At 41.4% G+C, this 72,089-nt stretch overlaps 2 protein-coding genes across 4 annotated transcripts in view; one reads left to right on the top strand and one right to left on the bottom strand.

Moving 5' to 3' along the window:
* The first annotated feature begins 14,240 nt into the window (after positions 1–14,240).
* Positions 14,241–60,709, top strand: Samd3 (sterile alpha motif domain containing 3). 3 transcript variants are annotated; one of them, XM_059273007.1, is made up of 10 exons: positions 14,241–14,351; positions 14,969–15,158; positions 18,316–18,420; positions 30,316–30,501; positions 31,231–31,315; positions 37,532–37,699; positions 52,624–52,824; positions 59,396–59,567; positions 60,230–60,312; positions 60,521–60,709. In XM_059273007.1, the coding sequence occupies exons 1-10, from the start codon at positions 14,273–14,275 to the stop codon at positions 60,707–60,709; spliced, it is 1,458 nt and encodes a 485-aa protein (XP_059128990.1). In that variant the 5' UTR covers positions 14,241–14,272. The 3 variants fall into 3 exon arrangements, with proteins under 3 accessions (XP_059128990.1, XP_059128991.1, XP_059128992.1); XM_059273008.1 differs by lacking the exon at positions 60,230–60,312 and having other exon boundaries at positions 60,521–60,552; XM_059273009.1 differs by lacking the exons at positions 30,316–30,501; positions 60,230–60,312 and having other exon boundaries at positions 60,521–60,552.
* A 3,002-nt stretch (positions 60,710–63,711) lies between these two features.
* L3mbtl3 (L3MBTL histone methyl-lysine binding protein 3) overlaps positions 63,712–72,089 on the bottom strand; it is a 112,475-nt gene continuing 104,097 nt past the window's right edge. The window contains exons 21-23 of the mRNA XM_059272619.1: positions 68,498–68,952; positions 68,166–68,228; positions 63,712–65,461 (exon numbers count right to left, since the gene is read on the bottom strand). Of these exons, the coding sequence (XP_059128602.1) occupies positions 65,318–65,461; positions 68,166–68,228; positions 68,498–68,952 (662 nt within the window). The 3' untranslated portion in view covers positions 63,712–65,317. The remainder of the gene's footprint in view (positions 65,462–68,165; positions 68,229–68,497; positions 68,953–72,089) is intronic.

The raw sequence follows: 72,089 nt of genomic DNA, 5'->3' as shown, positions 1-72,089 counted from the left end.
GGAACTCATGCAATCAGAATAGAACTTATACCTGTGTGGTCTCCGCTACAGTATGAGGTGCAGATATTACATATATATCAAATGCCATCAGTTCATGGTTAAGACTTCCATTTTGAGCTTATCCTGCAACTCCTGGCCTCTGTTGCTCCATGCTTCTGTATGTCACAGGAGGCTTTTCTCAAAGCCTGACAGGTTATGGGTAGGCAGTGACAAATCCTGTTACTCCTTCCTTGTAATTAAAGTTTTAATGACACAGAAACTATGCCCTGTAGTATCAGTTGCTGTGGTGACACATTTAACTTAATTAAAATTAAATAAAGTTAAAAAGAAATTGCTTTAGTCACATTACCCACATTTCAAGTGCTCAGCAACCACTTGTGGCCGTGGGGGCTGCGAAGCTGGACAACACTACAAAAAAGACTCTCATAGCTCAGAAGCTCCACTGTGTCTGTTCCTTTAGAGTATACGACCCCATAGGACCATTCTGTGGGATGTTTCCAAAAAGCCACATGAAAACAAATAAATGAATACAAATTTTTATACTTGTTTTTTACCTTCACAATAGATGAACCATTTATGAGCCATCTGAGAACAGGGTGGTCACCATATTATTTATTTATTATTAATCTCATATGAGTATCTGTGGTATACATGTGGGCATGTGTATATGTATGTTCCTGTGTGGGCATGTATGCATGCATGTGTCTCATATGCAAGTGTGTATGCATGTGTCTGGTGTGCTTATGTGTACACATGTGTCTGTATGTACATGTGTGTATGCATGCCCCTGTGTGGGCATATGTGAATGCCAGAGGTTGTTAGGATGTCTTTCCTCAACCACTCCTTTACCTTATTTTTTGCTATGAAGAAAAGTGACCCAAGAAAAATGCAAATATAACTGTGCATTGAGTCTTCACAGTATTAAAACATATATGTTGTGGGGTTTAAATATGTTCCCCTGCGTCCTATATATTTTCGATATTTTCTAGACTGATAATGTTATTCCGATAAGTAGAAATAAAAGAAAAATGCACACATTCGTATTCAACCCTTGTAAGGTCTTTGAGGTCTTTGTTCTCTTATTAAGCCATTGTTAATATTGTTGAATGAAACCTAGCCAAAGGCTGAATTGATGGAGAAGACATTGAAGAGCTTTCCCTGGATTCAGTTTAACAGGCTACAAATGTTTTCAGCAGTCAACTTGTGTAAAAGTCCTGCGTGCTGGCACACAACCTATATTTCTTTCTCTTGACCACAAGATGTTAATTAGACTTTTTCAACTAGAATACAAGACCACACACCGCGATGTTTATTCAACAAATATTTATTAAGGACCCCTCTTGTCCTGAGTTAAACAAGACGGGTCCCATGGTTGTGTATCCAAGAGGAGACAAAAGCTAGCTTCCCCCAAAGTGCATCAGCCAGTCACCTCGTGAGCATGATCTGAGCAGTATGACAAATCCTCTTTGTTTTAGCTGCTCTGGGGTGGCCTCAGCCTGCTCACCACTTGTATCATGTACCTCTTAAAGTTGTGGTACAAAACTCTTGAGATTGTGGTGCAAATATTTTGAGTGCAAGAGTTCCAGCATAAGACCTAGAAGATGGCGCAGTCAAAAAAAAGCACATGCCTTTTAAACATGAAGACCTGAACCCCTTACCTTTTCCCCCAAAAAGTGGTTTGCATGGTACACTTCTTATCTCAGGCTAGCTAAACATAGATCACTGGATACTTGAGCCAATCCGCCTAGCTTTATTTGAGGAATTCCAGGTCAAAGAAAGAAAGAACTATCTTTAAAAACCTGAAGTTAACTTCTGGTGTGTATACACACACACACACACACACACACACACACACACACACACACACACGAGATGTGGGATGTCTTTCTATATGCTGTGAATATGTGTTGCTCTGATTGGTTGATAAATAAAGCTACATTGGCCTATGGCAAGGCAGTTTAGAGGCAGGTGGGAAACCCAGGCAGATATACAGGGAGATGAAAGGAGAAGAGAGAGAGATGCCAGCCACCACCTAAGAAACAACATGCCAGCAGACCGATAAGCCTTGGAACACATGGCAAAACATAGGTTAATAGAAATGGGTTAATTTAAGATGTTAAGAGCTAGCTAGCAAGAAGCTTGAGCCATAGGCCATCCAGTTTGTAATTGATATAAGCCTCCATGTGTTTACTTGGGTCTGAGTGGCTGTGGGACCGGGCGGGACACAGGAAAACTTTCAACTACGCACACATCCACTCTAGTCCCAGTAGAATACCTTCTTCTGATGGACTCAAAGTAGTCACATTAGAGTACCAGACCTCATAAAATTCTGTGGAAATAAATCTGCACTTTTCTTTAGTTATTTGAGCATCAGCATTGTTCTGTATAACTTACACTGGACAAGAAAGACAGAACACCACACATCTCAGTGTATTGTAAACATCTGATTTACTTGCACGTGTACATGACTATCTTGTGAACTGTGACTAGACCAAGATTCCCCAGTTGTGAAGCTCGCCCACATTCCAGAGTCTGCAGTTAGACACTTAATAACCATTAATGGTGTCGCTGGCTGAGGTCTGCTGACTTTTCTGTTCTGCACTGTAGCTAAAGTTTTCCTGCCTGGCCCACAGTCAGGACAAATCTCTCTCACCTGCCAGTCCCACAGCCCCTCAGACCCAACCAAGTAAACACAGAGACTTATGTTGGTTACAAACTGTATGGCTGTGGCAGGCTTCTTGCTAACTGTTCTTACAGTTTAAATTAATCCATTTCCATTAATCTATACCTTGCCACATGGCTCGTGGATTACGGGCATCTTCACATGCTGTTTGTCATCATGGCGGCTTCTTAAGTGCCAGGCATAGCTGTAATGGCTGAGAATCCAAATGCTGGATAACAAACAGTGCTTGCCCTGGAAGAACTCAGCTTAATGGGGGAAATCACAGATCAATAACCGATTTTATTTCTACATGATGAATGTCATCATAGAAGTATAACATGACAGTACAGTGCATCCAGTTCCTACTATGTCACCTCCAATCTCTCCTAATACTTTATGACTTCATTTTTTTAAGAAGTGTCAGCACACAGGTATAAATCTCAGCCCACTAACATAAAAGTGCAAGTTGTAAATCTTTTATCATCTCGTAGTGATTTCATATGACGTTTGGAGTCTGTTTGACCCGAGTAATGAGAAAAACAAGGAGCTTCACTTCACTTGGATTTCCCTTGTCTTACTCCCTGTCACTAAGTCATGTGTTCCGTGACATGAACTTGGCATGGAGACAGTAGTCAGGGGCAATCTGGCTTTTAGTTATTGGGCACATTGTGTTCAGTCACAATACCCACTGTCTTTACTGAACCCCACTACTACATATGGGCCATGTTTAGGCACAAGAAGCTTTTTTCTTTAATTAAAAAAATTTATACATGATCATTCTCCCCTCCCTCAACCTCCCTCCAGGTCCTTTCCACCTACCCACCTACCCAACTCTATGTCCTGTCTTTCTCTCTCTCTTTAAAAAACAAACAAAAAATCACCAAGAAACTCACATCCAAAAACAAAACAAAAACACAAAACCTAGAAACCAAAATATACAAGCAAAAGATCAAATAAGGTAAAAAATAAAAAAAAAAATGCCCAAACACGATATGAAATAGTCTATAAAATACAGAGTTCGTTTTGTGTTGGCCATCTACTGCTGGGCATGGGGCCTACCCTAAAACGTGGTTAATAGATTCATGATAATCCATTGAAGACAACTAATTTTTTTTTCCTTTGCAAGTGGTGTCAATTACAGATAGTTTCCTGGCTAGGGGTGGGAGCCCCCCATCCACCTTGAGCCTGAGGCACAAGAAATTTAACCAAAGTCCTCCAGGACCCCAGACCTATGCAGATTCAAGTTCAGGAATGCTCCCTCCTTTGAAGAGCTACGAGGAGGCCAAGGTGCTTGTCCTTCAGAGGCTTTCCAAGCCAGGATTTTCTCTAAGATGGACAAACACTTAAACTTCTTTTTGGGCTCTGGGTTTTGCCTAAAAACATCATAAACATCCATAATCATTTCTAGTTTCTGTTATGACATTGCTCCCCAGGAGCAATGAGTCCAGAGTCCATCCTGGAGACAGAGGACAGTGAAGAGGAGTATGGACACAATGGCCCAGACACACAGAGTAAGATCTTCATGCAGCACTAGCACTCACACTGCCTACCTGAAAGCCCCAGGGACCCCTCCTTGTGTTGACTGAATATAGCTAGTAAGGTATCTGCATGGCAAAGTCTGTTTTTGAATGTCCATGCTTCTCTCTGGCCCACTTCACACCATCAGTTCTGAACTCCAACTCATGCTAGCCTCATCTGGAGAGCTTTTCCCAGTACTCATGCCTGCGACCCACTTAGCAGCCAGTATGGAAGATGGGTACCTGTTTATTTTTTGTGGTTCCCTGGAGATGGACATACAGCTAGAGGTACGACCCCAACTATCATGTGCCCATCCCTTCCTGTGTTCCTAAGCTCCATTTTCCAGCCTAGCTCTGTCTTTCTCAGACTTTTCTCATCATGGTATATATAGGGGGAAAAATAGAGCATGATGGTCTAAATAATAGGTTGTTTGATGTCTCTAGAAATCTGGAAGAGGCTGGAACTTTGGACACAAGTAGAATCTAGTTCTTGATATGGTCCCAGATTGGAGGTGCCCAGGGAGGCCTCCCTGACTTCAGACTCTCCTTGGAAACCTCCTTCTCCCCTTTCTCACCCAACACCCTGAGGAACTTCTGCAGGCAGGGGATTTCTGCAGAGTGAGCCCACATGGGGTAGGCACAGCATTGTAGGCACAGGGTGACAATAAAGCAGGTGTGAGGGAGTCCTCACTCTTTACCTGGTTAACTAAGCTCAGGCACCTCTGGGATCACATAGACATCTGGTCCAGTACATATGACACCAACAGAACTTTCCTCAGAGTGCAGTCACACAGTAATTCTGTGTGTGTTTTTGCTTGAAATCTTAACTTAGTATCTATCCTGCTTGGTTTTTATTGTCAACTTGACACACTCTAGAGTCACTTCAGAAGAGGAAACCTCAGTTGAAAAATTACCTCCATCTGTAAGAGATTATTTTGATTGATGATGGATGGTGCCCACTGTGGGCAGTGCCATCCCTAGGCAGCTGGGCCTAGGGCATATAAGGAAGTTAACTGAGCATTAGTCAGTGAACAAGGGATTAAACAGCATTCATCCATGGTTTCTGCCTCAAGTCCCTGCTTGAGTTTTTGTCCTGACTACCCTTACAATTTCTAAATCATGACCTGGAAGTAAAAGTTGAACAATCCCCTTCTTCCCTTAAGCCGCTTTTTATGGCAATGTTTTGTCAGAGTAACAGAAAGGAAACAGAACAACATCCTTTACCAGGCTGCTGTGTGTTGAAGTGCTCATCACACAGACATAAAGACGAGTAGACACAGTTGCCATCCCATTAGAGCTGCTAGCTTTTATTGCTCTGGGAAGGCTTTGTTGCATGGTATCACTGAACACAACTCATTTTATTTGCTTGACCAACACAGTAAAAGTTTATCTCGGGCTCAGTGGGTTAAAAATTCACTGCACAATCAGGAGCCCTGAGTTCAGTGCCCTATACCCATATGAAAGTCAGGTGTAGTAGTAAACACCTACAGCCCCAGCCAAGGGAGGTGCAGAAATAGAGGCATGTTGACTCCTTGTTAGAAGAGTGAGCTCTGGCTTGAGGGAGAGAGCCCATCTCATAAATAAATTTAGAAAGTAGAGAAATAAATAAGGTGGGAGGTGATAGAGGTACAAAGTGAATGCGTGCATGCATGAGCACAACTGTACACACGTGTACAAACATGCACACGCCATACATATACACCCAAACATTTTTAAATGTATTTTTATTTCGCTAGTTATATGTAGAGACACTTTGCCCTCCTGAAATTCTTTCTCCATCTAGGAAGTGAAAGGATGTTACCAGATCACCCACATGGCTTCCCTTATGCTGCTGATGCAGCAAGAAAGAGAGTGTACCAGCGATTAGTGTAAGTTCTTTAGCATTAAAATCAGATTATGGAGACAGCTGTTCCGGCTCAGCCTTTAATCCCTACATTCAAAAGACCTAGCAGGAGGATGGCTACAAATTCAAGGCCAGCCTTTGTGGTAGAATGAAATCCAGGACAGCCTGGGCTAACAAGGGAGACTTTGTTTCAAAACCTAAAACGAAAAACACACAAAATCAGATTTCTAAAGCAGGAGTTTCAGGGGATACTTGTAGGATATCTGTAGCAGCATCATACACAAAAAGGGGGCCTAAGCCAAGTATGTCCTCCCTAAGTAGTGGATAAAACATGTGGTAGGCTATTAGAATGTCCTTGGAAGAAAGGAGATTCTAATATACTTGACAATATAGATGAAGCTTCTAGAAATTATTCTAAGTAAAGTAACTAGGACTGTGAACATAGCCCAGCTGGTAAAGTGCTTCTTTAGGAAATGTGAGGCCATGGGATCATTTCCCAGCAGCATATAAGCTGGAGATATAATTTATAATTTATAATGGAGGTATAATTAATAATCACACCACTGGAAAAGTGGAAGCTAGAAGTTCAAAACAAGGCTACATAGGGCATTTGGGACCAGCCTGGGCTATATAAGACACTGTGGTAGTTTTAATAAGAATGGCCCTCATATGCTTGGTCACCAGGGAGTGACACTATTTGAAAGGATTAAAAAGATTAGGAGACAAGGCCTTGTTGAAGGAAATGTGTCACTGAGGCTGGGCTTTGAGCTTTTGAAAGCTCATGCCAGCCCTAGTTTCCCTCATGTTCCCCGCCATGATGATAATGGACTAACATTCTGGAACTATAAACTGTAAACAAGCCCCCAATTAAATGCATTCTTTTATAAGAGTTTCTTTGGTCATGGTGTCTCTTCACAACACTAGAATAGTGACTAAGGCAGAAACTATCTCAAAAAAGAAAGAGAAAGAAACTAGACATGCAATATATATATACATATATTATATATATATAATATATGTATATATATATATGATTCTAGTTGTCTCAAATCTAGACTAGTCAAACTCAATCATGAACTCACTGCAGTTATGTTTACTCACACAAGACCTGCATTAGACTGATCCTATCACTGTTTCATCATGCATAGAGGAGGGATTCAGGAGGCTCTATCCTTATTGTTTTTAGTGGGTTCTAGAGAAAAGGGTATCATTGCCTTAAGCAATGTAGTCACTAATCTGTTGCCCATGTTCTAGTAAATAAACAATCCTGCAAGCAATCATGATTAAACTCAGTGGGTTAAAAAAAAAAAAAGCCAATTAGGAGGGGTCTTGTTGCAAGAAGAATTTCAGAATGATGTGAAAGAGGTTAACAGGGATGAAAATGTTCAACATAAGTACATACATGAACAAAATTGTTCAAAATTTTTAAATTAAAATTTCATAGGAACAGAAAGTATAGTACTTGCCACCAAAGGCTGGAAATCAGGAGCTATGGCCAATGAACAGAGTTTTCAATGACAAAGTTTTAAAAATGAACAGTGATGCTTGCAGAGTGATGTGAATTTACTTCAAAGGGTTAAAACAGTAATTTCATGTTTTATATACTTGGCCACAGAGAAAAACAACTTTATAATCAGTTTCTTATGTGCACTTTACATACCTAGGTTTATAAAACTCTAAGGACTGTTACAGGACTCACCCCAACCCAACTGAATCACAATATTTTGGGGAGAGAGATTGGGAGTCGACCGTCAATGTTTTCATGAAGAGTCCCCAGCTGACTCATATGAGATGAACTAGAAAATACATTTTTAAAATAAAGGTCTTAATTCAATAGGGAGAGCAGTGTGGGTTAACAGTAATCTCACCCTCTTCAGTAGCACCTCTCCCCACAGCAAGAGCCAGCCTCTGCACCCTCCCCAACAAGAAATTCAGGAAAAGGAACTGAATCCTGTGCTGGAGAAACTGGTGCTGCCCTGAGACACTAAGTCAGTGGTTCTCGTCCCTCCTAATGCTGTCACCCTTTGATACAGTTCCTCCTGTTGTGGTGACCCCCGACCATAAAATTATTTTCATTGCTACTTCCTAACTGTAATTTTGTTACTGTTATGAATCATAGTGTAGATATCTGTGTTTTCCAACGTGACCCCTGTGAAAGAGTCATTCACTCCCAAAGGGGTTGAGAGCCCCAGGTTGAGAACCACTGCTCTAAGTACTTCCGTAGCTGTGGATGGAACTTGGCACCCAGGATAAAACAGTCAGATGGGAAGAGCCATCCACGGAACAAGAGTAGCAGGGTACAGAGTGATGTCATACTTTTACTTTATTATTGGTCATGTTATTTTAGATGCATTGTCCCTGAACTATATACTTCGAGGCTGTTTCTCCAAGTTGTGTTTTTCCAAAGTACTTACAATTTGCATAATATTCCATTCATTGATTAATTCGCATGATTTTCTAACTGTTGCTACGGCACATGGCCTCGTGTTCCTTTTTTGTTTATGTAATGTTAAGAAATGTTAACTGCGGGTGACTGGGTGGGAATATTTGAATGTTTTTTTGGGAATATTGATAGGTTTTGAAATTGGTTCGATTAGAATGAAAGACCACCTTTTCTTTCACAAGCTCTAAAATTTTGCATGAATTGTCTCTGAAAGTTTCAGGAATTTTACCCATAAAATGGAAATAACACGACAGAAAAGCTCTCCTGATCTCTACTCCCCTAACAATGCATGGACACACTCAGGACCTGAACCCTTGCTGAGATTATTTTCCAATGGAATAAATCAAAGTGGAAATTAATTATCTTTATTACAAAGAACATGAGATATTTTATATTTAAAATTTAGTTCATAAATTATATATTCTTATTTTTATCTATTGGCATATTTATCCTTTTGTTGGTTTTAAGGACTTGCATATGTATGTATTATATATATATATATAAATAAATATATTTTTAGTGAAATATATCCATCTTTTCTTTTATGTAATCATATTTTATGTCACTTTAATTAATTTTCCATTTAAATGTTTAATTCGTCTGAGTAACTTATTCATTTTATAGGTGATACGAGCATTGCCTTAACAAAGCGTGTTGAGTAATGCCTTCTTTCAACACTGATTTCAAATAGTGGTCTTAGCTCTCCCAATTGTGAATTTCCATTTCCCTGTTCCCACTCAGCTTCCTGTACTTGAATGCTGCTTCCCTTTGTTCCTTTACATGACTTGTATCTTTATTATAATTTATTATAGGATATGTTTTAGTAATCCAGCAGCTAAAGCCATTCTGCAAAGCGTTTCAGCCTCTTTTTTTGTCCCCAAATGAACACTAGAACTTTATTTGGAATTTATAAATGAATTTTGAAAGGACTGACAGCTACAAACAACAGTTTGAAGTTATGTCTTTGGCAAGAGCCAGGAAGATCTACTCTGTGCTTCTGATCCCTGAACTTTGACCATAACATGACCAGAAGCAGGAACGAAACAAGTCTGATGGAAAGGTCACGTGACCTGGGCATCTGTGACTGGAGACTCTATTCAGGGCTGCTCTCATTTGTTGTTTGAATTAAACCTCCCAGATTGTTTCTCGGTGAATGCAAGAATATAAAATTTAAGGGGGAGCCTAATCACCTGAGTTCAATCCCTGGAACCCATGTAAATGTGAAAGGTGAGAAACTTCACAAAGTCACCCTGTGACCTCCACTGCACACTGTGATTTGTGCTCACCACCGTCCCTCATAGGTACACACACAAAAATAAATAAGTGAAATTAGGTAACTACTCTTGTGCTCACTCTTTTTCCTCTCCCTCGATTTCACACAAGTGGTAAATTATAGATCTCTCTGATAAGATCTGCTGGAGAAAATTATCAAAGACTTAGTTGTTTACAAAATCAAGACAATCAAAAATTCCAGTTGTACCGTTGGGGCATCTACTTTTTTGCATGGGGGTTGGGAACTTAGCCTGATGTCTTGTGCAGACTATACAGACGAATTTCTGTTGTGTTATCTCACCAACTGGCTTTCAATCACTGAAACTTATGTATACAGAATCTGGCCAGTTCCTATACCTCATGGGCAGCCTCAGGGAGTGTATGTGTTTTACTTACTTGATGTCTGCTTGCTTTGTAGTTGTTGATGTTTTCTGGCAAAAATTAATGGGGAAAAATGAAATATTATTCTTATAAGAGTTCAAGGCTTTAAATAAATGACTGAAAATTGATACTTATATTAATGCTGGAGGAAATTAAACTCTTCTAGTGTGTGTGACTTTTGCTTCAAGAAAGAATTCTTTCTTGCAGTTTTCTGACTTTGCTGCCTAAATAATCTTTTGAAAGATGAAACACTCTCTCAATCAATGACACTCCTATGCCCAAGCATATCTGCAAACAGCTCAGAACTCCAAATGACACTGTCTACCATGTGGCTCCTATTCCAGAAGCAGGGGTCTACTTTCAGAGACCACACCTTTCCCAGCTCCTTCACTGTTTAAATTACACCTATCATCACATTCCAGATCAAGATTTTTTTCATTTCCCAGACACTAAGGGGAAACTCAGCAGCTTGGTGTTTTCCAACATTGTTCCCCATCTCAACTGGCCCTGTCTTGTTCTGTTTCTTTGTTAATGCTGCATCTTATTTTTCTGGTAAGACCTTTGTGTATCTGCTCACGCTGATCTGAGCTATCTGCAGCAAACATCTTGATAACTGAAGTATGAAAGTATTCTAGTTGACTATTCCAGTTTGCAGTCCATCCTGTCTAGAGACAGGAGAGATGAACGTTGGTCCAAGTAGATAAGGTGCTGATTGTGAAGGTCTAGACTTGACTTTACAGGTTCCATCTTAGGGAAAGGGCCACCATCTCAGACCACCTGCTGTACTCAGTTCCAGGGAGAATCTCAGGAATGTGCCATGGCAACTTGAACAGACACAGGGCAGTAAGTTTTAACAAGATCCAGATAATCCTGTTCAGCGGGTTGTAGTTCCCCACCAAAAGTCTAACCCAATGGTTTCAAATGTGGTTTCGCACCCAAAGTCTAGACCAATAGTTTCAAAAAAATCACCTTGCCCCATATCCCTTCTACCCAATCCCAAGCATGTAATTCCCGGCTTGTGGTTTTTCCCTATAAAAACTTTCCACACCTGGGCTTGTGGTTGCCACCACATTTCCTTCTATCTGCCATGCAGTGGCCCAGGTTGAACCTGAATAAAAGGACCCTTATGTGCTTGCATCAGAAACTGGCTCCTTGGTGGTCTCTGGGGGTTTCAAGAAACAGGTACAACACTAATGAGTACCATGATGCTGTCATCTAAAATTCTACCAAGACTGCTACTCAACGCAATGGCTAGACATTGGACTGTATGACAGCTGTAGCCTGGGATACTTCTATTCCATGGCTTGTTTTGTTATGTCCATAAATTAGAAGCTCTTTGTAGGGTGGGATGAGGGACTATTCCAGACGTGGACACATGGCTGTGTCAGCAAAGCTCCTAGCAATCTTCTTGTCTCAGCTTTTAGACTGCAGGAAAATGAAAAAGTGAAGACAGGGAAAAAAAGGCAAAATTTTTAAATATTTTATTAAAATATAAAAAACTGCTCCATTGTGGTTAATACTTCTGTGTTATATTACAAATTCTAAGTCATGTTCACAGCAGTCTACCTTATTATCTTCCTTGGAGTTTAACAAATTTATGAAATAAAATTCCCTCCTATGTAGGCTGCTTTACCTCAAATCTTAACCTCTTTTTGGCTTTAATTAGATAGGCCCACCCCTTTAATATTTTATACAAATTTATTTCATGGAAGCAAAACTTAATCAAATTAGAGTTGTTGGCTGGTATGCTCACACATGGTACTAATTTTTCTTTTTTCTTTTCTTGCTACTGTGTGAAGTAAGCATTTAGAGTCAGTATTTGCCCTGGTCTTTTGATGTATTTTCAGGGTTTCAGAAACTTAACCTGGAGCTCCTTGATACATTTCCCTCCTCATTGGATGTAGTGCTTTTTCTAACACGACAGTGTTGAACTGGCTAGGCAATAATCATATTTTATTTGATACTCAGAAACACCAGAGTGAAAACTACCAGTTTTTATTTTCTTACATTTGTCTGAGTTCATTATTCAATAATTGTTGTGTTTTTACCAGAAGCAGAATTAGACTAAGCCCCTACCAACTAAAAATACCTGTGTTTCCAAGTACTATTTTTCTTTCTTTTCTCTGGCTGCAGGGCAGGACCTCCTACTCTGCATACCACCTAATCTTGGTGTTTAGAGATTGCTTTTCTCTCTCTCTCTCTCTCTCTCTCTCTCTCTCTCTCTCTCTCTCTCTCTTTTCTTACTTTTCTATTTTTTTTCTGACTCTAACTCTTCGCAAGGAAGCCAGAAGTGTGACAGAAAGGTGTGATTTTTAATTTACACCAGAGTCTTGCAAATAATGACTTTTCACACACTGCGATTGCTGCTTAGCCTGGGGGAGGAGTTCTGTGGCTACTGTTTGTTGAAGCAAATTAAACCCACTGTTGAAATTCAAAAGGTGTTCTTCTGTATTTAACCCTTGTTTTCGGTTTTCCAGTCGGTGTTTGTGGATACTTAGGGGGATGTGGCCCGTTACCTTGAAGTTTCTTGTTTTCTAGGAAATTGCTTTTGTAGTTATTGTCAGACTGTCCTGAATGAAGGGTACGTCTTTTTTCTTCTGACCCTTCTTAGTCTGATGTTGGTAACTATAACTTACTTAAACACACACACACACACACACACACACACACACACACACACGCGCGCGTGCGCGCGCGCGCGTGCGTGCGTGCGCGTTTATTTTTAAAACTGCCATCAATAAAATGTAAACACATAAACTAATACATATTTTTTTATCTTTCCCTATAATTCCAATTCCACCAAGGGGACCTTTTTCTTCTGTCTTTATAATATAGTTAGTATCATATAGCGAAACGATAAATCATCTAGAATGAAAGTCAATATTGGAAATAATGGTGAAAGGTTACAATATTTTAGGATTTTTTTTTTGCTTTTGTTTTTTGTTTCTATCAGTTCCTTAGAAGTCCCTTGTATTAAATTCTAAAGACAGAAAAGGCCCTTCCTTGAGAAAATGGGAAAATCATGGAAGTTGGTAGGATAGGTTGGTGGCATGCCAATTTGGTGAGTAGCTAGGAATATACCTTCCCAACCTTGGGTTATAGGGCCTGAAGAAGGCGGTGCTTCCTGCCGCTGTACATGACCTCTTAAAAGGAGAGGGAGAAGGGTCACATGCCCCTTCTCCCTGCTCCTGCCTGCCAGGTGGATTTGCTCCCGGTCAGCTCAGAGGACGACTTCAGCTGTCTACTCCATTCTGTATTTGTGAGTGTATTTCCTCAATTTATATTTAATAAATCCCTATAATCCATTTTTTTAAAAAATGTACCTTGCCAAGTCTGTGCTTGTTTCTTTCACTTCGACAACATTAACATTTCAATTATTTCCTGATATTGAATCTGCCAAACTAACTTAAAAAAAATGATACTAGCTGCTTTACCAGCTTTAATAGTGTTTGGTACCACTTGAGAACGCAATAGAATATTCAAGAGGAACACTGGAAGGATGGGAGAACGGTACTAGAAGTCATCTTTCCCTGAGAAAGCTGGCACTGACTTCTGTTAACCCAAAGCTGCCAGGGTGATGGGAAGCCCCCTTTCCTAGCTGGGAGCAGAAAGGGTTAAGCCATCCTGGTTTACTCATCTCTTGCAGTCAGGCTTTTATCTGATCCTTCTTTCCTTTCCCCCCTGCCCACCCCTCGGTAAATGTCAACCACTTCCTGATGATTTCACACCTTTCTGTTCTTTGTGAAGAAACCTGGGTGTTAATGGTACAGGATTGGGTGCCATTGTACGCGCACAGGCTGTCTGTTAGTTAAACTGAGGGATGCCTGTGGAAATAAAGTAGGAGAAGGTGAAGACATGAGACTAGGCAATAGACTAAAATCCATCTTTAAAGCAAGTATTTGCTTATTAGCATCTTTTAAATGTGCATTGTAAAAAAAAAGAAAATATTAATTTTTTAAGAGCTAAGTATTGGAAAGAGTGTAGCAAAGTAGAGAGCTGACAATTTTAAAAAAAAAGTCAAGGACCAGAAATCAGGGAGAAAAGTAGGAAGGAAGGAAGGAAGGAAGGAAGGAAGGAAGGAAGGAAGGAAGGAAAGCAGGCAGGCAGGCTATCTTCACCTTTCACTCTACAGGTTTATTGACAAGAATCCGGCAATGGAAACGTGGTCAGTTGATCAGGTCTGCACGTGGTTGGTGGAGAAAAACTTAGGTGAGCTAGTCCCCAGGTTTCAAGGTGAGTTGTTTATTCTTTCAGTGAATTTGATTGAGTCATGCAGTTGTTCAGGGGCCCTTTCTTGTGAAAGCTGCTTATGTTGCCCTGTGTCTGCCTGTAGTGTGAAAGGGGTCGTTTGGATGAAGAACTTCATCTCTTTCCTATAGTCTGGGGCAGTTTCCAGTTTTACCTACCACCCTCTGACGAGAATACTATTTCTAGTCAATTGCAAACTCTTGGGAGTTACATTTGATACAGACATTGTATGTTTCTTTTGTCTTACATAACCACATGTGTTTTATACAGTGTGGGATGTGCCAATATTAAATATCAACTAGGAGGTATTATACACACAGTTTCTCCCAAAGACCTTCTATTTCTTTTGACTGTTAAAATTGGCCTGGGAAAGGGTGTTAATGTGCAAACAAAAAGTTTTTATTGGGACTCCATGTTCTGGTAATTTCTTAGCAGCAGACATCAACTTGAAACTATGCACTTTCAGAGCTCTGACAGATAATGTTGTAAGTGCCATCACAAGCTTAGATGATCCTTTTACTGCTAGAACTGGTTTTATCTTTATTTTTCCATGCCCATGTTTTCCTGGGAAGTGATATGAAAGCTAACTTTCTTTTTCCCAGAGGAAGAAGTCAGCGGAGCTGCACTCCTGGCACTTAATGATCGGATGATACAGCAACTGGTAAAGAAAATTGGACACCAGGCTGTTCTGATGGACTTCATTAAAAAATACAAGCAGAGCAATCAATGGCTGAAGCCCACTGGAGGCCCCAGAGAGACATCCCTGTTGACCCTGGCACAAGCTGCCCCCGAGTGAGTATACGCGTGAACGGGCTTGGTTTTCAATCCTGTGTCTGCATGGCTCTTGCCTTGTGGCAAACAATTAAAGCTCTTTCAAAACTGTGGCCAATTTTCAGCTAGACAGTGTGCACAGGATTTCTAATATTTGACTAACTCTTATGAGGAATTGTGCCAGGATTTGTTGCTTTTATTTCCTCTGTTCTTTAAACACTGACAGCATGCAGTTCTTAGGGCAATCCTGCAGGCAGGAACTTCCCGAACAAGCTGATGTGGAGCCAAGAGTAACCATGCATATATTAAGTGTGGAAAGGGGATGAGCTGCTGGAACCGGGCTGCCACAAGGACCTGTGGCTGTTCCTTTGTCTTGTCCCAAGCCCTTTGTTCATTTGCATGTTTATTTGCTTAGGCCTCTCTGTGGTCACTAATTCAGACTCTCTTCTCTAGGACCTTCACAATAGAATTTGCTAACCCCTTCGCCGCAATTGAGTTTCATAATTCTTTGGAAGTTAGCCATAAAATATGGAACACTGTGACAGAATGCTGGAGAAATCATGTAGAAAGTAGAAGTCCTAAGGTTGGAGGGTGGCTTTATTTGTTTGTTTTTACCTCTGACTTTTCAATCTAAAGGAATGATGATAAGATTTATCGATTAAAATGTTCTTTTCACCAATCTATGCCTCAAGATTCTTTCAGGCACTCTGGTTTAATGTTTCCCTTTTTAAGACTTAGGAAGACTTTAAAGATTAAATATTTGCTATTGACCAATTCCAGTTCATTAAAAAAATAAGATGTGATATTTGACAGTATCATTTTCTTTTTACCTTTCCTAAAACTAGGCCTGTAATTATAAATATTTCTCTTTTTCTTAATAAGCAATATAATGTTAGAGAGTCTTGGCTTAAGTGATTTGATTTCTAGAATACTTAGATGTGTGGGACCAGTAGCCATGAAGGGCTAGTCTTACATTGGGCTGAAGAGTAGACAAGGTTGATTTGTAATTCCAGGATAAATTGAGAGGCTGAGGCAGAAGGATTGCTGCGAGTTTGTGGTTGATCTGGACTACAGAGTTAGATGTTGTTTTTTAAAATAAAAATAAAAATAATTATAAATGAGGTCAGACTGGAAATTGTTGCAAGTGACTTATTTGAAGGATTTCTTCCATACATGGTTGCGGCATGGTCTTGGGTCTGTGACTTTTGGTGAAGTTCCCATTATAATCTTTTAATCCTCTCTAGCAAAGGGGGGGGGGTGAATTTCAAAGAGATTGCAATGTCATTTCCAGGCACTTCAGGGTGGCTAGAACTTCTGAGCTGGAAGTCCCTTCCCATGGACTGGAATCTTGATCTTTCTTTGGGCACAGTTCAGAAGAAAACCGGCAGCCTGTAAATCCACTTAGACTGCTCTGCCACACACTGGAGCTGGTTGGACTGCCAAAAGCTTGGGGTTTCATCCATCCTGGTTTTACCACTGACTTGAATTAATTTTGCTCCCGTGTTGGAAATCTTGTTTCTTCATCTGCATGTTGAGAAAGTAATCGCACTCCTCACTGCCTGAATTCACACTATGAGACAACATAATCTTGGGGCAAATCTTTGCTCCACTTACCAGACCAACACAGTCCTTTGTTAGTTATAAAACTTTCTTAACCAGGTTATGACTGCTACTTTCAATTGTAGCCAAGGCTGGGCATATTGGTAGCCCAGAGATTTATGAATGTGAGTTATTGCTCTATCCAGCAAGTTTCCAACTTACTTTAAGGATTTGTGTAGTCTTGTGTTTAGGTGAAAGTATTCTTGTGTGAAATCACAAGTTGCCTGTTGGTTATATTTGCCAAGCACATTGTACTTAAAGAATATGTTGTCAGTTGAGGACAATAATAAGCAGATATGGATATATGCCATGGAATCAAACGTTTGTAGAAAATGCTTAACAAAGACAGGAAATTTGAAGTAACCTCCCAGTTATGCAGCTAATACATGTGATTTCAGATCCCTGCTATATTTACTACTCATCTAACCCTGGGCATTTATTTGACTTTTTACCACTTGTGGTTTGAGCCTATTCAACTGTAAGATGAAATATAGAATAAATGATTCTTTTGACTCATTCTTAAAAAATCTATAATAGAGTTAGATCAGAGAGAGCAAATGGGTTTTAACTTGAATATTCCATTCAGTGGTTGGTTGCCTAGTATACTATTTTGCAAAGAAACAGCTGAGCAGGATACATCCCATTCAGAACTACGCAGATAACAGGAATGTGTAGCTTGCAGTGGCTTTTTGATTACTGTTTTCATTGGATCTGGTAGAAAAATCACTGAATGGGAAATTGGAGGGGATAGGTGCAAATTCTGACACATAGTATACTGTGTAGCCTGTGGCCGTGAGCAAGCTTCTTTTCATTCTGGGCTTCTGGGTTTTCTCACTTGGAAGAATGGAGTGTAGTTCTAAAATGAAAAGATTCTATGACAATAAAAAAAAAACTTCCTTTGAAAATAATAGGGAGTCGAGGCGCGATCTGACATGGTTAAGTACTTGTTTTTACTGTAAGAATATTAACTGAGAAAAACAGACTACTCTTACCATCACTTCTTAAAGGAAAGTCTTATCTCAACGCCATTTAAAAACCTGCCGGATTGGGAGCTGAGGAGATGGCTCAGTTGTACAGGGCTTGTTATGTAAGCATGAAGACACATGCTCACTACACAGTACCCACATGAAAGGGCAGGTGTAGTGGCACACAATTGCAAGCACTGAGGAGATGGAGAAAGGCAGATACCTGGGGCCCATGGTCCTATAGTAATCATCAAGTCCCAAGTCATAATAAAACAGCAGGAAGGCTCCTGAGAAATGACACCTGAGGTTGACTTCTGTTTTGTACACACACACACACACACACACACACACACACACACACACACACACACCCTTCGCCAGATTGATGAAGGCAATAAAGTGAACTGGCATCACTCCACTCCGTAGAGAAGCCACTGTGTGAAATAATGTATGGGGTCTTCTTTGCAATCAATATTCTTAGCCATGAGTCTCATACCAGCTCAGATAAGGATGAAGATGGGCTGAGCCTTCCCCCTCAAACAACCTGAGATCAGTGGTTATTGCTTTTATTTAACGGCCCATGGCAATCACACAGCTCTTCCACTTTGCTGCAGGCATGAAGAGAACTCCAGTCTCACCAGCTATGGAGACCAGACATCTTTGCATCCAGCTGAAAACCTTGATAATGGACTCATTGACCAAAGAGTATTGAAGCAGAGGTGAGACATCGACTTTATATTTTCAAGTCAAATGGTGTTTGTCTTTGTTTATGAAATTTCATGTGTTTAAATACACTATAATTTACAGCTTTTTCATTGTCCTAGAAGGTGAGCTTTTATCAAGTGACAAAGATACTGGGTAAAATATCAAGGCTGAATTGACAAAAGAGTTTTGATGATGCTATACATTTCTTTCAAGTGTTTATTCTTAGGTGGGGAAAAGTATGTTGTCCATTATACTCTATCCAGGGTAATTTGCAGATAATGTCCCGTAGAACTTGAATTGAGTAAAAATCTTTGGTTTTGCATTGGATTTTGGAGGCTGCTTTAACTTGACTATTCTAGAAGGAGGCACTGTTCTCATAAGCAGTTAAATTTCCTAGTGATATTTCAGTGTCTGGGTTCCATTGTAGCAAAGGAAATAAACTACGGACCTAGAGACTCACATGTAGAAATCCAGTGCTCAGACAAAACTGATGAGGGGTAGCAGATAAGAGGTGTCTCAGCATCCTCCTTTAGCCTCTTACAGCCACCTAGCCCAGGTGGTCCACGCATCCACTGTGTATGGTAAGGAGTCCCTGCAGAGTGAAACATTTCAGATGATCTGTGCATCCAACCTGCATGGTAAGAATCCCTGTAGAGTGAAACATTTTCCAGGTGTAAAGGAAATATCCACAACAACCAACCAGGACTATGGTCCTTTGTGCGTGCATGCGTGCGTGCGCGTGCGCGTGCGCGTGCGCGTGCGCGTGTGTGTGTGTGTGTGTGTGTGTGTGTGTGTGTGTGTGTGTGTACAACCTCTGGCACCATCCATATTGCTTTCTCTTTTTATACATAAATAAAACTGAGAGTTGGAGAAGTCAAAGGATTTCTAGGTAGTTTCCCGATAGATTCTGTCTTACAGTCCAGCTGCCTTTATTCCATGATTCCTTTGGGGGATGATGAACTAAAAGATGGAAGGGAGAGCTGTCTTGGTGGCCCAGGCTTGTATTAAATAAGCAGCTACCTGGGAGGCTGATGCAGGAAGAATCACAGATTCAAGGTCACCCTGGGCAACTTAGTGAAACCCTGTCTCAAAATAGAACAATAGTCTGGGTATACTATAGCATGGGAAGATGAAAGAGAGATACTAGGCAGAAAATTAGCTCCTTGGGTGTTCTTGGTTCAAAGGACGGTTCAGAAAATGCAGATCCCCAACTTTCTGCTCAGGGTGCCGTTTGATTCCTAAGGTTTTCCTTCGCCGTGATTTCCTGGATGCTCTGTGTAAAGCTGCTAGTGATGCTGCTGCTGCTCTAGAAGTGTGAGGAGAGATACGGGGATGAGGATGAGTGCCAGTGGGCTCTACCTTCTTACCACTGTCTCCATCCTCTGTTGTAAAACAGGAATAACGATCCTCGTATTTATCATTCTTCATCACACCTACCAAGTGGAAGAAATCAAAACAAGACTGCTTTGGAAGTTGAGAGAAATGGAAAGGCTTAGAAACCAGAACATATATGTCCATAAACACCACCTCAAAATATCTTCAAAGCTGTGGGCTTGTATATTAGATTACCTATTATCCATCCATCTAGAAAAGAGCCTCAAATTTTATATATATATATATATATATATATATATATATATATATATATATATATTTGACTCACATATATGTGTATGTATGTATATTCATCACTCTCTCCTACCTTCAAGTACATGTGAGTGTAAGAAACAAAAATCCATGAAAACTAAAGACAAAATATGTTTATTGTAAGAAAAAGAACTCACAACATCTGGGGCAGAATCCTCAAGTTCCCCTGGCTTCGAGGGCCTGGTTCTGGACTCCTTCCTTCTTTTCTGCTTCCTTGCCTGCCTCCTTTCTTTGCTTTTCCTTAGAAGGATGTATTATTCTGCTAATTATGGATGTTCTGCTCCCTCCATACTGCTTCACCCAGCACCAACTCCACAGAAATTCTCTCTGATGATAGTTCAGATCTCCAGCGCCAACTGACCCAGTCCTTCGTGATTGCTTCATTCATGTATCAGGGGAAGGGAAACTCACTTAGCCCTGCGTGGTCGATGGCCTTCTTCTAGGCAATCGGCTCTGTGAGACAAGGTAAGACCACACTGGTCCCGTAGACTGGAGTAGGACAGAGAAAAAACATCGCCTCATTCATGTTTTATCTCAGACAGTGACAGCCCCATCCAGCCGTGTGAACTAAAGTAATTGAAGGCATCTTCAGCCTTTTTCTTCTACCCTCTGCCGTTCTATCCACTTGATAGTTATGTGTCAAGGGCCTCCCGTGTGTCTTTCTTGTTAGGCTGTGTGGTCCCCTCGCCTACCTGCCTGCCTAACACCTACCCATCCTTTCAAACTGTTTAGCCGGCCTCCAGTGACATCCAGACCATCCAGGTTCAGCCCTTCTATAAACGCTACCTTCTTAGTAACTCTTGTTCTGCTTACAAAAGTGGACAATAACCTTGGTTTATTAAGGCCTATTCCCTCTTCAGATGATAAACACCTCAGAGGCAATGACCACATCCTTTCATTTTATAGACTGAATTTATCTCAGCCTCCGGCACCTTAAAATCCAATCAGACTTTCAAAACTGAACCAAGGAATGACAATATGCTTTGGGGAGACAGGATAGATGTTTGAGTAGCAGCAATTTCTTTTTAGACCCTTGGAGGCAATCGATACCAAATGTGGTGATCTTACAAACACAGCTTCGGGACTTATTTCCCATTTGCTCATAGCAGGCAATACATTTGAAGGTATTGCCCACTAGATTTTCATGATGCCAACTGCTTTTAAGAGGTGGGAATGGGCGACGGAGCAAGCGCTGGTTTTGGGACTCCGTTCGTTCCTTTCCACTTGCCTCCTCCAAACTGTTTCTGTAACTACTTGGAATGGAAACACCACCTGATACCCACGGGGACTTGGTGGGAGACATACCGAAGCACCTGACACTTGTCACCAGGTCACATGGAGGCAGTTGCAGTTATTTGGGATATTTTCTCCTGTGTTTCCTGACAGGGGCTTCAACTTTTCATGCAGATATTTGCAGGTAAAAAGGAAAAAGCAGGTCTCCTGAGGCTGCACACTTACCTGACTTTGGTTGTGCTCAGTCTCTGGAAAAGTCTTTGGTTGCAGTCAAAATAAGATGTGCGTCCCAGGGGATGAAACACCATGACACTCTGGAGCAGCGAACTTGTCTTGGGTGACAGGTGATTCTGTGATTGTTACTGAATGGTTTAAATACTTCCCTGGATCAATAGGTGACATCATCATGTGCTGGGGACATGTTAGGGGCTTCTTTTGCAGTGGAATTCTTTCTTTTCTTTTTTAATCTATATACTAAAAAACTGTTCATTTCTCTTTTAGTGCCCAATAAGGCAAGAAATCAGATAAACCAAGGTTTCCTACTTGTTACTTTAAAGACTCTTGACTTGAACTTTAAGTACATGTGCCATGCTTTGCTCCTGCCTTGGAGCATAATTACAAGTTAGTCATGGTTTCATGAATATTTAAGAATTACGTTAATGACTTTTCTCGTGGTCTGGCTGCTGCTGTGAGATGGTGTAGCTTTTCCTGCCTCTGCTCTGTGAAGCAAATATCAATGGATCCTCAACATTTCTGATATTTTAGTTGCATTTTCACATCGGTATTTCAGATAAGAGACAGCAACATAGCTGTATACGTACTCTATCCCAGACTATAATAAAGGGAAGGCGTAATGAAGCCTGGCAGCCCAGATATGCAATGAGTCTTCTCAGCAATGCTGGTGAATAAAATCAGGGGCTCACACATGCTAATGGAACACTTTATCACTAGGACCCAGCCTTGTGATTAGCATTCCCAGTTCCTATATGCTTCTGTCCTCTGTTCTGTTGGCAGAGAGCCATGGGAAGTGATTATCAGAGACTAATCATACCTTTGTTGTGTCAATAAATATTCACTATGTAAGGGAACAAGTATTTTATGCATTTTCTATGGTTTCTTCATAGTTGAGTCAAATCTGTATGACCACATTAGAAAATGAAAGAACCAGGCTAGAGAGATGGCTCAGAGGTTAAGGGCACTGGCTGCTCTTCCAGGGGTCCTGAGTTCAATTCCCAGCAACCACATGGTGGTTCACAACCATCCGTAATGAAATCTGGTGCCCTCTAATGGCTGGTAGGCAAACATGCAGGCAGAACACCACACATAATAAATAAATCTTTTTTTAAAAAAAGAAAATGAAAGAGTCTTGCAGAAGAACCTTGTGATTAGATGGGAGGTCTTGAGACCCTCTACCATAGCTACTGGTTCACACACAGCTCACAAGGCAGATGAGTTGAGAAAGGGGTAAATGTAAGCGTTAGATGAGCATGTCAACCCTGAGACAGCAGAGTTAGTAAGGCTGGGGACCAGGGACAAGCAAATAGTTAAGAGCTTAGCTTTGGAGCCTCTCTTTGTCATTTGCCAACTAAGTAACAAGTTCTCCAGCCTAAGTGGGGCTTATTTCTCATCTGTAAATGAATAGAATGGTGAGTTAATATATGAAAAGTTCTTAGGACCTGGCACACAGTTGGCATACATAAATTTTAACTATTGTTTGTGCTATAGCAAGCATGGGGGTCCAGTGAGATTCAAAAGATTTGGTCTCAGTTCTCACAGGTCATCCCAGGTTAAAGATCAAGGCTTATACCAGGATGTTTGGGGCAGCAGTCCCCTCCCAGGACTCAGGCTCTAGGACAGAAGAGGGAACACCCTGTCCTAGAAGATCTGGGCCATGGGTTGAGAGTTGTAGTAGAAAACAGGACAAAGACCTATAAGAATAGGTCTGTGTGTACAATGAGAGTTAGAGAGAAGCTTCCAGACCTCACAGACAGACTTCGTTACCATTGCAAGGGCATCAGAGAGCACACAGGTGATACACTGCCATAGTTAGCTACTGAATCCCAGGTCAGTGGAAGAGCAGGCTCTCAGTGGATCCACAGGCTCTCCTACCCGAAGGTCTGTGTTGGAGACATATGACAGACTAGTCCTGGTCCTTGAGAAAGTCCCAGTGTACAATCATATAGTAGAGACTATGAGGAATCCTACAGGTAAAAGATGAACTTACCTACAATTCTTTGTGAAACATCTGCTAGTTTCATAAAGTAGGAAACACTTATCTAAAGACTGCCGACCTAAGTCAGGCTTAAATCATCGTTCATTCCTCCAATATGCCAATGTCCCCTGAGCACTTGTTGCACACCAGGTACTGTTGGAAGCACTGAAGACGCAACAGGAGGCAACGTAAGCTTCACCGTGCTCATCATATCCTGCTGGGCTGTGTGGTGAGTTACAGGCTGACCTGAGCTACACAGAGAGAGACCCTGCTCCAACTCCATCTCAAAAATAAGAAGAAATAAAATGGTACATAGATGAATAATAGGTTAATTCTCAACCAAAGATGAGTAACTATGGCCAGAAGCACAGATTCAGGTTACTCTGAGTGACATGCCCACTGCGAAATAATCTATGAAAACTTTTAGAGTAACGGAACAAAGGAAGGCATCAGATAGGCGGGCTACAGCAGAGCAAGGTAATCTCTTCTAGAGGTTTGGGGTACTTTAACAGTCTTGGCTTTAGGGCTGCTGGAAGCCGGTGATCTTGGTAAGTTTAATAATACATTCCAAAGGTTTTACTTAATGGTCACAAAGATGTTAGGTCGGATAGAGAAGTGTGTAGGAAGTGACTATGGAGGAGACTGCTCCCCTGGGGGAGTTTGGCTTCTGGTCTGCAATATCCCATCTCTCCCCACAATCATGATTCTAGTCAGCCAACCAGTCCTGGGGCTTTTCAACAGGTGTGAGGACTTTCCAGAGAACTCCAGTTCAAAGGTGAAGAGAACTAGATGAAATGCAATGTCACATCATGGCAGCTTGGGGGACCCAGTCATTTAGTTCAGTCCCTGGAAGCATGAGGTGCGGCTCACTTTCTGTTTTTGACAGTAGGAATACTGCCTCTGGTGGTGGGTTCTTGTCATTGACATCCTGGTGCCTTACTAGTCAATAGTTCCCTTGCCATGTGTGGACTGTTCTAATACAATGAATGGTGTGGTGATATTTTGTTTGTGATCTGATAAATAAAGCTTGCCTGAAGACCAGAGTGCAGAGCTAAGCCACTAGTTAGCCATAGAGGCCAGGCAGTGGTGGCACACACCTTTAGTCCTAGCACTTGGGATCTCATGCCTTTGATCCCAGCACCAGGGAGATGGAGACAGGAAGTGAGTGATATGACTGGGCAGAGAGAGGAATATAAGGCAGGAGGAGACAGGAACTGAGGTTCTTTCAGGTGGAGGATTTGGTAGAGGTACGAGCTTTAGTGGCTGGCTGCTCTGTTTCTCTGATCTTTCAGCTCTCACCCTGATATCTGACTTGGTTTTTATTAAGACCAATTAGAATTCATACTACATAGTGGAAATCTGCTTTTTGAAAGATATGAATTTTGTGTACTCAGTTACAAGTTTATAGAATTAAAGACTTTCTATCTTGAATGGAAGGTTTTTAGTTTGTTTTGCTTTGCTTTGCTTTGTTTGAGATAGGGCCTTTTGTAGCCCAGGCTGGCCTCAAACTTGCTATGCAGTAGAACATCCCCGTGAACTTTCTGCCTTTGTCTCCCAGGTACTGGCTTTACAGGCTTGCACCATGATGCCCAGCTTTTACAGTACTTTATATTTAACATCCCTCTTCTTTGCACATTCCTAAATCTTCTCAGAACATTGTTATCACAATCCGTTCCACACAACAAGGACAGAAAGTTACTGCAGCCCCTGGTCACAAAGGCCTGCCTCGGCACCTGGCAGCTCACCTGCACAGAGGGAAAATGATGTAAAATACATAAAACGGACTTACTAACATTCTTACCTTTGAGCCAATAATGAAAAGGCTTCTCTCTGTCTCTTTCTTTCCTACAGCAAAGTTTATAGAAAGAATGGGACAATAGCCAGAAAACACACACACATACACACACACACACACACACACATACACACACACACACACTCACACACACTCTCACATACTCTCTCTCTCTCTTTCTCTCTCTCTCTCTCTCTCTCTCTCTCTCTCTCACACACACACACACACACACACACACACACACACACACACACAAAGAAAGAGATTTAGCTCTGAGTCCCTGTGAGATGAGCTGGGAGGTCACAAAAGCCACAATTCTTACTTTTCAGGCTCTTGTTACAACCTCTCAGGCTCTTGTTACAACAAACCCAGGCCCTGTGCTTTAGTGGCAAGGACTTCCTCAACTCTCAGTGTGATGTTTCCTGTGAACCTAGAAAAAAAAGAAAAAAAAAAAAAAGGATAAGTTTAAAAGTCCTGATTTATAAGGAGTTCTGTTACACAATACAGAGACCAAGATAGGCGAGAATAGTTGCAACCCCACATGAGGTGCAGGAGCAGGCAGCGTCGGTATTTCAGCCGAGGAAGTGCACAGTAGGGCTACAGGAGTAGAGATGAATACCCACCACCTGAGGAGAGGGAGTCAGGGGTTAAGCTGCTTACACTGGGGCAGCGTGTTCCAGACTTTTTGTAAGTCTCATAGCTTGCTGTTGTAAAAGCAGAACTCTGCTAATAAGACACTCGAAGTTGTATGGTCAAAGCCCAGATTAATGTGGGAGCATAAATCATCGGGAGACGTAGACGATACAAGAGATACAATGTAGGAAGTTTTCCTGACACCCGAGGGTGAGGAACGAAGATGAAAGATGTCAAGGCTTGACTTACTAAGCGGAAGATACATGGTAAAAGCCACCAGGAAACCGGACTCTGTGTTAGCCACGATTATCACAGGCTGAGTAGCTTTCACAGTACAAATTTACATTCTGATTTGAGAGTCTCAAGTTTAAGGTCACAATGGTGACCAGTTCATTCTCTGATAAGAGCCTACTTCCTGTACTGCAGATGGCCGGCCCCTGTCCTCACTAGTTCTATGTCAACTTGACACAAGCTATAATCATCTGAGAGGAGGGAACCTCAATCGAGAAAATGCCTCCAGCAGCTCAGACTATTAGCAAACAAGTCTGTAGATTATTTTCTTAATTGGTGATGGATGTGGGAAGGCCCAGCCCATTTTTGGTGGAGCCACCCCTGGGCTGGTGGTTCTGGGTTCTATAAGAAAGCAGGCTGAGCAAGCCATGAGGAGTAAGCCAGCAAGCAGCACTCATCCATAGCCTCTGTATCAGCTCCTGTCTCCAGGTTCCTGTCTGGTTTGAGTTCCTGCCCTGGCTTCCCTCAGTGGACCTTGCCTGATTCTGGGTATGTAAGCCAAATACACCCTTTCCTCCCCAGGTTGCTTTGGTCACAGAGTTTCATCACAGCAACAGTCACTTTGACTAACAGTCTCTACACCCTCACATGACCCTAAAAAGAAGGTGCACTTCTGGCGTCTCTTCATAAAAGGATGCTACGTCTCAGTCAACCTCCTTTACCTCATCTAGCTCAAGTTACTTGCATAGAGCCTGTCTCCAAACACAGTCATATCATATACAAGTTAGAGGTTCAATATGGAATCTGGGGAGGAGGGAGACACGAATGAGAATCTAGTGTTGTAGAATATTATTTTAAGATGTGCTACATTTGTTTATACTGTGGAACATTTGCTTAATGATGCAAAGGTGTGTCACATTCTTTTATGTTGCATTTGTTTAACTCTTCGAAGCTGTGTTACTTTGCCTGTCTAAACCACCTGATTGGTTTAACAAAGAGCTGAATGGCCAGTAGCTAGGCAGGAGAAAGGATGGTGGGGCTGGTAGGCAGAGAGAATAAAAAAGGAGGATAAATCTGAGAAGAGGCGATCAAGGAGCAAGAAAGAAAGGAAGGCTCTAGGGGCCAGCCACCTAGCTATACAGCAAGCAACACAGTAAGAAGAAAAGTACACAAAAATAAAGAAAGATAAAAGCCCAGAGGCAAAAGGTAGATGGGAAATTTAAGAAAAGCTGGCTAGAAACAAGCCAAGCTAAAGCTGGGCATTTATAAGTAAGAATAAGACTCCATGTAATTTATTTGGGAGCTAAGTGGTGGGCACCCCAAAAGAACAAAAGAGTTGAGCAAAAAAAAAAAAAAAACAAAACCAACAACAATCTAGTATCTTTTTTTTAAAGATGATAAACTATTTCAGATGTGTTGAATGGGAGGTAAACAGAGTAAAATTGTTGGCAATATGGGTTAGAGCATGGAAAAGAGAATTCTGGGAGATGGAGAAATGGCTCAGCAGTTAACAGCACTTGCTGCTCCCGATACCTCCACTGAGCAGTTCACAACTTACAAGTTGAGTGAACAGTTCCAGAGAGTATGAAACCTTCTTACAGCCTCCTTGGGTATCCACACATGCGGCATATACTCACACATACACATAAATAAGAATAAACCATCAAAAAAGAAGGGAAACTTGATGGCAGAAGCATGATCAAACAGTGATTGAGAAGAGATTAAGGTAAAAGGATTTAAAGAAAGGTATGAGGAGTGCTTGGAGGCATCATTTGGAGTTTCAGTGGGAAGTCGGATGCAAATTTTTTCCACTCACTTTTCTCATTCTTTTAAGAAAAATGTCATGCATTAACCTTGCTAAGCAATGGTATCCGCACTATGCAAGAAAGTTCCTGCCCTCATGTGACAGCTAGGTCTCTTTGCTTCCTACAGATACTCAACAACATCTTCTGTGTAAGCTTTTCCTTAGCAGGCTGATACTCCACTGGACCTGTTCCTCACAGAAATAGCATTATTACCCTATGTGAACCCCATTAAACTACAGTTAGACTGCTCTTGGAAAGAGCTGAATGATTTTTCATTCTTATTACACTTAGACAAAGTTAGAAAATCAATGAGCCTTTTATGAGAACTCCCACCTCATCCTTTAAAAAAATTAGTGCACAATTTAAAAATATAATGTTTCAGTTGGGCAGGTGATATTACTGATGAGAATTGGTAATGATGGATAGGTTAATCTGCTTGACTCAATAATTCTATATTGTATAAATATATGATAGTTATACCACAGTATCACTTTAATCTCATCAATATATATAATTATCATTCATCAGTATCTGAAATAATTTTGAAACTGTTATAATGATACTGTCATTTGTCAAATTGCTCGCTTTATTATAAATTTTATTATGAATATATATTTTTATTCTTATTACTGAACAGTTAGCAAGCAGTATGTTCTCAGACTGGGGTTCCCATTAACATATTTTAAGTGGCTTGGAGGTTTATTTTATATCCAGGAGTGAAAACAGAGCTGCATTTGTGGTAGTAGGCTTGTCAAAGAGCCCTGACCTAGAAGTGAGAAGTTGAAGGTTGCCTGTTGCTGTATTAAGTACAGTATGAAATTATTGGTGTGTCTATTGCCACCACATTTTTTCACCATGGCTACAGTGAGTGCCAAAGGGGAAATATGTGAGGAAGCTTACCATAAAAAGAGATAAAGAATGCCCTCTGCTTCCCAAGTCCCCACCTTCCACGACAGCACATGCATTCTGATCAAGGATGGCTTACAATGCTAAGGGAAGCCTGGCTTTTGAAAATGCACCTGAATTTTACTTGAACAACTAACCTCAACTGTGCTCAGAGAATTAACTTCCCTAGACTAGTTTAAGAAACCTCTCTGTTGTTGCCGGGCGGTGGTGGCGCACGCCTTTAATCCCAGCACTCGGGAGGCAGAGCCAGGCGGATCTCTGTGAGTTCGAGGCCAGCCTGGGCTACCAAGTGAGTTCCAGGAAAGGCGCAAAGCTACACAGAGAAACCCTGTCTCGAAAAACCAAAAAAAAAAAAAAAAAAGAAACCTCTCTGTTGACTTGTACTTGGCTGGCCACTGTCTCTTGCCTCCCATCCTACTCAAGCCTGTGAGTGAACTAGCTTGACAGCTGCCTACTGCCATTGATTAACGGTGGTTTCTAAGAGTTACTTTGAAGGCTTCTTTGTGTATACATAAGGACTGGCCTCTGATTCAAGGTTTTAGTGTGCTTCTGAAGCTCAATTTTATAATCTTATCAATTTTATAAATCTTATCAATGCTTAACTTACATGGCAGATACTCCACCAATTTCAAATGTACAGGCAGTTAATTTTGGTAATTTTATGTTTAGAAGAAGTTTGTCCAGTCATCGACACAATCCACTGGACTGTCTGCAGCCTTAGGCAGCAGATGATTGACTTTAAAGTTCTTCTTTCCTGTCACCTTCCATAGACTCAAGAATCTTGGCACTGGACTGTAGCTGGAGTTTTCTCCAGTCCTGCCTGGCCCACGGTCAGGACAAATCTCTCTCACCCGCCAGTCCCGCAGCCGCTCAGACCCAACCAAGTAAACACACAGAGACTTATATTACTCGGTTGGGTCTGAGCGGCTGCGGGACTGGCGAGTGAGAGAGATTTGTCCTGACCGTGGGCCAGGCAGGACTGGAGAAAACTCCAGCTACACTGGACTAAGAACATTGAATCTTATTTTAGTGTAGAGACCACATGTATAGCGTATAGTGTATTTCTCTTACTGAAATAGTCAAGGACCAAGTCAGGTGCATCTTGGATTTTGTCACAAACAACAGAGTAGATGAAGAGAGTTTTCTTAACAAGGTACTAAAGCTGAGTTAGTGTGGCTTCGCTTACTTGGCAGAATTGCAGTTTATCACTTCTGTCTATTAAATATTTTGTTCAATTTTGAGATATGTATTACAACTTGGCCCTTCAAGACATATGGAGTAATATTTTCCAACGTCAAGCTTAACTCTCAAACCCATGTGATTATATGTATATGGTATATTTAGGTGCCAGGAGGTGGTTTATACCCAAGGTTTTCAGAGTGTGGTGAACTGATTTATTTCGTAGATTCAACACAGAATTTTACTCTTGGTGTTTTTTATTCCACAGAAGAAATGTAAAGCACGTTCTAGCAAGGCATAAAGCATTACAATGGACTAAGTCCTATGTCCTACCGGAGTTTCCCTATGATGTCAAGTGCATGCTGGCAGAGCAGAGGTGCCCTGATCACAGCATGAGGATAAGGATCATCGAGTTTCTCCAGGCAGATATGACAAAGTACCTGGAAGGCTCGCTGTGAGTAGTTAACAGTGAGGACGTGATCTGTGCTCAAAGGAGAGTAGAATTTGTTGAGAACCAAGTCTCCATGGTTTATGGATGACACAGTGAATAAAAATTTAACATGCAGATTTAGAACAGGGGCTGTGGTTATTGTCTAAGTTGATTCAGTGCTTGCTGCATAGCCCCCAACACCCATATAAAAATCTAGGCATGCTGGGCGGTGGTGGCGCACGCCTTTAATCCCAGCACTCTGGAGGCAGAGCCAGGCAGATCTCTGTGAGTTCGAGGCCAGCCTGGGCTACCAAGTGAGTTCCAGGAAAGGCGCAAAGCTACACAGGGAAATCCTGTCTTGAAAAACAAAACAAACAAACAAACAAACAAATCTAGGCATGACAGCACATACTTGTGATTATAGCTCTGCACAGGGAGGGTCGGGTAATAGACAGATAGGTACCTGGTACTTGATGGGCCAGCCAGGCTTGTCTAAACAATTAGTGGGCTCAGTTTGCCATGAGGGACCCTGTCTCAGCAAACAAGGTCACCTGTGCAGGGGAGCAAGGTTAACTTCAGGCCTCCACACCTAAAGATTTCTCCATACCTAAACACGCACGCATGCACGCACTCATGCGCACAGAGAGAGACAGACACCACAACAAGAGAAAGTTTAGAAGAAACCTGTGTTCTTTACACTCACCTGAATTGGGGGCTGCTAGACATGAACTCCATCTTATCTGTTGTGAACAGGTACCCCACCACCCAGCAGTACAACGATGTGGTCAATGCTCTGCTGCAGGCCCACCCTTTCCTGGATGAGGACGGCTGTGGCTTTGTAAGTGACTGCGTGGCCCCACCACCCTGTCCAACTTAGTCCATTTGAAATAAGAGCTTTGCATTTTCCACTCTGGCTCTGGTATTTTTTTTTTCATTTTCTTAATTTTTTTTCTTTTACTTTGAGAGTATAATATAATTACACCATTTATCCCTTTCTGTTGGCAGAAGTTTCTGTCCCTCAAGCTAGTAACCACTCAGAGGCTTAATATTAATTAAGTTACTAACTAACTCTTACATTTGAAATTAACCCATATTTCTTATCTATGCCTTGCCACGTGGCTTGGTATCTTTTCTCAGCACAGTATGCCCATGTTGCTTCTTTCTGTGTCTGCTTGAGATTCCTCAGACTCCACCCTTCTTCCTATCATTCTCAGTTTGGGCTCTCCTGCCTAACTTTATCCTGTCCAGCTGTTGGCCAATCAGCTTCTTTATTAAACCAATTACAGAGACATATATTCACACAGTGTAAAGGAACATTCCACACTTTTCCTTTCCTTTTCTCCAATCATTTTCATATACCCTCCTCACTCTTTCAAATTCATAACCTTTTTATTGTTACATTCATATATATATATATATATATATATATATATATATATATATATATATATATATATATATAAAATTCTAAATATACCCTGCTTAGTCTGCTGTGTATGTTTTTAGGGCTTACCATTTGGTATTGGATAATGAAATGGTGTATTCTTTCCTAGGGAAGACTATTTTTCCCAATCTTAGTTGCCTATAGTTCTTTTTGTAGTGTTGAAGCATTGTGGTCTTTCCCCTGTCCATATTGGCAAGTTTGGTGTTCATATTCTCTCTCTCTCTCTCTCTCTCTCTCTCTCTCTCTCTCTCTCTCTCTCTCTCTCTCTCTCTCTCTCCCACTCCCTCTGTGATTCATCTCTGTCTCTGTCCCATGTATCTTTGTCTTCAGCTGGAAGTCACCATCTTTCTGTCCCTCTCCTAACACCATCCAGGAGCTCCTGTGTAACTCATAGCTCCTGTGAATACCCAGGAAGGAGGACATGGCTTCATCAGAGCTGTAGTTGACGGAGTGTTTCTTGCTTTCTGATCTAATCAAAGGGGAAGTCGTCTGGCTTTGAGGTCTTGTCCCCCTACCTCATCCACCCTCTCACATCTCTGCTGTCTGGATTAGGTGGACTCTAAGGATGCTCTAAGAAACAGTTTCATGGTGTTTGTCCTCCAGAAACACCAGAGATTCGGATTTAAATGATGTGAGGACAGATTCTGCCACCAAGGCTTTCAAAAGATTCCAAAGGCTGTGATGGATATCAAGGGTTGAGAACCAGTGCTCAAGCATGCTTAGGAACTGGCATACCAACTGAGGCCTTACCATTAGGCAGATGGGGGCAGGAGGACCAGGAGCTTGAAAGCTAGTCTGGGCTACATGAGATGCTGTTTCACATGAAACAAGAAGAACATCTTATGTCTTCATTGTAACAGTGGTAACATGTTTAGCATTACTGAATGATAAACTTAAGAAATACTTTAAAATTCTAACAAAAAGTTGAACATTCTTGACAGGAAAAGTATGATTTAAGAAACAGTGGTGAGAAACTATAGGTATGTGTACCTGAAGATATGCTGCTACTCCCGTATCTGTCTTTATAGGAATCCACTTTGGTATCTATCTTTACATGAATCCACTTTGGTATCTGTCTTTATATGAATACACTGTAGTATCTATCTCTATATGAATCCACTTTGGTAAACACAGCTAAGATGATAGATGTGCTTCTGTATCTCATCTTCTCAGCTACATTCAGGGAAGGAATTTTCCCTCTGTCCCTCCCACCTCTATCCTTCTCTTTTTTTACTTTTCTTCCTTCCCCTTCCTTTTCCCTTTCTCTCTGTCGTCTTCCCATCTTCAGGTAAGGGCTTAGTATACATAGGTAAAATCAGAAGATGCTGAATGATAGAAGGCCTTAAGGACTCTCTTTTACCCTCCAAACTCAGAAAAGTTGTGGTATCCCACGCCTGGAAATAGCAGCTAGTCAAGACTTTTGCTAACAAAGGATGATGTCCTTTTAAAAAATGTATTTCTGTATATAAAGCATGCTACAAAAGAACCCAATTTTTCCTTACTAAAAACAAAATAGTGCAAGCCAAACAACAGCAAAAATCTGGGATCTGACAACTCGAGTCAGGAGAACACAGGTAACACTGACCCTCAGTGCTCCTTCTCCATTTAAGATACAATATAACATTGGTCATCTGATCAGTGACAGGCACGTCTCTGTCTCTGTAAATCCCACACCCTCAGCTTCAATCAATCTCTAATACTGCACTATGTAGTTAAGACCAGGATGGTGCATTTCTACTGAACTTGGACAGATTGCTTTCCTCTCATTGTCCCCCAAGCAATGCCACTCTTACCTGACATTTGCATCATATTATATATTCCAGGTAGCACAGAGATACTTGAAATTAACGGGAAGTCATTCCAGAGAGTCTTGCCTATATAAGCAAATAAATACCTGTATTATTTTTTAATTCTATCTCCTCTCTCTCTCTCTCTCTCTCTCTCTCTCTCTCTCTCTCTCTCTCTCTCTCTCTCTGTGTGTGTGTGTGTGTGTGTGTGTGTGTGTGTGTGTGTGTGTGTGTGACATGTGGATGGATGCAGAGGACAGTTTGTGGGAGTCGGTTCTCTCTTTCCATTGTGTGGGTCCCAGTAATCAAATCCATGTCATCAGACTTGGCAGCTAGTACCTTTCCTCACTAAGTCACCTCTCCTGCCTGCCAGTTACATTTTGACCTTTACTCTTACGGTTATTGAAGTGAGATACCTACAAAGTAATGAACAATGTCTACTGGACGCCTGCGGGCATGTGATCTACACATTCCCATGTATTATGTAAAGATAATAGAGAGCCGTGGAAAATGGCTTAGCAGGTTGTGGCCTCATTTGTACAGTTGAAGAGTATAAGTGGAGGCTGGTGCATGGATAGGTATTTGCCCAGCTTCTCATCACATCTGTGTATGAGGCTGTGGTCCTCATGCTAGATTGCATGATGTAGGAAATTGAGAGGGGTGTATTTGTGTGTGTGTGTGTGTGTGTGTGTGTGTGTGTGTGTGTGTGTGTGTGTAAAAAGAGAGACGGAGGAAGAAAAAAGAGGAAGAGAGAATACTTGGTCACTTTCAGGGATGATTTTTATTTGAAACTCTTTATCTTGTAAATTTTCAAATCTACACAGTGGCTTACCATAGGCCTTTCAAGATCAAGATTTCTCTTCCCATGATTATACTTGGTGCTGGATAATTACTAGTTCTCTGTAGCGAGGATCATCCTGAGCATCGTGGGACAGTGAGCAGGACCCTTGACACCCACCACATGTGTGTAGCGCCCTTTCCACTGCAATCACAACACATGTCCTCTAACATGTGAGATGTCTTCTGGGGAAGAGAAGGGCGCAGCGTCAGCAGGCTGGGGAAGAGCTGCTGGTCCGGGTTCACTGGCTATTGAGGCATCTACCTTCATCCCAAGCGTTGTTTGTGTTACGTGATTGTTTAGAAGTTACTGGTGACATCTCTAACTATCTTTTGGCTGTTTGTTGCATTATTTTTGCTGTACTGGAGATTGAACTCGGGGCTTCTTACATTTTAGGCAAGTGCTCTACCACAGAGCCACAGCCACAGTCTTTTCAGCATAGGCCTTAGACGGATAATGACAGTTTCCTCTATAGCAACAATACTGTTTTTATGCCTATGAAAATTAATAATAGTTGCATGTCCCATACAATCTGTATTATGGATTGCATCCGATTCGTCTGTTTCTGTTTTTTATTTTTCCCAATTTAGTCTCTTTGTCTTCTTTGTTTTCCCTGATATTTACTTTCTAGTCAGGTTGTTTTTTTGTTTTTTTTTTTAATTCATTTTACATACTAACCACAGATCCCCCTCTCATTCCTCCTCCTGATCCCCCCATCTGGCCTTCCCTCTGGACCCGTCTCCCCATCCCCTCCTCCAAAAGGGTAAGTCCTCCCATTCAGGGACAGCAGAGCCTGGTACATTCAGTTGAGACAGGACCAAGCCCGTCCCTGCTGCATCAAGAGTGAGCAAGGTATCGGACCACAGGCGATGGGATCCAGAAAGCCAGCTCATGCACCAGGGATAGATCCTGATCACACTGCCAGGGGCCCCTCCAACAGACCCAGCTACACAACTGTCTCCCGTATGCAGAGGGTCCAGTCCGGTCCCATGCAGGTTCCACAGCTGTCGGTCTAAAGTTCATGAGTTCCTATGAGCTTAGTTCAGTTGTCTCTGTAGATTTCCCCATCACGATCTTGACCCCCCCTTGCTCATAGAATCCCTCTTCCCTCTCTTCGACTGGACTCCTGGAGTAGGCAAGTTGTTGTTGTTTTTTCCCCAGATGTCATTTAAGGTGATACACATGCTTCACTTATCTGAATGTTTCTTAATGATTAAATTTGGGTTTGCAACACAGGATATGCACCCGCCCAGGCCTGCAGATTACCTCACATGTCACAAGAAGCACGTAGCTTCAGAATGATTAGGAAAGCTGTGTTTGTGTAGGACTCTTCCCATCTTCTTTAGCTGGAGAATATGGGGAAGGAGGGATGATAAGTCCACAGCTCAAATATCTCCCACTGTGTCTACCTACCTCACACTGTTAAGTGAATAACTCACAATATGGGGCATATAGCAGGTGCTCACTAAACTCTCACAGAGTGAACACTCACATGGATGATCATACTTAATTGGTCCTTTCCAGTTTGAGATACGCGTGAAGAAAGTCAGAAGGACTTGTTCATGGAATGATACCCTAGCAACTGATGTCTATAATAGCGTCTACTGGGTTCAGCACAGCTAGAGTCCTTTCTGAACTGTAGAAACACAGAGACAGATATATTCGAGCTAGTTTATATTTCAGGACTGAGAAAAAAAGCACAAGCCATCTATTAGTTTTGTGCTGTTGTAAAACAATGGCAGAACCTATAAGCCTGTGGGAGGTTATGGAGCATCTCTGACTCACACATACCCAGGGGCTTAATCAAAGCACAAACCAGCCCCCTACTGAGCCTACAGAATGCCTCACCAGGACTTTCGAACTCTCAAGGTGCTTTATGAATAGCACTTTATAAATATCTTCCACAAGTCACTATTCACAAGATTCTCTCTCTCTCTCTCTCTCTCTCTCTCTCTCTCTCTCTCTCTCTCTCTCTCTCTCTCTCTCTGATTTTTAGAGAAATGATTTCTCTGTGTAGCCGTGGCTGTCCTGGAACTCACTCTGTAGACCAGGCTGGCCTCAAGATCTGCCTGCCTCTGCCTCCTGAGTATTGGGATCAAAGTGTGCACCACCACCATCTGGCATCACCAAGATTCTCTTAAAAACACAGTTTAGGAGTGTTCTCTCTCTCTCTCTCTCTCTCTCTCTCTCTCTCTCTCTCTCTCTCTCTCATTTAGCTCAGTCAGTAAAGTGCTTGCCACATAAGCATGGGACTCAAGTGTGATAGCCAACACTCACACCAAAAGCATGGTGATGCACACACTCTTATGATCCCAGCACTGGGAAAGTGGAGAGAAACAGATCGCTGAAGCTAACTAGTCAGCCAGCCCAGGCTAGTCATCAGGCCCCAGGCCAGTGAGAGACCAAGGTGGGTGGCTCCTGAAAAATTACACCCAACAGTGACCTCTGGCTTCCTTTCCTATGCATACACATGCATGGAATGCACCCCTGCATAGGTACCTGCTTACACATAGTGCATTGGGCAGGAAAGATCATGCTGTTCCATTTGGTAGTGGAGAAACATAGACTAAAGGGTTACTTATGGAAAGTTACTTGGTCAGTACATACCTAGGCTACAGAGCTTTCTGAAGATCAAGGCATGCTGGAACTTGAGCCATGAAATCAGGAATGGCAATATCTGAATGCCAGATCTTGGATTAATGTTATCTCAGTGGTTCCATTCGCTCACAAGGAAATGAAGTACATTTGTTTGCTTGCTTTGTTTCCTTAGCTCTAATTGGGGGATTATAATTTGAACAGCAACATCACAAAATTGTTGTCAGGATAAATCTAAGGATAGATTTGTGGCATCTATTATGATAATAAAATGATAAAAAAATGAAAATAACTTCAGCCCTCAGGGTGACATACAAAAAATTGTGTTGTTCGATAGAATTATGCAATGCTCTTTAAGGACTGATTGGCCTGCTTTGTTATTTTACACAGTTTTTATGGAAACGAGCCCTCAAAGATCGCTTTAAATATGTTCGAAGACCCATAGAAGACGATGAACAAGTAATGAGAAATAAGTGTAAATTTGGACACCGAAGGGGCCAGAGAAGGAAGTCTCTTGCTGACCTAGGATCTGATGAAATTAAAATTGTGCAGATAAAAGTAAGCCTGAACCCTAAACACTCTGACAACTACGGCTGATGAATGATGTGGCAATAAACTGTAGCATTAAAACAAGTGAGATACCTTTTCAAAGTTACCAATAAAGAATGACAGTTTGCGTGGCTGACATAATGTTTCTTAAAGAGGGTGTCAGTAAACATTGGGAGACCAATATGTTATTAAACATTTCATGACCAATTTTCTTCACAGACTTTGAAGAAACTGGAAAAAAAATCCTTAAGTTCTGGTTTCCAGGGTTATCACTTTTCTTCTCATTCTATAATGCATTGTATATTCCCTTTTCCTCTTAGTTTTCAGAATGTCCCGTGGAGCTCAAACCTGTTTCAGATTCCTTATATGGCCAAAGATGACCTCAAATGGCTGACCTCCTGCTTTCACTTCCCAAATGCTGGGATTACAGGACCGTACTGTCTCACTTACTTGTGGCTCATGTTGTGATGTTCATATTACTAAAGAAAGTTGCATTCTTCTGTTCTGTTGTTGTTGTTTGAGACAAGGTTTCTTTGTATAGCCTTAGCTGTCCTGGAACTAGCTTTGCAGACCAGGTTGGCTTTGAACTCCCAGAGATTTGCCTGTCTCTTCCTCCCAAGGATTAAAGGCATGCACCACCACTGCCTGGCTTGAAAGTTGGATTTTTTTTTTTTTTTTTTTTTTTTTTTTGGTTTTTCGAGACAGGGTTTCTCTTTGTAGCTTTGCGCCTTTCCTGGAACTCACTCTGCAGCCCAGGCTGGCCTCAAACTCATAGAGATCCGCCTGGCTCTGCCTCCCAGTGCTAGGATTAAAGGCGTGTGCCACCACTGCCCAGCTAAAAGTTAGATTCTTAATGTTAATTTATTCACTGATTTTGAGTCCTGGAGTTTGAACCCAGGGCCTTGTGCATGTTAGGTAAATGTTTTTCCACTGAACTGTGCTCCTAGGCCTAAGAACATTTTTTCTTTCTTTCTTTTCTTGTTTTTTTTTTTGAGACAGGGTTTCTCTGTGCAGCATTGTGCCTTTCCTGGAACTCACTCTGTAGCCCAGGCTGGCCTCGAACTCACAGAGATTTGCCTGCCTCTGCCTCCCGAGTGCTGGAATCAAAGGCGTGCGCCACCACCACCTGGCAGCCTAGGAACATTTTAATACTCACATTGCAGAAGTTAGGCGGTCTCCAGTCCCAAGGTTGCAGGGAGGCAGTTATCCGTAAGTGTGAGTACAGAGCTCTATACTAGCTTCCCTCCTTTGCTGGTCTAGAAGGCTTCCAACTCCATGCTGTGAGTAGCTTCAAGCTGAGGACCAGGCAAAGCCTAGAGATTCCTCCTCCACCAAGGGGAGATCCTAGGAGTCTTAATATGTGTCCTTTAACTGTCTTAGAGCCCCAGACGTTCTCAGAAAAACAGGCTCCTGTTTAAATTACTAATTACTAGCTACAATAATAGATTGAACTTCTTAGGAATGCTGTCCAAATTACCAAACACGGAAGCTGAATCTCTTGCCCTCCCAATCACATTTTGCACTTTACAGGGATTTTGTAAATCCTCATTCTTTACACATTTATATTATAGAATGTTTGTGATGTAAATATTCTATTTTTTTTTTAGTTTGGTGTATTTGTTGATTGCTAAACTATTTGATCGTATCAGCTTTAATAATATTTTTCTATGAGCTCCAGTTTGATATCTTTTGTAAACCCTTCACTCCAGCATCATGCACCATGCAAAGTTGCCAGGCAGAGGTGTATTGCTTAAATACCTTATTGCAACTGTAAATGAGACTTTCACATGCTAAGTCAGTTAAGATATGTCTTCTTTAGCAAAATGACATGACCACTGAATGGTACCCTGAATTTAGTGAGGCAATTTTTTTTCTTTTTAGAAATTTTACTTGCACAATTCCAAATATAAACTAAAACCATAGTAACTATAGAAGCACACACTGGTAATCCCAGCACTTAGGGGACTCAGGCAGGAGGGCAGAAAGTTCAAGCTTGGTCTGAGCTATAGAAGGAGACACTGACTTGTTAAACAAGAGAAAATGAGCAGAAATCATGATAAGATAGTCACATCGTCACATGTGTTTTTAAATGTTTCACTTTTTTTTTTTTTTTTTTTTTTTTTTTTTTGGTTTTTCAAGACAGGGTTTCTCTGTGTAGTTTTGGTGCCTGTCCTGGATCTTGCTCTGTAGACCAGGCTGGCCTCAACCTGATCTCTGCTTCCCCAGTGCTGGGATTAAAGGCGTATGCCGCCACCACCACCCAGCATTTCACATATTCTTAAAAAGTCACTCTGGAAAAGAACTATATTATGTTATTGCTGTGTGACACTATGCCTGGGGAGATGTGAACAAGCATTTCACCCCAGACAGGAAACTGGTGATAGACCAAGTATGGATGTCACCAAAGTCTAACTTGGTAAACCAATGAGTTTTATTTGTTTTACTTACAGGAATATGGGTGAGGGGTTATTTACAGGATTAGAAATGACTCAAAGATGGCTACATTACCAAAGCCCAGTGCAGCATGGGGACAGCTCACCCAGCTGGAAACCTGGAGCTTATTGCACAACTTACAGGCATCACCGTGGGTTAGATGGTGTTCTTTCTGGGTGGTTCATTTGGTCTGAGCCTCTCAATGGTAGCTCAGCTTGCCTGAAAGTCTTCTGGGCAGCTCAGACGGTCTCTGCTTCTCCCAAGCAGCTAGGCTTATCTTCCAGTGTCTATGGGTAGTCTCTACTGCTTATAGCACCTTCAGGAGGGAGGGACCTAGTGAATCTGATTGGTTTCAGGGACTTCCTGAAGCTATTTTAAGTTGTTTACTTCCTGTCTTAATAAACATCTGTGCAATATGGAATGTTTCACCTTTCCTTAGAAAAATCCTGTTGCTTCACTTCCCCGTAGACAATCTGTTTTTAAAATATCCCATTGTTTTACCACCCCTTTAACATTGTGTTTTTCTCCAGGATGAAAGTTTTTAACCTTAAGGATACTACTGCATAAGAATTGTGCATAAATTGATTTCCTTCCAAAAACTAGATTTTTTTTTTGTTACATTGAAAGTAAAGTTCCATCATAAGTGAATTTAAAAAAAATTCAGTTCCATTTTCCCTCTTTTCATGGTTCATGTCTCACTGAAATAATTTGGAACTGATGAGTGATAAAATTGAATAAATAACAATTGTCTCCTGCATTAAAACTTAATGTCTCCATAGGATCCGAGGTCACACTGAGAAGCACAAGTTGATATTGAAGTTTTTCTTCTGTTTGTATAACATCTTTGATTCCCTTTTTGTATATTGTCCCTTGTCAAAGCACCTTTTAAGGGTCTGAGAAAATGCTGAAGGAAGACCCCAGATTCAAATAGTATGCAAGAGCAAACAGCGTTTATTTACCAGCATATGTGGGGGTCGTTCACCTGTACAACATGGCGATGACCCTGAGAGAAGTGTGCAGGCCACTTTTAAGCACAGCTAGAGGAATTTTAGGGGTGGTTAGGATATCTTAAACACAATTGGTTAAGCAAGCAGCAGTTACATTAGTATATTTTTAGTTGGCTGAAGTTTTATCTTTGGACACACTTGGGTTCCTTCAAGAGGGGTGCAGGAACTGTCCTTGAGACATTGTGCGGTTGACTCAGGCCTTGTTTGTGCTCTCTCCCTCGTCCCTGAATGCCATTTGTTGATAAATGGCCCTTTGTTAGGAGAGACACCTGTTTGCCCCACTCAGAGAAGTGAAACCTAAATTTAGTTGTAAAAGTGGCAAAGTTTAAACCCTTCACCTTAGAATTGTTCAGAGCTACAGTATGTGTGGGTCTTCTCTTCCACACCCTCAATGGAGCCTACATCATGTGATGGACCCCTCTAAGGCCTACACGGGGGCATTATTTAAAAAAAAAGAGGGAATCAAAATTTTCAGGGTTAGGCTTTATTTTGTAATTAAACTTTGAGTTACCTTCCTGCCATCTAAGCTAAAAAGGTGATTGGTTATTTTTTTATATCTGAGGAGACAACATTTTTCCTGGGAGAGAAATCCCATTGGAAGTATTTACTTATCTCCCTTTTTCAAATGGAACTGTAAACCACTGTTTCTTCAAAGTCTACAGCCTCTCTGTTGATGATTGTGTGTTCTATAAAGTCATAAGCTTTTAAAGGATGGAACACATAATCCATGTATTCCTACAAACACACACACACACACACACACACACACACACACACACACGCATATCCTATGGTAATAAAAAATGTATGAATTTGAGTATGGATGTTGGATGTATCTCAATACATTGGATTTATTTCATGACATCTAGTATCTCATACTGATTGCCTAAATTACTTTCAATCCCCATTTTGACCTTCTGATAGCTCTCTTAAGGCTTCAACATCAAAGATGTTTGGGCTTTAAATATTGTTGGGAAATTCTCATATTTAAAAGTTCCTTGACTAGGTCAATATTTACACACTATGGAAAAATAAATCTATTTCATATGCTGTAGAGATGCAAAATATTGGTGTAGGCAAGAAGCAGAAAGCTGCCCATGCATTTAAGGCAGGGAAGAGGGATTGGTCCCTTAGAGGAAGGAATGTGGGAGGAGAAGGGATTGGTTTGATTGGCTTTGTTTTCTGCTTTTATTTTTTTTCCTCCCTTTTGGTGATAGGAAACAAGAATGGAGAATATCTCAAGGAACAAAGACAGGTTTCTTAGTCCTATCACATAGCTTCCATAAATAATCAAAGTCACTTGTGTGGCTCTGAACAGGGACTACAGATCCTTTGTTCCTAATCCTTACCTTCTACAGTCTCTTGGTTTAGCTCTGCACAAACTATGCTGTAGCTGAAGTTATCCTGTTCCTGCCTGGCTCCTGTGGCCCTCAGACCCAAGCAAACACACAGAGACTTATATTATTTATGTATGTATGTATGTATATATATATATATATATATATATGGCCTAATGGCTCAGGCTTCTTGCTAGCTGTTCTTATATCTTAAATTAACCCATTTCTATAAATCCATACCTTGCCACATGGCTCATGGCTTACCGGTACTTTACATCCTGCTCCCCATGAGGGCGGCTGGCAGCATCTCTCTGCCTCAGCCTTCCACTTCCCAGCAATTTCCTCTCTCCTTGTCCCTCCTACACTATCCTTTCTGCCTGGCTACTGGCCAATCAGCGTTTTATTTATCAATAAATCATAACAACATATATTTACAGCATACAGGACATCCCACAATACTATGCTATTTGGCTACAGTGCCCAAAGCAAGAGTAATGCCAATGCCCCACCTGGGTGTGTGTGCTGCAGTACCTCTGACTGTTCCACCAACCTTTCCACTGTATCTTAAGGATGGCTTGCCTTGCCAGGATTCTAGGCTACATCTCAAGACCCATCCCTCAAGAAGCTGAGTATTTTGCCTTAAAAAATGCCTTTCCAACCTCCAGAACTCGTGGTGCTGCTTGCCTGGTCTTCCAGCAGCAGCTACTCCATCACTTCCTAAGCATTTGACTTTCAGTGTCAAAAGAAACAAAACAGGAGAAAGGCTGAGAGCAGGGTCATGGTAACCTGCTGGGAGTCAGTGAACATGTCCAGATAATCCACAACCAAATAATTTGTTGTTCCATGCATTGAACACTGTGCTTCCTTTTCTTTTGTAAAAAAAAATTAATTATTGGAATGTATGTATGATGTTATGTGCTCATGTGCATCCCACGGTGAGCATGTGGAGCTCAGAGGACAACTTTGTGGAGTCAGTTCTTCTCTCCTTCCCTCTTCATGTGAGTTACGGGGATTGGACTCAGGCCTTGTGCAGTATGCACTTTGGCCCAGTGACCCACATCACCCTCTTGCTCACTCACTTTTTAAAAATTCTGTTTAGTTTCCTCTTAATTGTATTTTATTGTATATTTCTTGATGAATAGGCTGGCTAGTCTCATGTCAGCTAGACACACAAACTAGAGTTATCTGAAAGGAGGGAACCTCAACTGAGAAAATGCCTCTGTAAGATCCAGCAATAAGGCATTTTCTTAATTAGCGATTGAGGGGGAGGGCCCAGCCCATGGCGGGTGGTTCCTTCCCTGGGCTGGTGGTCCTGGGTTCTATAAGAAAGCAGGCTGAGCAAGCCAGGAGAGCGAGCCAGTAAACAGCACCCCTCTATGGCCTTTGTGTCAGCTCCTAGCCCCAGGTTTCTGTCCTGTTTGAATTCCTGTCCTGACTTCCTTCAATAATGGACAGCTCTGTGGAAGTGTAAGCCAAATAAACCCTTTCCTCCCCAACTTGCTTTTGGTCGTGGTGTTTCACTGTAGCAATAACCCTAACTAGGGCAGTAAATTATAAAAATGCTATAGATTCTCACAACAGATCATTTAACCTTAGTGATTGTGCACATTGCTGATGTTTTCTCTTCTACTCCGTTGTTGCCTTGGTCTCGTGGCACCCCACACTGCATTTGCTTCTTGACATTTGTGACTGAATGCTTGTCACCCATGCTTCATGCAAAGGCCATTTTTGTTGCCCGTGGATGATGAACTACTTCAGAATAAGCGGAAGGATGGCTGGTCTCCTACTGGACTCATCCCAGGACTGCTTTGCAGTATGTGACTTCTCATGCTACAAAGAACCACAGACTAGGAGAGCGGTATTGCATCCAAGTAGGATCCCTGGGCCAGGAGAAGCTTCTAAATAGTGGCCAGCCCAAGGAACCCCATCATCAATGCCGTCTTGCTTCTTTGGAGGCTGCTGTGACAGTATGAAGAGAGATACAGAGAAGAGTCCTATTTGTGTTGCTCTCATCCAGCAAGGGAGCTAGGGCACCTGCTGTACACAGAGACACTGGACCTTGAAACCCCACACAGTATCACAGGCTGATGCTTACTCTTTTCCAGGTGTCTCTTTACCCAAAGGATCACTTGGAGACCCTCTGGGTCTCTTCTAAACACCCCAACAAGCCATTGGGATATAAACACTTTTAAAGAATTTATTGAGAGAAGACCTTATTATGGAGCCTTGGCTGGCCTAGAACTTGCTATGTAGACTAAGCTGGACTTGAATTCACAGAGATCTGCCTGCCTCTGCCACTCGAGTCCTGCAATTAAAGGTGTGCGCCGCCATGCCCAGATTTATTATTTTTTTTCATTATGTGTATATGTGTGTGCGTCTGTGTGTAGGTGTGTACATGTGTGAAAGTGACCACAGAGGCCAGAAGTGTCTGATCCCTTGGGGCTTGAGTTACAAGTGGTTGGGAGCCACCTGGCATGTGTGCTGGGAGCCCAACTTGTGTCCTCTGTAAGAATGGTCCATCTTCTTAACTTATCCAGCCCTCTAAACATATCCTTTGAAATAGCTAAATTCTTAATACTTTGAGGGGAGGGCATGGGGTGCTTGCTTAGTATGCACAAGTCCCTGGGTTCCATTCTCATTAAAAAAAAAAAAAGAAAGAAAAGAATAAACAAATAAAGAAAATTTAGAAACATTTGAATACTATTTTTGATTAACACACACTTTTTTTTTTTCTTTTTAAGTTACTCTTGAGAGCTCCTTTGGTAGCCAATAGTGTTCTCAGTCCATTATCGGTTGGCTTGCATGGCAATAACCATGCCTGGCCTGAGCAGCGCTGGGGAATCCAGGCTTCCACTTTGCTTCTCTGTGACATTTCTGTCCCTCTGTCAGCCTCCTGGAGTCATGGATGTGTCCCCGGGGATCCGGCTGGTCCTGCCTTCCTCCACATGGGTTTCAGAGTCTGTGTCTTCATTCTCTGTCAGCGAGGGAGATTTGTGAGAAGCATTGCCACGTGCTCTAATAAAACTGCTTGAAAAGCAGAAAAATTATTTTGCTTTATATAAATGCGTCCACTTTTCATTTCCCTCCCTAAGACATTTGGAAATCCTTCTCAGCCTTCAGTCTAGAGATAGATTGTTTCCATTGTGACCTTAATTTTAAGGACACTTCTCAGAGTCTGAAACATGGAAGAAATAAAATGAACATTTGTCCCCCTGGGATGTGAAACTTGGAAATTTGGATCTCTCTCTCTCTCTCTCTCTCTCTCTCTCTCTCTCTCTCTCTCTCTCTCTCTCAACCTATATGATATGTAGGACAATGACATAGGAATTTAATAGATGGTTTTAACGGTGCCCTTCTATCCCAAATCTTTCCAAGTATTTGCTAAATAAATGAGAAAAGCTAAACAAATTACCACTTGTTAAGTTACCAACACTATATTTACCATTCAGCTCTCTTTACAGCATTTTCCTATTTACTCAGTATGTACGCACCTCCTGTGTTTAAAGTTGTGAAGCGGTGTTTTGTGTTACTTGGTTTGGCCCAGAAATAAAATGGGTTGCAAGTTGTGCCAAAGCCTGCTCAGGAATCCTAGCAGAGTCCCCATGGCTGTTTCTCAGGGTATTGCTATTTGTTTCACGCTGCAGCTGACACACAGTGATTAATTGCATAAATACTCATTATTTTTATATCCGCTTCCACAGATGTTTCTCTTTTGGTCCAAAACCAAACTAGACAGCAGAAAATGAAGAAAACTGTTGACAGTTAGCTGTATTCCAGATAGAATGCAATTATTGCCATCAGCGGGCAGCTAATTCACTAATGCTGGGAAGTTTTACAAGTCAGCTGAATACTCGGAGGCACTGGGCAAGACTTATGGAGCAAACTGCTTGCTGATCGCCTGAGATGCAGGCCGGCACGCTAGCCCAGAGGCTGATCAGAATCCAGAGGGAAAACATCATTTCCAAATTCCACTTAATGACAATAAAATTAAAGACAGGCACAACTGGAACTTGGTATGAACAAACCCCCAGCTTCCAACATGGCACTCTTCAACAGAAGTACAAGATGAACCACATAGATAATTTTTAATTTTCTAGGAACTACACTATGAAAGGTAAAAAGCAGATGGGATTGGTATAAATAGTACCTTGTACTGAACCGACTATGGTCACCACATTATCATTTCAATGTGTAATCATTATAAAAAATCAATGATATAGTCTACATTCTGTCTTTGCATATGAAATCTAGTATTACCAGCATGCCCTTCGAATGAACTAGCCACATTTAAGGTGATCAGAAGCCACAAGTGCCTAGTGCTTACCATGTTGGGTCTTTCAAGTCCATTTAACCTTGGAAAAAATAAAGAATAAGAACATGACACTCAATATAGGACATTATAGTAGCAGACTGCATTTTACACAGTGCCATTAAAGTACATGTTTGATTGCATACTGTACACAATGCCATTAAAGTAGATTTTTGATAGTATACTGACAGTATACTAAAGGAGAATGAGAATTTTTAAATAACATGCTTAAAGTTTTTAAAAATTGTATGTGTAAAAGTGGTTTGCCTGCTTCTTCATCTGTGTACCACATGCACACCTGGTGTCCTGGAGGCCAGAAAAGGGCATTGGATAAACTGGCATTGAAGTTTCTCAGAGCTGTGAGCCACTATATGGGTGCTAGGAGTCCAACGCAGGTCCTCTGAATGACCAGCCAGTGCTCTTAACTGCTGAGCCATCTCCCCAGCCTCACTTTGTTTTTGATGCTGGCTCTCAGATAGCCCAGGTTAGCCTTGAATTCACTCTGTAGCCAAAGGTGACCTTAAACTCCCATCTTTCTGCCTCTACTTTCCAAGTGTTGGCATCCCACTTGGATGTGTACCACCACACTTGGCTTATAACAACACCCTTTCTTTGCAGAATCATTCAGACTGCAGAGTCTAAAACAAAAGTATGCTTGGAAAAATGTAACTTGAGTTTATTCACCTCTGGGAGGGAGAAAAGGTTTAATTACATTTTTAAACCACCCTTTATCTTCCCTTTTCAAAAGCAGACTCAGTTGTCTATTGGTATCTAATGTGGACATGTTTATCTTCTCATCTCTGTCCCAGCCATCACCTTAGACTCCAACATTCTAGCTGAATCTCTAGGGACTGCAGAGACCACTCCACAGCTATGAGTGAAGCAAAGGAAGATCTAGTGTGTCTTAATTCAACTGGAGTTCATGTGTTGATTAATTGATGGTGATTCCCTTGAGGCCACTGTCCTGTAGTGTCCTTTCCTGTTTCCCAGGGCAGGAGTGGTGTCTTTAGCCTTCTGCTTTTCTTCCTCTTCCCTTTGCCTCTGCTCTTGTGAGAGAGCACATCCCACATTGTCTTTATGAAAGACACCTCAATGACAGTTCTGTGTGCATCAGATGTGCTCATCCCCAAGTCCCCTCCTCCTGGAGTTCATTGCTAGGGAATGAGCCTTGGGAACAAAAGAAGCAGGTCTACACTGGAAGAAACATCCTCTTTCCTCTGGCCATCTCTGTGTTTGAAAAGTTGCTTTGTCTTTAAGGATCTCAATGTGCTCATTCCTAAGGAGAGAGACCTGGATCAACCAATTCCTAAATTCCTTCTAGCTCTGACAATATAAAGGTCATTAGTAGAACATCTAATAACAGATGAGTCTGAGAGCAAAGTATTGAGAGCAAGAATATTGAGATCTTAAAATTCTGATGTACTCTTCTAATAAGTAAATACACTCAATCTGGGACACAAACCCCAAACGTTGCCAGTCGTATTAGTAGCTCAAATAGTAGCTGTGTAGATATTTCACTGTCATAATGGGTAAGGGATGGTATAATGCATATAGTAGTTTATAAATGTCAATTTAAGCAACAACAAAATTTCATTATATTTCAATGGTGGCAAACTGTTCCTGTAACTCAAATTTAGATTCCCTTTTACTTTTTAACAAATATGACATTTTCTTTTTGTTAAAAGGTACTTTCTATGCATTTGAGATAATACAAAATGTGTGGTGTGTGGCATATACACAATTTGTGAGACAAAATGGACACCAGGAGTGACATTAAGCTTACAAACGGATCACTGCTGATACCATTGTATGGGCCCGAGTTTCCCTTCCATCCCCCAGCAGTCACCTTGCCAACACCATGGCATCTGGAAGTAACTGTGCCTTGGAATTTTATGTCATCGTTCATCAGCTTTTTAAGACAATGACTTTTTTTTTTGTCATCCATGCAAAAGTTCCCAATGAATCTGTTGTTCCATGTGGCTTATTTTTGAGACGTGGAGTCATGAATATGATTGACTTGGAAAACTTCCTGTTTTCCACTTGCTGTAATGTCTTTGGGATCCAACCAGGGTGTTAAGTTCAATGGAGCATTTCTTTATTTTTCTAGGGCTTGGTAATCCAATGTGACAGGGAACCCTGCTGGATCTGGCTGCTCTCCTGTCCACCATCGTCTGCCTTGGGTCTGGCTTTGGCTGTTAGGACATGCTATTTTGGTTCCTATGCAGGAGCTTTTGCCAAAGACTTCTGCTTATCGTGGAACTGAGGGCTTAGAGATTGTGTAAATATGCAACTTTGTGAGACAGAGCTCGATTGTTTTTGTAAGTCATTGTAGACATTTGGCTCCCTGAGCAACACTTACCATTGGATCTCTTTCGCACTCAAAACTACTGGAAATAAATTGGTGTTTTCTTGGTCCTGATTTTCATTATAATTACTTATGAATTGATCGTATCTTCATATATTTGTAAATGGCTCACATTTACTTCTCTGTAAAATTCCTGTTCATGTTTTTGACCATGTTTTTCCTGTGAGCTTTTTTCTTATTTGCAAGAATTATAAATATCTATATCTTTTATTCATATATCATTGCTCTATCAATTATATCCACTGTAAGTATTGTCTTTTAGACTGTGTCTTTCCTTTCAAATTTCTTTCTGCTTGTGTTTTGATAGACAGTTGTCATTTTAATACAATTATTATTATCAATCTCTCTTTTGATTTAATGCCTTTAGGAAATCTTTTCCTAAAAAGATTTTTATCACCTTGAAGTGATAAAAATATTCCTCTATTTCCTTTAATTTTTAAAAAGAGTTTTGCCTTTAATATTAAAGTCTTTAAACCATGGAGGATTTTTTTGTTTGTTTGTGGACAAAATAATGCTGTATACCTTTGTAAAATAGCCCTTCTCTTCCCCAGGGACCTGTGGTGTGTTTTGTTGCTTCTCTGGTTCTGTGTCTGAAAGTGTGTTGTACTCCATGGCTCTAGCCGCCTACCTCTGCAACAACAGCAGCATTCTTTGACTGCACAGCTGTGAAACATCTGGATACCTTCCCATCACTCCCTTATTCTTTTTCAGAAGAGCCTCATGCTTGAATTTTAAATTGTTTTATTAGTGTGTGTGTATGTAGGCACAAGCATGAAGCCCAGAAGACAAAGCTCAGGAATTGGCTCTTTCCTGACACCTTGTAGGATCCAGGGGTTGAGATGAGATCATCAGTCTGTACATCAGTTCCTCTACCAACTAAACATCTCATGGGCCCAATCTTGGGTTTTTTACATCTTTTTTTTTTTTCATGAGTTTTAGAATTTGATCAAGTTACTAGTTGTTTTTGCTTTTGATAGTTATCTTTTTTAAAGGAGAAAAGATTTATTTTCTGTTTATTTATGTGTATGTATATCTGTGTCTATGTGCACATACATGCACTTGCATGCAAGTACCGATAGAAGACAAAAGGGGACATCAGATCCCCTGGGGCTGGGTTTACAGGCAGTTGCTAACTAACATGGGTTTGGGAAGCCAAACTCTGGTCATCTGAAAGAGCAGTAAGTGCTTTTTACTGCTGGGTCATCTCCCCAGCTCCAGATAGTTTATATAGTAATAGGAATATTGTTGAATCTATAATTCCTTTTAGAAAAAAAAATGACTTCTTACAAGTTGAATCTTTCTAACTGTAAATGGTCAATCCACACATTTAGTCATTACTGTAGTTTTCTTCCTGCACTTTGTGTGTGTCATTTCTTAGATTTATTTCTAATTACATTAAAAGTACTTTATTATTATTATTTTTTGAAATAGTAAAAATATTTCCTAGCTGAGTGAAATGGCACATTCCTGTAATCTCAACATTTAAGAGGCAGAAGTAGAAGGTTTGAAGAGTCGGAAGCCAGCCTGGGCTACATGGTAAAATTCTCTTGAAACTAAATATATATTTTTTATTTGTTAGTACATGATGTTTATTGATTTGTTTTCAGCAGTTCAGAAAATCTCCCCTCAGTCATAGGGTGCATCCTTTTGTGTTTTTTTTTTTAATCTCATAACCTAAGGATAGTTACAATTCTTTTCTATCTCTAGGTTTTATAACTTATATTTTTCTTTCTTTTTAATTTTATTACGGGGTGCGTGTGTGTGTGTGTGTGTGTGTGTGTGTGTGTGTGTGTGTGTGTTAGTATGACTTGTGGAACTTGGCTCTCTCCTTCTACTAGGCGGATTCTGGGATTGAACTCAGATTGTTAAACTTGCTGGCAGGTGCCTTTACCCCTAAGCCATTTTACTGGTACCTGTTTCTCTTTCTTTGTCACAGCAGACAGCTGTATAAGAATACAAAATAGTATGTATGGCCGGGCGGTGGTGGCGCACGCCTTTAATCCTAGCACTCGGGAGGCAGAGCCAGGCGGATCTCTGTGAGTTCAAGGCCAGCCTGGGCTACCAAGTGAGTTCCAGGAAAGGAGCAAAGCTACACAGAGAAACCCTGTCTTGAAAAACCAAAAGAAAAAGAAAAAAAGAAAAAAACAGTATATTTGACATGTCTGTGATTTTAAGGAGAATCCTTTTTAAAAATTTACCATTCAAAAATGATGATAGCTTGGGGTTTTTTTTGTTGTTGTTGTTCAATAACTATAGTTTTTTTTTAATTTGTTGTTTTTCTCTGATGAATGTTTTTCTCTTAGACCATAAATAGATGTGGAACTGTGTGAGAGACTCTTGAACATTATTTGAAATGATCATGTTTTCATCTCAAACTGACTCAGGCACTGTATAAGGTTTATGTATCTTTGGACAGGGCCAAGTAAATGATGGAGCTTTTAATACATTACATTTCTCTTTTATGTCTCAAACCTTTCCATAGTAGTGGCTCCCAGATTGGGATTTCAGCATGATAGCGTGTGAAATGTTAGGAGAAATCAATCATATTTCTCTTTAGCTCCATAGTTCCTTTGCAATGTCAAATGATCGCTGCATTTCAGTGATAAGCCCATTAGTTTTCCTGGTTCCTAGTATTTCAACCTCTTCCATGAGTGTGATCTGAATTCCCCTTACACTGTTCTTTCATTTGAAGGTAATATCAGAGAGTCATCGTAAAATGGCTGGAGGCCTTCTCTTTTTTTCCTTAATTCTCTGGCAAAATTTGCATAAATTTAGAGCACTCAGCCTCAAATGTCAAGTAGAATTTAGCTCTAAAATCCCTAATATTTCTTTGTGGAAAGATTTCTATCTTCTAATGGAATTTATGTAAGATTGGAGAGATTTTATTTAAGCACACACACACACACACACGTACACACACTTGCACAAAAGAGAAAAATAACAAAACCTTTATTAAAACCTTTTCCTGTCTTCTAAGAATTAAATGCATAGAAATAACACTGTGGTATGTTGTGAATTTTCTGGATATTCTGAATCCACATAACCAGATAAGTAGGATTAATATAACACTTTTAACCTCATTAAGACCACAGGAGGCTGGAACGATGGCTCAGAAGCTAACAGCACTTGTTGCTATTGCCAAGAACCTGGGTTCAGTTTCAGCACCCAGATCAATCAGCTCACAACTGCCAGTACAACACGGTACACAGACAGACAAATAGACATGCACGCATAAATAAAAACAAATACTTAAAAAAAGCATAGACCAAAATTCCACTGTAAGTAACTATCTAATTTGCTTTCATAAATGACTGTCCCTTGGTTAACCATGTCCAAGGCCAAGTGAAATTACACATGGCAATAGACACCTTAGGGATACATCATAAAGAGTGCAATAACAGCTTCTCAGAGAGCTGGGTTTCCGTAAAGTGTTCAATTGCCTTGAAACATGAGATTAACTGATACTTTAAAATATTTGGCAGGAAGAATCTGTTTGTTTAGATTCAGAAGTGAACGAACATATTCACTGGTTCCAGGGAGAGTATGTGAAAACAGACAAAGACCGAAGAGAAATTAACAAGAGGATGAGTCAGACTTTGGAAATCAGAAGAAAGATGATTGGCTGCCGAACACCTCTCAAGGACATTCTTAAAATGTTTCCTTTCCCGAAGTGCCCTAACCAGGCAAGCTACTCACTTAGAACAGTCTCTGTTCTTGGCGTCACGTTCTTTTTTCTCCCTCTTGCCTCTGGAGTAGTGACCAGAGAGCCTGGCAAGACAGTGGGTGTGAGTCTCCGTAGGGTGTGAGCAGGACAGTTGAGCCAATCAGAACTGCAGGAAGTCGCTTCAAGACAGCCCTGCTGTCTTGAGGATTAGAGCTCCCCGTAGAGCACACTATGGGGGCGGGGCGGAGGTTTCTCCACTGTAGGGTATTTTGTCACGTGAATAATTCCGTTTTGCGTGCATTTAGACAATTAAGTCGTTTATGCTCAGAACTCTTCCCAAGTAACATTTTTCTGTCTTTTAAATTATCAAATCATTTCATAAAGCATCTTAGGGTTTCTATTTCTATGATAAAATACCATAACCAAAAGCCAGTTTGGGAAGAAAGGGTTTATTTGGCTTACACTTTTACATCATAGTCCTTCACCAGGATTATGGAACCTAGAGGCAGAAACTGAAGTGGACACCATGGAGGTACAGTGCTTATCGGCTTGCTCGCCATGGCTTGCTCAGTTTGCTTTCTGAGCCGCGATCACCTGCCCAAGATGTGGCCCTGTGCGCAGTGAGCTGGGCCATCCCACACAAAGTGTCAATCAAGGCAATGCCCTGCACAGGCTTGCCTGTGTGCCAGTCTGACAGGAATGATCTCCATTGAGTTTCCCTCTTCTCAGATGAGTCCAGGTTTGGATCAGGTTGAGAAAAATCAACCAGGGCATGAAGTGATCTTCCTGCTCCACGGTCCTGTAACGACTGAGAGTTGATTTGCTGGGCATGTAGGTGCTGAGGCAGAGAAGTGGCTGTCGTGGGGAGAGGCCCTGGCAGTTAAACTGATGCTCCACCACCTCATAAACACTAGTATCCTCTCCTTTAAAACTCTTTCAACAGATTTTTTTTTGTTTTTTGTTTTTTGTTTTGTTTTGTTTTGTTTTTTTTGAGACAGGGTTTTTCTGTGTAGCTTTGGAGCCTACCCTGGATCTCACTCCATAGACCAGGCTGGCCTCGAACTCACAGAAATCCTCCTGCCTCTGCCTCCCGAGTGCTGGGATTAAAGGAGTATGCCACCACCACCTGGCTTCAACAGAAAATTTAAAAATTAAAAATAAAATAACATTAGATTGTACAAAACTTCAACTAGGATCCTGTCCCTGGGCTTCATGGAGATGATGAAAGTCAAGTGAGGCAGGGATTTAGGAGGGAGGAGAAAAAGAATTAAACACCTGAAGTTTCTAGAGCCCCTTTGAGGTGCCACGACTTTCTCCTTCCTGTGAAGCAGCCGCAACAACTGAGTTAAGTAAAAGTGGGTTTTGGGGTTTGAAACTGTTGTCCCGACCAATCAGAAGTTGGAGCAAGGGGGGAGCCTTTTATGCTAGGGAGTTTAAGGCCAACTTGGGCAACATAAGAGACCTTGACTCAAAACCAAACCAAAGCAAACCAAACTCATAACTTCACTGAAACACCTAAGAACCAAGCTAATGGAGCATGGAAAAAGTTTGTAAAGAACCTGAGTTTTGCCTTTGCTCTAGTGGAGTAGGGATATGGACCTGGGCCTTCACCACCAGTATGGATAAAGCTGAGGAACCAAGGTAGATGAGGCAATTGCCTTCAGGCTTTAGTTCCAGGTTTCTTTGGACTGGGATCTTTGGTAGGGGAGGCCCTTGCAGAGCCACACTGAGATAGCTGTACTGACAGGTGGGGGCAAGCATCACTTAGTGGTCCCACTCAGCCCAACAGGAAGAGCCTGAAGTTTGGGAATGATAAACAGCTGTTGTTTGCTGGACAGGATTCCGGAAGAAGTGGGAGACATGGGAAGAAGCTCACTGTTTGGGGTCTGGTCTCCCTAATGCCTTGAAAGTGAGGCTGCTACATGGCTGAGAAGGACTGAGAGTTGATAAGAGCTTGGGTCTGGTGTGGTGAGTCCAAGCATACACACACTCATGTAGCATCCAGAAGTCCACGCCCTGTGAGTAAGAATCACCCCTAGGCTTGGTTTTTCCCAGTCAAGGGCAAAACTCAAAACAAACTTGCCCAAACAAATGATAAAGTCTGGCAGGCCAGGAGGAACAACCAGTTCTTCATTGACTGACAGTCCAAAATTAAGCACCCTGTAAAGGGAAACCAGCTGATGCAAACTCCCTGCCAGGGGGTTGCCAGGTAACACCCAGGCAGTGAGCTGTATTGCTCCGGTTGCTATGCTAGATTTTCTGGACTCATGAGCCCCGACTACAGAAGAGCCAGGACTGTACATTAAACACCAGTTTGGAGTGTAGACAGCCCTGCCGAGCCTTATCCCCACCTAGCTCATATGGCCATTTGATTGGTCCGGCCTGTGACCCAGCCTTTCAAAGGCCACTCCAGTCTGTCAAGTCAGTTGCTCCAGGGTGATAGAAGCATAGTAGGGCCACTCAACCCGATGCATCATGTCTGTGGGAAATCTCAGCAGACACAATGAATGTGGGGGGGGGGGGGGAAGAAGGAAAGAAAAAGAAACAGAAATTTAGAATTGAATAACACATTATTTCAAGTGAGTGCCTCACTGGGTAGGCTTAACAGCATAGTGAAAACCAGAGCAAGGGTGGACTTGAAGACCGGTCAGCGGAAATGTTCCAATACATGAACAAAGGAAAAGCGATTTAAGTTGTGGAGAAGGACTTTTTCACTAGTCATTCGTTGGGAGTTTGGTGACCGTATCTGCCCTGAGGATAGTGGCAGGCAGGCATTACTACTGCCGCATTAGAAGCATAGAAAGAGAAAGGCTAGAGAAAGCTCCATGAACTGCGCTAGATTTCAAAGTGCCAGTGTGGTTGTTTCTATTTATGTACAGGAACACAAACAGTTCTTTGTTTTTCTCTTTCTCTACCTTGTCCCTTAAGTGGCAGATGGGACGTTCTCAGAGGATACTGGATTTGAAAGTGGAAACTGCAGTGCTATTTTATTGGCTATCCTGAGGAGTCAGCATAGTCAAGGAGAAGAAAACCAGGATCTAAAAATCAAAAGGAGGGGGACCACTTAAACTGCTTTTGAAATATAATCCTTGGCTATAAGGTCACTATCAAGGTTAAGCAGACAGCTAGCTAAGTGTCCTTGCAGAAGTCTTTTGTGTACATAAGATTGTGGTGGCCTTTGTGCACAGTTATGGTTATGACAGAGGTTTTGGTGGTGGCCCTTTGATGAGGCTTATGTCCATGTGAAATCCTCCTTGGTGACCTGTTAGCTTCTCTTTTGCTAGTGTTGGAAATAAGTTACTCTCTTTTGATTCCAACAACACTCACAGTACATAGAACGCATTCCTCAACATTGTTCTATGCGAAAGCCTACAGCAATAACATTTCTGTAGGAAGAGGCACATTTTGGGGGTTGAAATTTTAGTTTCTAAATGACATTTTCCAATAGAAAGAATAAGATATTTTGAGAGACATTATGGACTCTATGCCTAAGAAACACATACATACTATACATACACATATACATACTCTCTATATAGTATATATGATAAGCCTGAAATACTGTGAAATGCTATAATTAAGGAAATGTTCACCAACTATTAGACTATGTCAAGAGGACATAACCTCTACTGGCAAAATTTAGAAAACATAAAATTATATAAATATTTTGAGGATCATATTTGTAACTCTTTGAGTGAAATTTATTAGTATATTGTGTTACAAATAAGTAAATAAATGTAGAAGAGAAAATCCTACCTCATGGTAAGTAGAGTGCCAACTAATATATTTAGAAAAGACAGATAAGCTAAATGCCACTTGGCAGTGAACACAGTGATATTTGCATCAGTGGGTATTAAATCTGGTAGATAAAGTTACGTGAGCTGGCCAGGTGTTCTGGCACTCATCTATTATCCCTGCATTTGTGAGGCAGGAGGCAGATTGGGCTACATAGTGAGCTCCAAGTCATTCTGGGCTCCACAGGCTCCCTAACAAAACCTTGTGTCAAAAATCCATATAAAAGATAGTTATTCTCAATACATTGTCTCATAAAATTCAACAGAGTTCAGACACTGAGGAGTGGAAAGCTGGTAGATTCCAACTTAATCAATTGATAAAAGTTAGTATCTTCAATATCAGGACAAATTCCCATTTAGTGCTCCTGATCCAGTGAGAAAGGCAAGCATTCATTACGCAAATGCATAAGCCCTGGGGAAACACCACACAAACAGGAAGGGAGGGTATACATAGTGATGAACCACTTTTCAAAAATGCCCAAGAAATCCAGAGGTTATTTCAGGCAAGAGACCTGGTTTGGGACATGGTATTAACATCATGCAAGTGATCCTGCATCTAGAAAGAATATGGTTGAAACTCCTAGCAAATCTGAATGAGACAGCAAATTAGATTCCCCAGTTTTAAGTGTCTTTGTACTTTGGAAGTGCACGTAGGAAAATTAAGGGGCCTCGTGTCTACAGCTTATTGTCAAGTGGGTCTTCATGAAGGGCATCTGTGAGCTCTACTGATTTAAACTTTACTATCAACTTGAAATTATCTCAAAATAAAGAAAAACAAAAACAAACACAAAAGCAAACAACAAAACAAAAAGCCCAAAACTCTAGGCCCTGAGCCCAGAAAAATTTTGACTTTCTTTTTTTTTGTTTGTTTTTTGTTTTTCGAGACAGGGTTTCTCTGTGTAGCTTTGCACCTCTCCTGGAACTCACTTGGTAGCCCAGGCTGTCCTCGAACTCACAGAGATCTGCCTGGCTCTGCCTCCCGAGTGCTAGGATTAAAGGCGTGCGCCACCACCGCCCGGCAAGTTTTGACTTTCTTTTTTTTTTTGGGGGGGGGGGTTCGAGACAGGGTTTCTCTGTGTAGCTTTGCGCCTTTCCTGGGACTCACTTGGTAGCCCAGGTTGGCCTCGAACTCACAGAAATCCGCCTGCCTCTGCCTCCCGAGTGGAGTGCTGGGATTAAAGGCGTGCGCCACCACCGCCCGGCCAAGTTTTGACTTTCTTAACAGTTGATTTCCTGCCTGCCTGGTGAAAACTCTTTTCTAAGGATCAGTGCTCCACTGAGAGCTGCTTGACTAGAGAGCCACCGTGCCTTGATGAAGATGAGTTCCAGCTTCGAATGACTTAACTTTCAGACCTAATCCTTGGTCCATTTATGATTTACCAAAGTATTTAAGGAACTGTGAGGTGCCATGGGTAACGTTAAATGCTACAATTTTAGGGACAGCGGTGACTAAATTAATTCATCCTGGTGTAGATGACTAGGAGTCTGATGGCTTCATTCTGTCAACAAAGGAGGAGGAGGGGCCGTAGGGGTGGAATTCTCTGGGAGGACAAATTTAGAACATTCTGAGAAAGGTAGGGAAAAGTAGTTTGGAGTCAAGAGGCTTCCATCGGGTTTTCTTTAACCTGGAGGTCAACTCCTCCGCATGTATGTTGTTTAACTCATCGTAGACTACAGTCTCTGAAACACTCCCTTAGGGTCCTAAGATTGGGTATTGTTCAAGAGTTCTGTCTGGAAATCCATTAGTATTTCTGTTTTGCCTCTTGCTGGATGCTGCTGAAGCTTAACAAGGTCCTAGTTTGGTTTCTGTTGCTATGACAACACAGACCCAAATCAACTTGGCTTATTTGGCTTATAGGTTACACAGTCCATCATCAGGAAAAGCCAAGGAAGGAACCTGGTGGCAGGAACCTGGAGGCAGGAACCTGGTGGCAGGAACTGAAGCAGAAACCTTGGAGGAACACTGCTTACTAGCTTGCTCCCCTGGCTTCCCTTTCTTACAAAGCCCAGGCAGGTGCTACCTGGGCCCTCCTCCATTAATTAGCAATTAAGAGGATGACCACAGATATCCCCACCGTCCAATCTAATAGAGGCCATTTCTCAATTGAGAGTCTCTCTTCCATGCTATGTCTAGATTTATGTCAACTTTATAAAGATGAACTGTAATGGTAGCAATGTGGTTTACATAAAGAAATATATCTAGAATTCTACAGGTGTGACCCAAACAGCCAGTATCCATGTGTATTCACTTTTTGTGATCCTCATTTAGTGGAATTTATATCTAAAATTTTAATTTGTAATTGGCCTTATTTTCCATTCTAGTATGGGAAAACATCCAATTCCTTAAAATAGAACAAGAGGAACAAAAGTTTCCCTAAGGTTTTTGTTGTTGTTGTTTTATTTTGTTTTTCAAGACAGGGTTTCTCTATGTAGTCCTAGCTGTCCCAGAAGTCGTTCTGTAGACAAGGCTGATCTGGAACTCAGAGATCTTATCCCCCCACCCCCACCCCCTACCCCCCGCAAATACTGGGATTAAAGGCCACACCAGATTCCAAAATTTTAATTCTGTATCCATTATTTGTTTTGCTATTCACTTCAGGCTTTCATTCTTTTCCTCCTTGTCTGCATTCACTACACTAAGCTACTAAAAACTCAGGTATATATTCTAAGTCTTTTGTGAAAGCTTAATATATTCTAAGTCTTTTGTGAAAGTTAATGAGATATCGACTTCCTTATATTATGAAAGCTAATAATCTTTACACATGGCCTGGCATATGTATTCCTTCCTCCTATCAGCTGTTCGGAGAAGTCCAACTTCTTACAAGAACAGATATTTATAAGAAAACAAGGCGTATTCTGGAATCCTACTCAGAAAATATTCTGACTACCTTTTCAGTGGTGGACAATCCAATCAATACTGGGCTGCAAGAGGAGATGAAACACTATACAGATGAAGGAGTATTGAAGTGTCAGTGAAAGCCAGGGGTGGGGGTGGGGCCTCAGCCATTTCTGCAACTACAGACATAAGTGTTTCGTTGCAATAAGTGAAATTCAATGAAACAAGGAAGAATTTTTCAAATGAGAAAGAGAGAAAAAGGTTTAAAAAGCACACTCAAAATTATAAAGTTATATTATGGGCACTTGTACCCTTTAATTTTATAAGACACACTGCAAGGCCAAGCACATTGAATCATCTTGGCAAGTGGACTCAGCACCAAACTTTGGCCTCTGCTGGCCATGACCTAGAGAGTTAACCTGAAGTTTGAAAGTTTTCATTAGAAAATCTTGGTTAAAAATGGTCATGAGGGGTGGGGAGATGATCAGAGTGTTCACTGTGCAAGCTCCAGGTGCAGCAGGAGATCCTGCTTCAATAAGCAGAGGAAGACACTTTGGGTATCCACACGCACTTGCAAGCACACCCACACATACGCGAAGATGCGTACACATATGTACACAGACCATACATACACATGCAAAAAATGGTGGTCAAATACTCACGTAAGGAGATTTGCTCTTCACAATGGAAGGTAACAACAATTTAATAAAAAGCAAGCCCAACATCTTCATGGTAGCTTTTCTTAAAACTTCCTAAAGCCCATTTCATTTACTTGGACGTGCTTGCTCCGACAGATATGAAGATGACCGCCACATGTTTACTCCTCCCAGATATTTTTGGGGATGATCTCAGCCTTTTTGTCGTTGTAAATGAGAAGGTACACAGTATGCTTATGGCCATTCATTTTATACCTTCCTATAACTCATTTATAAGGTCAGTGGTCTGTTCAAGTCCTTGTATCATATTCATGGTTAGGCTATATTGTAACTAGCTCATTCACTGTAGTATTGTATGAAGTCCAGGCATGCTTTATCATTTAGCTGTTTTACATATCAGTGGGTAGTGACGTCATTCATCTTTTCTAGGTGCACACATTCACCCCTGTGTTGGAAGTTAAAAACCCTTTCCACATCAATGGCTGTGAGTTTTCTCTGTACCTGGACAGAGAGAAGCTCGCCAAGGTGGGTGACTGTGTCACAGCCCTGGCTGCCTTGGTGGCTGCCTTTCATGTATTTGGAATTGAGCGTCCGAGAAGACTGTCCCAAAACCTTTAACTTCCTGGAGACATTGATCTTTGATGTGCAGAGTCCCTGTTTCCCATTTTCGAAAGAATATGAAATCTGATCTCAAGATTCCATCACTTAAGAGTAATGGAATTAACCTCCAGGGCACCTGAAGCTTCATAAACAATTGCAGATTGATTTAGGGTTGGTTGCTGTAGAGGTACAGATTGAAAAAGTCATGTTGTCTCAAGTGTCCATGAATTTTTGATGCCTCTGTCCATCACTTAGATACTTAAGCTCTCTGTTAGGTTTGGTAATAAAATACTACTTAAAAGCTCTGAATTTGATCTGAGTTCATAAGAATTCTACAGCCAAGGTTACATGCGTGTCAGGAGTGTCAGCTTTTAAAAGACATGGTGAGGTAAAATCCTCCCAGTTAGGGTCTGACCCTGAATTTAACTCAGGGTGATGGCTTGAAAATCATTGAGTTGGACAGCCGCAACCTGCTAGCTAGCTGCCTCTTCAGTCTCTTTGGTTAGAACAGTGATTGGAAACATCTTGAAATTCAATATTATATTTAAAAAGTACATACTACTCAGTTTCCTTACCCCAGATGGCAGCCTGCCTGGTCTGGTATGTTTTGGTTTCCTTCTATCACGACTGAGCACAGGATAGCTGCAATCTTGAAGCGTCCTCCTTGGTAGGTGGTCTTTGTGGTGCAGGGTCAGCGGGCATGTCCAACTTCCATGGTTCCTTCTCTCCAGGCTCAGCCCACGTGCAATGGTCACATTGGAAATTTGTTTGTTCATTCATAATAGTCAGACAATATTTCTGGGATCTAACAAGACTCAGGGTACTCTGTTTTCTGAAGAATTCCACAGGAAAAACTATAAAACGATAGTTTAAGTGTGCCTTGATAGGGACATCAAAATAGCATGTTATTTCCTAATTCTGAAAGATAGGGGGAGGTCGTTCTGGATATTGCAGAGATTTCAATGTGTTTAACTTGCAACACAATCGGGTAAGCATTTTCTGGATTCTTTCATCAAACGAACTTTTTAAAAATACTGAAAATTTTAATTTTTCCTCCCTTTTCGCTGAAATATAGTAACTTCCTTATAAGTTTTTATTACTCAAATTACCCCTTCCAATCCATTGTTTAAAAATTCCACAATCTGCCTTAAATCTGGGTTTACTAATTTCTGAGGTACATCTTTCCTTAGAGGGTCATAGTCTCTGTGGGAAGCTGAGTGTCTCTGTCATGCTCAGGCTGGGCAGAGTGACAGGATGGGGCTATTGGACAGCTGGGCTCTAAACCTCCCAAATGAAAGTGTTGGCACGGGCTGAGTCATATCTGTGTGACTGTCTTTCTCGGGGTGTGTCTCTCTGAGCCTGGCTTGGTACTAACACTTGGGAAACATTCAACTTTGCTTGGCTCATACACAGTTTTCTTTGGGATGTGAGCCCACTAAATGTAAATGTAAATATGGTCTGTGGTAAACACGAGTGGGTAGACAGGTTTCATCTGCCCCTGCACAGTGTGTTAAATCTTTCAGAACCGCACGGACAGTCCCTATGCATCCCACAAATGCACCCTTCCCTTTGCCTCATCCTAAGCCTGTTTCTACTCCAGGGATCCCTTACCATCAATCCTTCTTATTCTTTCCCTTAACACCTAGATCACACTTCAGTGATGGACAGTGAAAGACCACATGCTTGAAGTACAGGGAATCCTATGCCACCCAAGAATGTTCAATGCTCTGCTTTTCTTCCAACAGAACAGCATACTGCTTAGGAATGAAATCTTTCTCATTTTGTTTTTCCAGACAAGGTTTCTCTGTGTAGCCCTGAGTGAAATCTTTAATAAGATTTAAAAATCTCCTTCATTACAGCATATACTTTAAATTAGAAAGAAAAAAATATTCTCAATGCAGATGGAAACAACTTGGGCTAAAAATGTGGTTTTTGAAGCTTTTTGTTTTTAAATACTTACCCTACCATCTGAGTACATTGACAAAAATACTCAATCTTACAGTCATTAGATTGCTATGTTGTCACCCTGCCACACACACCGACTTTTTTTGTGGTGTGTGTACTTGTTCATGTGTGTCTATGTGTGGGCCAGTGGTCCATCTCCTGTATTCCTGTGTCTTCTTGTATTACTACTCTCCGCACCGACTTCCTCTTTAAAAAAACAAAAAACAAAAAACAAAAAACAAAACCAAAAAACTAGGACTGTTTGTCTGCATGTGAGTCTGTACGCCATGTATGTGCCTAATGTCTGTGGAGGCCAGAAGAGGAGACGGGATCCCCTGGAACTGGAGTTGCAGACAGATGAGAGCCAAGTACTCTTAACCATTCATCTATTTCTCTAGCCTCACTAATGTAGTGGGTATTTGGTCCACCTATGGCCTTGAGGTACCAGCCCCTAGGACGTGGCCTCTTGGCTAGCTTAAGACCTGGGGAGCACGTAAGTGGGCCCTTTGCTCTTGCGTTCTTGGATGGTAGGAACCGAATCAGGCAGCATGGGACCTGTTCTCAGCCTTCCAGGATTCTGTGACTGAATCTGCTTTATCCTGCATTAGTGAGTCCCCCCCAACACACACACACACACAATATAATCCTGGAATAAATAGTCCTTTTATCAGTATTCTGCATATTTCCTGCATTACACTAAATTCAGCTATGCTCCCTGGCCAATGAGCTTCAGGTACCCATTTGTCTCTGGTCCCAAAGCACTGGGAAGACATGCCTGGTTTCTACATGGGTGCAGGCCCTCATGCTGTTGTAACATGCACGTTAGCAATGGAGCATCTCCCCAGTCTTATGGTATCTTTAATGTTGTTGCTGTTGTTTGTTGTTGTTTTGTAGTGGAGCAGATCAAGCCTAAAAGTTCTAATATCTACCCAAGTCTTACATAACTTCTTAAATACGATATTCCTGTTTTCCCCTATCTCTCCTATTTAATAACTTTCTTAAAAATTATACATACATAAAAAGAATTTGTACTTAAGATTTTATTTCATTCATATCACATGTAACAAGTGCAAGTTAATGTACAAATACTGAACACAACAAAAAAGGCAAAAAAAAAATAACAATAAAAAGCTTATTTAGCAGATTCATGCAAAGAAATGAATTGGACACTGCAGATGTCACGGACCCTGTTTTACCTTGAATCATGACAAATGCAAAGGACTGATAATAAACTCCTACTATGGCACATCAAAGGAAGTCCTACATCAGAAAACATTAAAGAGTTTATGGAGAGAGGTGGGACTTTCCCCAGAGTTCTGACAGCATGCTACTGAACTCTCTATTTTTAAAGCAGTCCTTGAACAAATGTCTAATCCTGGAATTAGAAAGTACATCAAAAGACCGACAAAATAATTTACCTTTCCCCTAGAAGTGCATGCTTACAAAAGAAACACCGCCAGCTATGAATTTATAAATAACCAAGGGCTTTCATTTAAAGTGCATCCAGATGCTTAAAAATCAAGGCAAAGTATTTTATAGAAGGAATCTTTCCACATTGGAGGTTCCCGAACCATGGCTTTGGGAACCGCTTCTTCGACTCGTGAGTATGGAGAATTTTTTGGTCTGCTGGTGTTACTCTCTCACACCAGGTCTGTGCAGGAAGATCCACGCTCTACTTCTCAGCTCACTCTGAGGAAATCCCGTGGGTCTGGAGGGCCTGGGAGACTGATGGGATCTCTTGAACAATTAGTGTTTCCATCAATGAGATGAGTCCTTTTCTATGAAGCACCAGTTACTTGCACGTCATTTACAGAGATGCACACAATAATCTCATAAATCAAGCTCCTGATCAACATCCCCTGGAATGTAACCACACAATCCTCTGATGCTGACTGCTGTAAACACATGGGCACCATGATGTACAAAACTGATTCTGCTCAGATACACTACTTCATTCAAATCTAAGTAGGCTCATATATTTTATTTTTCAATTCCGTACTTTTATATACATTTTTTTTGGTAATAACAGTAAAGATGCTGGTGAAAAGAATTTGTTTAACAATTCATAATGCGTGCAAAAGTAAAAACATGGATTCAAAGAAAGGTCGTATTTACAGTTCTTCAGTCCCGACAAAGGATGACACATAGTTAGGCAATATCGTGACTCGCAAAGTTACACTTGGCTAATGCTGCAATTCCAAATATGGCACAGGGCGAACACGACCGACCGACGCTAGTCCCAGGCTAAACTCAGCCAGGATTCAACGGATTTGGTTCAGGTTGAAATTCAGTTATATAAAAAGGTTTCTGAAAGTATTGAAAAAAAGAGAGTGTACATGAAAGAGAACCCAACAATGTTTACAAAATGCCGAAAGTTCTTATTTTGCCCCCCATCCATAAATAATGAAGCCCCCGCGTCCCCACCCTCCCCCCACCTCCAAAAGATTTACAAAGATACGTTTAGCTCTGTGAGCAGAACTGAAGGATGACTGCTGTTGGACAGTAGCTGATGAGAAGCCCAGGCGTTTCCTACACACGCAGTCTGGAGGGACGGATGGGGTCCCCGAGTGCTGCTCTTGGAGTCCTGAAGACTTCTCACTCAGGAGCTAGAACCCCCCTTGTGCTTTGAATAAACGTGATGAGCTTTAAAGCGGAAGCTGAAGGTACCAGAATCCCCCGTCTTCACAGTTCATTGTGGGAGTTCTTCTCCGCAGCTTTAAACATCAGGATAGAATTGAAAATTTTGAGAGCTGGGCCCAGCTTAATGCTCATAATTTTAACAATGTCCGTTTGGGTCATAAGTAAGAATGCTTCTCCATCAATTTGCTGAAAAAAAAAAAACAAAAACAAAAACAGACAGACAAAGGAATACTGATTAACCAGATGCATTGTTGTGGGACTCTCCAAAGCTGACTTCACAGCAATAATAAGAAGGCTTATACCAGAGTTGATGAACACAATATTCCCGATCTATGGGTCTTTCTTACCTAAAATCACACATCAACAAAGTAAAACTCAATTGTCTGAAACTCCAGTCCACAGGAAAGTAGAAAGTGGCCATACTCTCTTATAACTTAAAATGTGAGTGTGCACGCATGTGTGTGCCTCTGTGTGTGTGTGTGTGTGTGTGTGTGTGTGTTTGTGTGTGTGTGTGTGTGTGTGTGTGTAGGAGGCCAGAGTTCAATTGTGAATGTCTTCCTCTATAGGTCTCCATCTTTTTCTTTGAGACAGGGTCTCTTACTGAACCTAGAGCTTGCCATTCCAGCTCAACTGTCTAGCCAGTAAGTTCCAGGGATCCACCTGTCTGTTTCTCAGTGCTGGAGTTACAGACATATGCCGCCATGCCTGGCTTTCTATGTGAGTGGTGGGGATTCAAAGGTCTTTATGTTTATGCTGCAAGCGTTTCACCCACTGAGCCATTTCCCCCTCCCCAAACCTTCTTGTGTTCCTCTGAATTAGGTACTGAGTCAAGAAGAACATGTAGGTTTTTTTAGTTACAGAAGATAATAATGCTTTTGGACATAAAAGAATTCCGGCAAAGAACCAGTTACACATAAACACCCAACAGATTTAGTCTTCTACCATGAGGAAAATAAAGACAGTATTTTTGTCTGGCATGACCATAATTAGCCTCCCTCAGCAGAAGAGAAACAACAAACAGTATGGGTGGAAGAATGTGAGGCCAGTGTTAAACATCACAGACCATAGGCTGTTTCTTCTACTATTAGGGTAATTGTGTAAATCCTCTTCTTTCTGGGCCCCTTCTAAGATAAAAAGCTGAATTACAGAATAGGACACTTGGAAACTCAAGGCCACAACATGATAAAAATGATTATTTGGTTTAGTAGGGTGACAAATGTGACAGATTATATATATATATATGTGTGTGTGTGTGTGTGTGTGTGTGTGTGTGTGTGTGTGTATGAGACTTTCAGCCTTTAAGAAACTGGATGGTCTTAAGACACATTAATTAATTTCTTCTTCAATTTCTCCATGTTGAACAACAACAGAAAAAGAAAACTATTTCTTTTTCTGTCTCAGAGTAATTTGACCACAATGAATGGCTTGATGGGGGTTAAACTGTGTCTTCTGAAAATTCTTTTTTGTTTGCTTTGTTTTTGTTTTTGTTTTATGAGATGAGGTCTCTCTACATAGCCATGGCTGTCCTGGAACTCATCATATAGACTAGGCTGACCTTGAACCCACAGAGATCCACCTGCCTCTGGAATGTTGGGGTTAAAGGTGTGTACTACAATGCCCAGCTGCAAATTCTCTAAAAGTTTTTTTCTTTATTTTTATTTTCTGTGTATTGGTGTTTTGCCCGAATGTATGCATTGCCTGTGGAGGATAGAGGATGTCTGATCCCCTGATACTGGAGTTATAGACGGTTGTGAGTCTCCATGTGGGTGCTGGGAATCAAACCTGTGTTCTCTGGAAGAACAGTGCTGCTAACCACTGAACCACCTTCCCAGGCCCTCCTTTGCAAATTCTGTGTTGGATCCCTAAACCCTAGTTGCTCAGAATGTGAACTTATTTGGAAATAGTGTCATTGCAATCATTAAGCAGCAACTGCCTAAGATAAGGTCACACAGGTCAGGTGAGCTCCTGGTCCAGGAGGACTAGTGTCCACCAGATAAAATCTCATACAAAGAAAAATAAAATTATGAAATTTTCAGGAAAAAGAGTTGGGTCTGGAAATGACTATATTAAGTCAAGTAACAAGGCTCGAAGCTGAATACTGCATGCCATCTCATATATAATCCTAGCCTCTAATTTGAAGAGGTATTAAGGAAGCAGAATGGGAAGGGTGATGGGCTATATATGTGACATGAAAGCTGAATGAGACATACTGGGGACAGAATGGGACAAGGAGGGGGCATCGAACACGGAGATGGGGGAAAACCCTGTGTGGGAAGGTATGAGCCAAACACAGTGTGTGTGAAAACACCACAAGGAAACCTGTTACTTCGTACACTAACTCGAAATAAATAAATGCTTTTTCAAAAAATAATCTCAGGGTAGATGGTAATAAATTCCTGTTCTTACACATATTACATATTACATAGGTAAGACATAGGTAAGATCTAAGCCTGCTCCTGCCTCGAATGGTAGTCTTTATTCTGAGCATCAAATGGAGTCAATGTTTATACTGTTAGGATGGTATCTGAAATTAAAATCACAAGAAAAAAACTCACCATATTAAAATACCACTCATTTCTTCCTTTGGCTTATTTCTGTGCTATAAACTATATAGGGGCATGCTATTAAGTTTTGCAGGGAGTTTTATAATGAGTCTAGTGCTACTGTGCATGATCATGAAATGCTCATGCAGGCTTTCCTTCAGACCTCATCTTCTGTAAGACACTTTAATTCAAGTGGTTAATGCTGCTTGTAATGCAACCACACACCAGTTGTCGACTTCGACAGAGCTCATGTCTTCAGGACGGCCCGTTTAACACATGTCCCCACTGGTGCATCTCCATGCTTTGATCCCACTAAGAAACATTTCACAATAGAGTGGAACACTTACTTCGTCCTTAAACACCTTTCCATGTTCTTCACACCCAGGCAAGCTCTGAATGAATTCTGACACCTGTCAAAAATATCAAAATTGTAAGTTTTTAATTTGGAAAAAAAAAAAAAAAAAGAAGTTGGGATCCAAAATGCTGAGGTTCAAAAGTATTTGAAACATATAGCTTAGGTCGTTCCCTCTAAACAAATTATCTCTTATTGGGAAAGAAAAAAAAAAAGGTCCTGGGAGACGAGACACTACCCAGTCAATGCATGATTTACCACACATGATGCCAATATGCCTCATAGACAAAGTCTGATAACAAAATTAAGCAACGAATGCAAACATACCTCATCTGTGCTCCATTTGGAAACTCTGCTGGCAGGGATTCCGGCAACAGTAGGAAGAAGCTTGCTTTGCTGCTCCCAGCGCAAGGGCAGGCATGGAATCGGGGGCTTAAAGGAGAGAAAGACAGCTGATCGCCGCTGGGCCTGCTGGGCTTGCTGCGCTGCCGCTTGTGGAGTCTGTTGAGGCTGCTGGGCCTGCTGAGGCTGCTGAGCCTGAGGACTCTGCTGCGGCGGCTGGGCCTGTTGTGCTTGTGGAGTCTGCTGAGGCTGCTGGGCCTGCGGAGGCTGCTGGGCCGGCTGAGGCTGCTGGGCCTGTTGAGTCTTGGCTGTCTGCTGCGGAGGCTGCTGTACCTGCAGAGGCTGCTGAGCAGGTTGGGCCTGCTGTGCTTGCTGTACCTGCTGAGGCTGCTGTACCTGCTGAACCTGCTGTATAGTAGGGGTAGGCTCTTCCCGAACAACTGGTCAATGGAAAAAAAAAAAGAAAAGAAAAGAAAATGTGTTATCTGAAAGGCCGGAGGACAGCCCCCCATGGGCCATGCATCTCACTAGATAATGGCATCAGGGAGGTGGACAGAGATAAAGAAAGGCTTTGTACTTTCAATATCACACTCATTGAGTAATTATCATTTACTGATGTTTGTCATAATACACTGTACGTTCAATTGACACACACTATTGACGACTATCATTGACCGTCGCTCAGTGGTGCTACTTGAGCACTCTAGATAATTGTGCCTCAGAACAGAACTCTGTCCTTCAGAAATTCCGTCTCTTCCCCTGTGCTTTAGCTGACATAATGGTAGCAGTTGCCAATCTGCAGCTGTTGCAATTTGTTCTCAGGTAGTTGCTTCTCCTGACTTGTTCCAGCCTTGGTTTCATCCAAGTTACTTATCATTGTGGCATGACACAGCCATCAACTTCTTTAATGGAGATAAGAAACTATTGCAACATTTGATCAAGTGAAGAGAAAACCCACTGAATGAGAGAAAATATCTGGGTTAAACAAAGAGCTAAAAACAAACAAAAACCCAAACCAGGTAATAACAAGAAAACAAAAATCTAATTAATAAATGTGCAAATGAAATGAACAGACAATTTGCAAAGGAAGAAATATAATAGCCAATGAACGTATGGAAAAAAATGCTCAACCTAACCTCATGAGCCATTAGAAAGATACAAATCAAAAATACATTGAGATATTGAGGTCAATGGACTCAGAGTGTCAGTCATTAAGGAAAAAAAATCCAGGCACAGTAAAACCCTTAGACCCCGTTGGTGGGAATCAGTCTAACCCCTATTGACCTAGTGTGAAGGTTTCTTAAAGAACTATGACCCAGATCTCCCACTGCTGCCTATTACCCCCAGGACATCAAGCAGACACATTAGAGATGATTGCACATCAATGTTCACTGCAGAACTATTCACAACAGCTAACTCATGGAACCAACTTAGGGATCCAACAACAAAGGAGGGGCTAAGGAAAATGTGGTGTATATGCATGATGGAAATTTTCTCGGCCCCAAAGAAGAACATTGTCTCCTCATTTATTGGAAAATGGATGCAGCAGGGCACAATCATAGACATTACAATAGCTCTTTCCATGCTTCATTGAATCAAGGTTTTGGGTCCTTACCCTATTATTTACTGAATATCTCATATAAACTGAACACAAACACCGCATTTATTTTTATTCTTTTTAAATTATTTAAACCACATTTGTTTTTATTCTAACTTAAATTATTTAAGTTGAAAATATTTTGCTGGATGCAGCTCTGTGGCAGAGTGTTTGCTTAGAATGCACAAGAACCCAGGTTTGACCCCCAGTACTTAAGAACAATGTGGGAGAAGGTGGGTAACCTAAAAACTTCATCTCAGCTATTCCCAAGAGTTTAGCAAGCACTTGAAATAAATGCATACACAAGGCTGGCTTACACGAACTACGCTAAGGTTTTGTCCCCACACTAGAGCAACAGGGTAGAGATTGCTTGCCATATGTAAGTCTTCTACAAACGCACGTTCATTGTATCCTATGATGCTTTTTGTTTTCTAATAACACTGACATCTCACTCTATCTCTACTGTTCCATCGACTCCCCTCTGGAAGCTGTGTTCCTCACAGTTCATTTCTAGTGCTGTGCATTATCCCTCAGAAAAACCAACAACCATTCTAACTAAACAAGTGAAAAACACGAAGCTCCAACACTTGCGGAGGCTTCTGAAGTCTTTGAGGATGGTACTATAAACACATATCGCTCTGATTCTACGAGCACAGTAGTTCTCAACCTTCCTAATGCTGCGACCCATTAATGCAGTTGTGGTGACCCCCAATCATAAAATTATTTTCATTGCTACTTCACAGCTGTAATTTTGCTACTGCTGTGAACTGTAATGTAAATATCTGTGTTTTCCCATCCTCTTAGGAGACCCCTGTGAAAGGGTCACTTGACTGCAAAGGGGTCGCAACCCCAAGGTTGAGAACCACTGTCCTGTAACTCTGTGTCCTTCCCTTTCAGATACTCCTTCCTTTAGCAGTTTCTTCTATACAACTGAGACTGGACACCAGTGTTATGGCTAAACGATGAGGTACCTGTGGTATCCACCAACCCTAAAACACATTCTCTCCTATGACTCGCATCCAAATGGGATAGAGAAAGCCTCCTCATGTGAGCGACTAGTTGATTCCTTAAATGGTATGGGAAGTGGCTCCAGGGTTTTATCCAACACGTGACACAGGCTAGAATAAACGCAAGTAGACTTTGGTGGCAATGCCGGCACATGGTGAGTCAGGAAGAGGAGGCTTGCAGTGGACAGTGTGCTTTGGAAAGCACAGGCATTCCGTTTGGAAGGCACTTTGGTCACTTGGATCTTTGGTCACCAAGGCTCTCGTTCTCACTGCCCCCTCCTCTGACACCTTCCACCTGAATGAAAAATAACACTTTCCACTCCCATAGTTTTGAAATTTCCTAAAGTGAAATTTATCAAAACGATCTGACCAAAGTCTTCTTCGCTCACACACTTTATTTGGTTTGTTAAAACATTCTGGTTTTTTTGTTTGTTTGTTTGTTTGTTTGTTTGTTTTAAGCCAGTGACAAAAATGAAGCGTCTCCTGTCACTGTCAAACCATGCTATGATGGTGCTAGCTGTAACAGAAGGGAAAGAGGTCCAGCCACAGCACAGGAAAACCACACAAAGATAAGAGAAGCAGAAGGCTGTCATCTTAGCCCCTTCAACGATAGGGTCCTGACCAAGATGCTGGTGTCTGGTAAAGGTGATCTAGACATCTGCTCTGGCATCCCAGTGGAGTCAATTTAACAAATCCTAGAAGAACTGCATGAGGTTTTCTCAATGCTTATCACTCAATGCTTATCTCAATAACTTATGCACGTTAGTGCAGTGCTCAGCAAGTGGTAGAAACTACTTCTGTCTTGAAAGGAATGAAAATAATCGACAGTCTTTTAGATTCAAAGTGGTAAATGAGTCAATAATCCATCTAGGCTGATATTTCAGGAGTCTATAAAAGAGGTTTTTAATGAGAAAGGAAGAAAGGCAGAAGAAATGGGATATATTTGTTAAAAATTGATGGATAAATGGGAAAA

This window comes from Peromyscus eremicus, chromosome 8b (genome assembly GCF_949786415.1).
Source record: "Peromyscus eremicus chromosome 8b, PerEre_H2_v1, whole genome shotgun sequence".
Classification (NCBI taxonomy): Eukaryota; Metazoa; Chordata; class Mammalia; order Rodentia; family Cricetidae; genus Peromyscus; species Peromyscus eremicus.
Note: the sequence above shows the minus strand (reverse complement) of the source record. Positions and strands in the feature narration are given on the sequence as shown.

Excerpts from the sequence above, each read along its gene's own strand:
- Samd3 (XM_059273007.1), top strand. The coding sequence starts at position 14,273 with ATGGAAACGTGGTCAGTTGATCAGGTCTGCACGTGGTTGGTGGAGAAA. Across the intron at positions 18,421-30,315 it reads CAAAGAGTATTGAAGCAGAG|AAGAAATGTAAAGCACGTTC; the intron begins GTGAGACATCGA and ends TTTATTCCACAG. Across the intron at positions 60,313-60,520 it reads TTGTCGTTGTAAATGAGAAG|GTGCACACATTCACCCCTGT; the intron begins GTACACAGTATG and ends CATCTTTTCTAG.